Source organism: Urocitellus parryii, chromosome X (assembly GCF_045843805.1).
Source record: "Urocitellus parryii isolate mUroPar1 chromosome X, mUroPar1.hap1, whole genome shotgun sequence".
Lineage (NCBI taxonomy): Eukaryota > Metazoa > Chordata > Mammalia > Rodentia > Sciuridae > Urocitellus > Urocitellus parryii.
Window position 1 is genome coordinate 3370527 of NC_135547.1, and position 72089 is coordinate 3442615.

The window sequence follows — 72089 nt, forward strand, 5'->3', positions numbered from 1 at the left end:
TTCTCTTCTCTATCTGCACTTATTTCTAGTTTTTTGGCTTTAGATATCATTTATAATATTTTTAACATTAATACCTTTATTTTTTTATATGTGGTGCTGAGAATCAAACTCATTGCCTCACACATGCTACGCATGGGCTCTGCCACTGAGCTACAACTGCAGCACTTAAATATCATCTTTAAACTACTAACTTCCATATTTATATCCCCAGTTCCCTGATTTTTTCCAAACTACATACCCATATATCCAATTGCTTATTAAACATCTACACTTGGAGGTTTAAAAGTAATCTCAAACTCAACATGTCCAAACTAAATTCCTGATTAAGTTCCACAACTTATTTTATTCTTGCCCCTCCCTATTTCATTCAATGAGAATTTCATAGTCCAACTTGCTCAAGCCTAAAACCTTGGAGTTATACTCAATTCCTCTTTTTCTTTCACAATAAACTGCAATTCATTACAATGCCATTGCATGTAACTTTAAAATATAGCCAGAAAAAATAAAATAAAATATAGCCAGAATTCAATGATTTCCTGATAATCTGCATTGCTACCACCCCGGTCCAAGCCACCATCATTCTTTGCCTATATTGATACACTGTATTCCTGAATGTTTTCCAAGATGAAAGTGTGTCCTCTTATACTCTGCATCATCACAGTAGTCATAGTGGTTATTTTAAAAAACTAAGTCATAGTTTTCAGCTATGAGAGAGTTACTAGTACTAAACAAGCAATTCAGTTTTTAACAACCATAAAACTGTACAAAATAAACAATTGTTTTCTGATACTAGAAAACAAGGAAGCACATGACTGACAATACAAAGAAAGCCCTCAATGTAAGCCTCACATTTCCCTAAAACTCTGCCTACAGAAAGTTTCCTTAACGCATGCAGTGAGCTAGAATATAGGCAAAACATGATACTCATATAGAGTGACCAGACAGAATACAGAGGAAAGTTCGAAGCAGTTGGGATCCGTGGAACAGTGTGCTAGAAAATAGAGATCCGTAATAAGCATATAGCCCAGAAGCCTTGATGGAGGTCCCCTGTGAGCCTTTACAGATAAAAGTTTGGCTGAACACAAAGAGGAAAATTACCTGAGACTCACAAGTAAGTGGCTAGGGGTTGAGAATGGAACAAAGATATCAGAGTTTGGGCATTTCTAGGAGATGTTAGAGTTTTTGCCCAGTCAGCAGTGAGAGATCTTATTAATATTTGACACCCATGAGTGTCCAGGTAAAATACAATAAATATTGAATAATAAGTGAACCCCTGCCTTTAAAGCAACTTGAGCTTTCTCAGATCCAACTAAACAAAACATAAGGCCTGACCAAACAAGTTCAAAGTGACCAACCAGGTCATCAGAACTAAAATTAACTATGTATCAGAATTTGTAGGTGCCATGATGTATCATTCACAATGTCTCTTATAGAATTGAAACTGAATAGATATGCAAAAACAAACAAAATCTGGGTAAATGTGACCCATAGTGAAGACAACAACCATCAGTACAAAATGATCCAGAAATTGTTTTAGCAGACAAAATTAAGGCTATTCAAATAATTAAATAATTTCTTAAACAAAAAATAGAGAATCTTTACATAAAAAAATGGACTGAAGGCAATGGAAATTCTAGAACTGAAAAGTGAAATGACTGAAATCTATAAAATACATTTTGTATACTACCGCAGTCTGGCTGGGCACAAATCTTGAGCCACTTGAAGATTTAAGCAGGAACAAACTTTATTTTTAGAATCCACGTGGCGTGCCGCGCACTGGAACTCTCCAGGAACTCCCGGAGAGCTCTACCCAAACTTTGGGAACTTTGCAAGCACTCAACCAGGACTCAACCCCCAACTCTACCCACAGCGGACTTTCTAGGATCTCCAGGAGCTCAAAAATAGCGGGCACCCAAGGCAGCAGGAACCGCTCCTTCTGGCAAGATGCCAGGCACCATCTTGACCTGGCGGTGGATCTCAACATATATTATGTCTAAACAACATATTAAGTATAGATTTATGTTGGTGTATAAAGATAGGCTTACCAGAAGAATAGAAATAGCAGAAGAAAGAATCAGTAATCATGAAGACAAAGTAATGTAAGATATGCAATATGAATGAAAAAGGCAAAAAGTGAAGAAAAATAAACAGCGATCTTAGGACAACAATAAGTGGTTTAAAATATCTGTAGGTAGAGTTCCACTAGATAAAAGACAATAATTATTGGACAGAAAACCATTTCAAGCATGATTAATACAAATAAATAAGTAAATGGTCAATTTTCCAGGAATAAATAATAAATGGATAGATAGATATGATATAGATATGTATATACACATACCTTGAAAGAACAGAAAAAGAGAGATTTAAAATGCATGAGGTAGAAGGCATCAGGCAAAACCCAAGTTAAAGAAACAAGTAAATACACATTAAAACAAATATTGTAAAATGATTTCCCTCAGTAATCTATAATACAAATATAAAAGGAAAATTCAAAGATGATCTGAACAACTGCATTTAAAAAACATTACTGCCATCAGCTGTATACTGTACATTAGTTTCTATTAAAATAGAAGATTCACAAAATTAACCATATGCTAAAATGTAAAATTCAATGAATTTTAGATATTGAGATCTTACACAAATATTCTCTGAACATAACAGAATTAAATTGAAAATAATTAACTAAGTAATTAATATGTTAGTAAATATTTGGAAATTAAATAGCATATGTTTAAATGAGATGTGTCAAAAGGAAATCATAAAGGAAATTTTAAAGGAAATTTGATGGGGACACAGACATTCATACATGAATGTAAATTTTAAAAGGAAAATTTAACATTTTCAAATGACAATGCAAACAGTATATATTAAATTTTTGAGATATAGGTAAAACAATACTTTGTGGCAAATTTAGAGATTTAAAAGCATATATAAAAATATAAATATTTCCAAACATGCTCTATGTTCTCACCTAAATAATCTAGAAGTAAAAGTGGAAAAAAACAAAAAAAAGCCAAAGAAACAGTAATGATGAGAGCATAAATGAATAAAACAGAAAAATAATAAAATAAATTAACAAACGAAAAATGGTTCTTCATAAACATTACTAAAACTAAAAAACCTGAAGTAAGACAAATCAAGAAAAAGAGAAAATGCAAATTATTAATATCAAGAATGAAAGGGTATCCATCACTAAAATTAATACACTTTAAAAGGATAAGAAGAAAATTTCATGAGCAACTTTTTGCCAATTAATTTTATAACATAGATTAAATGGATACACATCTTTATTTTATTAGTTTTTTTTTAGTTATATATGACAGTAGAATGTATTTTGATATAGCATACAATCATGGAATGTATCTTATTCTAATAAAGACCCCAACCTGTGGGTTTCTTGAAAACATAATTTATGAAAACTGATTTAAGACATTATATATAATCTGAACAACCCAAATCTATTGCAGTTTTATTTTATAATAAAAAATAACTTTCTACAAATAAAGCTACAGGCCAGTCAAATCTTTCCAAAATCGAAAACTATAGGCTAAAATTTATGAATATGAATGCAAAAACCTTCAACGAAATATCAGCAAATAGAATCTGAAAATATATAAAAATAATAATGCTTCATGCCCAGGGAGAATTTATACCATGAATGCAAGGTTGACTTAACATAAAATATCAGTCATATTTCACCCCACTAACTGAACAAAGAAGAAAAATCTCAATAGAATTTGTAAGCACCAATGACAGAGGTGGAATTAGGAAAAGTGTCTGACAAAAGTCAACACCCATTCATTGTAAAAGTTTTTTAAAAAACATGGAATAGACAGAAATATCCTAAATATCATAAAACATATGAATGCTTTCCCCCTATCATCAGGACAAGGCAAGATATTCTCTTATACACTTGCAATCAATATTGTACTAGAACTCAGACAGTGGAATGAAACAAATAGAAGAAATTAAATGCATACGTGTTTGGAAGAAAGATGGAACATTCTCTTCATTTGCAGACAACTTGTTACAAAGAACATTCTAAAGAAGTCACTCATGAACATACACACACACACACACACACACACACACACAACACACCTACCAGAATTAATAAATGAATTTAACAAAATTCCATATTCCAATCAAAATTCCAGTAGGTTTTCTTTTGTAACGGATATTTTTCAGTTGATTCCAAAATCTTTATAGAAATACAAAGAACTGGAATAGTTAAAACCATTTTGTATACATATAACTGAGTAAAGGATTTCCACTGCCTGCTTTCAAAATTTCAAACAAAGTTGCCACAATGCAGGCAGTGTGGTGATAATGTAACACTCAGGTAGAAAAATCACTGAAACAGAAGAGACAGTTCAAAAATAAGCCTGTGAAAAATATATGTAATTAGCATTGGAACAATGTCTTACTCCATTAGGGCTGCTGTAGCAAAATATCACAAAATGGGAAGCTTATAAACAACAGAAATGTATTTCTCACAGGAGGCTAGGAAATCCAGGATCATGGAGCAGGCAGGTTCAGTATCTGAGTCTGGGAAGGGTCTGTCCCTCATGCTGCATTCTCATGTGGCAGAAAGAGCAAGGCAATTCTCTAGGGTTTCTTTCGTAAAGGCTCAGCCCTCAGGATCAAAGGCCCCACCTACTAACATCACCACCTACGTGTGTGTTTGCAACACACACATTTGATGGAGACACAGACATTCAGACCTGTACACCCAAGGTATGAAGCCAATTCAACTAAGACAGAAGGTTTTTAACAAATGTTGCTCGAACTTGATATTCGTTTTGGGAAAAAAATGGACCTTAATCTTTAGTTCACATTGTACACAACATTTTAATGTAAAATTGAGCATTGACCTAAATGTGAAAGCTAAAACTATTCAACTTCCAGATAGAAACCTTCTAGAAAATCTTCATAAATTTGGGATAGGCAAAGATTTTTTAGCCAGGGCACTAAAGTCACTAATCATAAAAGAATAACAGCAATAATTTGTGCTTAATCAAAATTAAAATCCTCCACAAAAAAGAATAGATTTGGAGTTCTTGTCCTAACATATCTCAAGCTCTATTATAAGCCTTCATTAATCAAGACAATATAGAAATGTCATAAGGATTAACACAGAGATCAATGGAACAGAACTCAGAGCCAAGAAATAGACCTGTACTTCCAGAATCATTTCATTTTCACAAAAGTTTCAAAGTAATCCAAGTAGTGCTGGAAAATTCAACCTCAACTCCTACCACACACCATAAGCAGAAGGTAATTCAAAGTGGAACTATGTAAAAATATAAAAGCTAAAATCTTACAGCTTTTAATAGAAAATGAAGGACACTTTTGAGAACTAAAGATAGGCTAAGGTTTGTTAGGCTACAGAAGGTGATAATATAAATGAAAAAATAATAAAATAACTTAAAGTAATGTTCATAAAAGGACACAACTAGTAAAACGAATACCAAGATACAAATAGGAAGAAAGTATTCCTCAAATGTGTTTCTGACAAAATACCATTCTCAGAATACATATGTAAAAAGACAAAAATTTCAGTTTAAATGTGGACAAAAAATTTATCAAAAAGACTAGGTGAGAAATCGGTGCTATTATATACATTGTTGGTTGGAATGTAAATGCTACTACCACTTTAGAAAATCTCTAGAAGTTTCTTATAACTATAAACTATATGACACAAGCACTCAAAGATTTTTTTAAGAATGTTCATAACAATGATTAAAAGGAAGGTGCTATTGATATACACATAAAAGTTAATAAATCTCTTAAAAGTAGAGCAAAAAAGAGGAATCTAGAACTGAGTAAAAGAAAATGTACACCCCAAAATACATTCTGTCTGACTCCATTTATATGAAGTTCCAATACAAGTAAGGAAAAATGGTAAAATGTGTGTGTGTGTGTGTGTGTGAGAGAGAGAGAGAGAGAGAGAGAGAGAGAGAGAGATATTCACACACACACACACATATATATATATGTGAATGGTTAATATAAACATAAAAGGTGTTTGAACAGTTTTATTCATCAGATATTTTCAAATTAAAATCCAAATGAGACACTACTATACACCATAAGAATGGCTAAAATTAAAATTTAAAAGACTATTCATACCAGGTGGTGGCAAGCACAGGAGCAACTAAAATTCTCCTACACCACTTGAGGAGGTGTAAAATGCTCCAACCAATGTGTGAAAAGTTTGGCAGTTTCTTGAAATTAAACACCCATTTATGATATATCTTGGCCATTCTACTGTTAAGTATTTTTCTAAGAGAATTGAAATTATATATGCACATAAAGACTTGTACCCAAATTTTCATAGTGTGTTTATTCATGTTTCCCTAAACTGAAAATGCTATGAACTTCTGTTAATAAGTGAATGGATCAACACATTATGATATATGTATACAATGGAGTACTATCTGCAATGAAAAGGAATGACACACAGCTTAGACAAATTTCATAGACATGATGTTTAGCAAAAGAAGGCAGTTATTAAAAAGTCCATGTGCATGGTTTCATTTAGATACATTCTAGAATAGACAAAATTAATACAAGGAGGTAAGGGCAGGGAGTTGACTTCCTGATAGCACTCAGAAGCTTTGGGGAGTGCTGCACATGTTTTTAGTCAACAACAATCAAGCCTGATTATGATACTCCTCTGTCAGACAATGGTTTTCCATTTTATCTCATGGTAACAGATAAAGTCCTTCCTTTTAGGGCCTAAAAGTCCCTAAAGCTCTGCTCAGTGCATTAATTTTGTCTCCTGCACCAACCTCTCTTTCCTCAACTCTTAATACACTTGTCCTTACTCACTCATCTTCTGCCATACCTGGTGCAATGCTTTTCCTGGAACACACCAAGCACATAATCACTTTTGGGAAATTGTGCTGACTCTTCCCTCTGTCTGTAGAACTGTTTTTCCAGATATCTACAATCTGGCTGGTATATTGCTTCTATGGGTGTTTGTCATATGTTACTTTCTCATGAGGCCTTAACTGACAACTTAGTCAAAGTGTAATTGTACGTGTGCATACATGTGTGTACACATACACACACCCACACACGCTTATTCCTAACATTCACCATACACCCTACCACCTTCTGAGAATTGCATTATCACCATCAACACTTCTGAATATAACTTTTCAAAGGCCTTTTACATATACTTGAGCAAATGGCTAAAATCAGAAGCTCTGGATGGAACAGGTTAGAGGCTAAAGAAATGAGACCTTTGTGAGCCAGAAGCTGAAGATTGGGGTTTGAAACACAACTCAGCAACAGAGCCTTGAAGATTTGGGCAAGTCACTTTTACAGAGTCCCAATTTCCTCATCTGTAAAATAGAATTTTCACCCCAGCTCATTAGTCCTACCCCAGGAGTAATGTGAGGATCAAATATAAGTGTGGCTGGGAGTCATTTTAGAAACTGTGAAGGTCTAGACATGTACCAGAAGCTATTGTTGGCAGGTTATTTCAGGTATGCCCTATGGATCAGCTGGCCAACTGGAATAACTGGTTATATTTAAAGATGGAAAGAAGAACCTTCCAGCTCACTCTACCCTGGCTCAGGTGAGTTGCTGGTAAAATTGACATGAATCATCAACATGTAGTTCTCCCTTGAAACACCACAACAGAGGCTATCAAAATATCCATGACAGGGCTCAGGAATCTGCATTTAACAAGGTTTGGGAGTGGTTCTGATGACCTTGGAAGCTGAAGACTGCCTTTATGTTCCTGCATATACAGGAAATTCCTCTAGCCTTTGGGTTTATTCCTTTTCAATACTTCATTCTGCAGACGGTTTTACTCAGAGAAGAGAACACTGGTTTCTGTAGAGATTGAACTGTCACACGGATCATCTTGCCACGCTATTAATCATAAAAAAAATCTGATTGATTGCTAAATCTGATTGGTCGCAGCTATAGACAAAGCTATTCACCAGAAGTTGGTGACTCAGCTGCATGATCTTTGTCATATATCTCCTTAGAAAGTCACAGTTGTAAAGAGAGTCTAGCCCTTGCAATTTGCTAAGGCTCTGCTGGGGGTTTTGGTCAGAGATAAACAAGAATGTTCTCAGTCTTTCAAATTCAGTGCCAGCTCATACCTCTCACATGCACATATTTCAATGCCAATATGACTGGGGGAGTAGGAGGGGAGGAGATGGAATGTGGCCCTTAGGTATAGGGCTTTTATAATGCTTTTGTAGAAGGAGGTTCTTGATCTTTGCTTAGCAATTCTTCTGAGCTTCCCATGCAGCAAGAATCTGATGGAAGGAAAACTTTTGCACAAAATTTATAAACATAACAAATAATTTCCAGAAAGTTAGATTTTCTGTTTGGGTCTGGACAAGGACAGTAATTAGACAAGCAAGTCAACATTCATTCTTATCCAGCTACATCACTCATTTGTTAGGTGATCCCAGCCAAGTCCTTTACCCTCTCTGGGAATTAATGTTACATCAATGAGTTTTGGATTCTGAGCGCTATATGTCAGTAGAGGAATTCTAGAATTTTCTCAAGAGCCACTGGTTCAGGAGCAAATCTGTTTTAGTCTTCAGAGACAGCTTTCTAAAAAAATACCGAGTAACCCTCATCAATTGACCTCATTATCCCCCCTAAGAAAGCTCAAGGATAATTTTTCAATTTCTTTTCTATCTCTCTAAATGTCCTGAAATGAAGTGTGATTTTCTTGGAAAATTTAAAGCATTCTAAATAATTAGGCAATAGCCATTACCAGTAGGCCTTCTCACCACCAAAATGTTCTTTTCATTTGAGTAAAAGGAGGGTGCTCTCCCCACTTCAAAGGCTGAGCCAAACTGAATATAAACAATGGAGGATTCAAAGATTTGCAACCTAGTGACACTCAAGAGTGTCCTCAGTGAGTGCCATAATCTCCAAGTTAGGTTTGAATCCCTTCAGCCTGGGGTTGTTTTCTCTCCTGGGGCCCTCCTGAAGGAGAGTGACTTCTCTTGAAGTCCATTTACCAATTATTGGCATGATAAGAAGTGCCCTGTGATGGTGCTTCTAAGTGAGGCCAGATAACAATGTGATGATTTTAAATCTTCAGGTATTTGTTGGCTTCTTCCTTGGGACTGGTTAAACATGAACTTCCAAATTCCAGATACTTATAAGAGAACATAAAAATGAAGAAGCCCTAGCTCTTGTCCTCTTGCATTAGTTATGGTAAACCAAGCATTTTAAAAAAACTAATAATAGAGCAAATTAAAGTGTGTGTGTATGATTTTTTAAATGAAGAATACATGTGTGTATAAGTGTGTGTGTGTATATATATATAGCATGTATGAATGTATATATGTATGTGCATGTGTATGAATTTATGCACACACAGGCACATATACACACATGTATGTATATATAAAGATATATATCTTTCATAAGATACATGTCTTTCATGAGATATATATGTGTGTGTGTGTGTGTATATATATATATATATATATATATATATATATATATATATATATCTTTCATGCGATAGCTTTAATGTGAATGATACAAAGGATCACAAGATCATCTGGAACGCAGTTTCTTTCCTTCCATATAATTCCTAACATGTACCTTTTTTTCCCTTGGGGCATATCATCTTCTATGTAATTCAAATTCTGTGCCTACCACAAAGGGATTTCAGTCAGAAAGGATGGAAGAGATCATATCTTCAGGCCCTAGTGCAGAAGCAGATCATATTATATCTGCTTGTAATTATTGACAAGAATGTACTTACATATTCATACCTAACTCCAGAAAGAGTAAGAACCAGCAATGTGTTTTCTTATTATTCAATTATAATGGAAGAAAAGGAAAGTGGCCTTTTCTGGGCAATTGACAATGTTAATTACAACCCACTTTTCTGTCCACCTCAATATTTACATATACCCTTCTTTGCACACACCCATTTTCCAAAATCTCTAGTTGAGACAAGATTGAAGAATATATCTGTAATGCGAGCTGATTTAGGGCTCAAACAATCAATATATTTGCAAACAAGGGTTATGGTATGTGTGTCTATGTGTAGCAGCTTTAATGAGATATAATTTACATACCATACATTCACCTGCTTAACATTTATATTTGAATATTTTTATATATTGAGTGAATGGTGCAGTCATTGCCACAATAAATTTAGAACATTTTATCACCCCCAGAGAAATTCCATGTCCTTTATCTATCACTGACCCTTAATTACACCATCCCAACTGGCTCTAAGCAATCACTATCTATTTTCTGTCTCTATAAACAATTTTGGATATTTCATATAAATGGCATCATACAATATGGGACCTATTGTACCTGGCTTCTTTCAAAATAACATAATGTTTATAAAGTTCATATATGTGGTGGCATACAGCAATACTCCATTGCTTTTTATGGCCAAATAATATTCCATTGCATAAAACAGCACATTTGTTTATTCATTTGTTAGTTGATAAAAAAGTCTGCACATTTGTTATTTCTTTTTTTTTTCATTTGTTATTTCTTTAGTCATGAATTTCCCTCAAAAATGTATGTACATCTATGGATTTGAAAATTCAATATTTTAATGATAACAACTCTTTCAAAACTGATTTGTAGATTCAACACAATTCCTAGCCAAATTTTCAACTCAATAGACATTATGGTTACCAATATAGGCCAGTCACAAACTTTCAATAGGATTCAGCGTGTGTGTTTGTATTTGTGTGTGTGTGTATGTGTATAAATTAACAATATGATTCTAACATGCAAATGGAAATTCAAAGGTACAAGAATAGCCAAGGCAATGTTGAAGAACAAAGTTGGTGGACTAATATTGCCAGACACCATACCCATTATAAAGCTATATTAATTTAGACCAATGAATCAGAATACAGAAACCAGAAACAAATCCACACAAATACTTGATTTATGAAAATAGTGCCATTTTCAATACTGTATCAATTTGATATCCATTTGGCAAAAATAATTGATGTTTATATCATACTGTATTCATAAATAAGTTCTAAACGGTTCATACATCTAAATGTGAAATAAATCAATTCTAGGGTTGCATACCTAAATGCAAGAAATAAAATGCTGAAGTTTTTTGAAGAGAGTATAGAAGAACACATTTTTGTAGCACTGGGACAGTAGAAAATATTTTAAAGGATATAAAAATTCCATAGAGTGAAAGAAGATATTTACACCATATTAAAGCATGGGCTCATATACAGAATATGTGAAGAACCTGTAAAAGCCAGGAGAAAGATATAGAAAACATAGGAGAAAAATAGGCAAAAGGAATTTGTCATAAAGAATATATCCTAAAAGTTACTCAACAGTACCAGGGAAGTGCAAATTAAAATGCATTCCACTATACACCCAACACAGTGGCTAAAAGGAAAAGTTTGACTGTACAAAACCTTGGTGAGAAGTGGAGCAATAGGAACTCAGACACTCCTGGCAAGAATATTAATTGGTAGAGACATTTCAGAAACCTGTTAGGCTGCATCTGCCAAAGCTGAATGTACACACACTTGTGAACCAACAATTATACTTCTTGGAATATAACAAAAAGAAATACATGCATGTATCAACGTGTACAAGAATTTTCAGAGCAGATTTATTCACAATAGCCTCACAAATTGGACTCATTCCAAATGTCTAGTAAAAGTAGAATCAATCAATTATTGATTTATTTGTTTGCTTATTTATTTATTTATTTGTTTGTTTGGGTACTAGGGATTAAACCCAGGGCATTTTGCTGCTGAGCTACATCCCCAGTCCTTTTTATATTGTATTCTGAGACAGGGTCTCACTAAGTTGCCCAGGCTGGCCGGGACACTGCAATCCTCCTATCTCATCCTCCTGAGTTTCTGGGATTACAGGCATGTACTACCGCACCTAGCAGTAAAATCATGTTTTAAAAACCTATATTTATAGGGCTTGGGTTGAGGCTTAGTGGTAGAATGCTCACCTAGCATGTGTGAGGCACTGGGTTTGATCCTCAGCACCACATAAAAATAAAATAAAAATATTTTATCATGTAAAACTAAAAAATATATTGAAAAAAAACAAATCCCCCATATGCATAAAATGAAACATTACACAACAATAAAACGAAGTAACTATTAGCAGGGTATGGTGGAAAAGGCCTTCATTCTCAGCTATTTGGGAGGATGAAGCAGGAGGATTGCTTAAGCCCAGGAATTAAGGTCAACCTGGACAACATAGTAAAACCTTGCCCTCCCCCCCCAAAAAAAAAAAAAAAAAAACAGGAGGAGGGGGAGAAGAAGGAGAAGAGAAAAGGAAGGAGAAGAAACTACTGTTACATAGAACAACATGAGAGAAATTCAATAGACATGGTTCGCAATATAAGTCAGACAAAAAGAATATATATATATATATATATATATATATATATATATATATATATGAACAGCTTTTGGTGTGATTGAACTCACTATATTTTGGTTACTTACTTGGGCTATGCAATTACTAGAAGGTAGCACAAGACTTTCTCTGGAGAGTGGATCATGTTCAGTTTATGAAGAATGGTGCTGGTTACAAAAATATGTCACTGAGTTGGACCTTTAGGCTATGTTCACTTTTCTGTGCATGTAGTTCTTCAATAAAAGTTTTAAGAATTCTTTATTTTTGTGCTTTAGGAGAAGTGTTAAGAAAGTAGGTGCCTGCTCCAATATTTTAGAGTGTTGAGCCTATATTTCTTTGTAGCAATTGCAAATTTTCTGGCCTAATTCAATTTTGACTTGATTTTTGTGTATAGTGAGAGATATGGGTTAAATGTCCTTCTTCTACATATGGATAACCAGTTTTACCAGCACCATTTGTTTAAAAGGCTATTTTTCATCCAACATGTTTTTGGCAACTTTGTGCAGTCTCCGATAAGTATATATGTGTGTGATTGACTCTGTGTCTTCTTTGATATTCCATTGGTCTTCAAAGTCTGTTTTGGTGCCAGTACCATGCTGTTTTTGTTACTATAGTTCTGTACTATAATTTAAGTTCTGGCATTGTGATGCTTCCTGCACCACTCTTCTGGCGCAGGATTGCTTTTGGTGGGGAATATTTTATTCTTTTAAATAAATTTTAGGATTTTTTTTTACTTCTGTGAAGAATGTCATTGGTATTTTATGGGAATTACCTTGGATTTGTGTAATGATTTTGATATTGTGGCCATTTTACTAACATTAATTCTGCCTATCCATGAACATGAAAGGTCTTTCCATATTCTGAGGTCTTCTTAAATTTCTTTCCTTTAGTGTTCTATGGTTTTCATTGTAGAGGTCTTTCATCTCATTGGTTAGATTTATTCCCACATATTTTATTTCATTTTTTAAGTGACTGTGAATGGGGTGTTTTTCCTGAATTATTTCTCAGCAGATTCCTTATTATAGTATAGGATAGTAATTGGTTTATGAATATTGATCTTGTATTCTGATACTTTGCTGAATATGTTTCCCAGTTTTAGAATCCTTCTAGTGGTGTTTTATGGGTCTTCTAGATGTCAGATCATGTCACCAGTAAATGGAGATAATTTGACTTCTTTTCCTTTTTATATCCCTTTAATTTTCCTTCTCTTACCTGATTGCCCTGGATAGAGTTTTAAGAATTCTATTGACTAGGAGTGGTGAGAGTGTACTAATTCTAAAAGAAACACTTTCAGTTTTTTTCCAGTCAGTATGATGTTGGCATTGGGTAAGTCACGTATAGCCTTTAACATGTTCAGTTATTTTATCCCTAATTTCTTGAGCATTTTTAATATGAATGGGTGCTAGGTTTTGTTGAATGCTTTTATTGAATCTGTGGAGATAGTCATGTGATTCTTGTCCTGACTACTACTTATGTGTTGAATTACATTTATTGATTTCTGTATGTGGAACCAACCTTAATTCCCTGGGATGAAACCCACTTGACCATGGTACAGGTTGCTAGTTCCAGAGTGAGCATTATAAATTGTATTCTCAAAGAATTGTGTTTGAGTATTTCAACCTGAATGTTGGTCCTGCGAGAACTGATGCCATGGCTTATATTTGCTTCATCCAGCTTGGCACTTTCCCAGTTAAAGCCATCTCACTCCTTGTTGTACATTCAAAAGAACTAAAATCAGCATACTATAGTGATGTAGCCACATCACATATTGTAAGCTCAACTTACAATAGCCAAGTTGTGGAACTAGCCAAAGTGCCCACCAACAGAAGAATGGAAAAATAAAACATTGTATGCATGCACAGTGGAGTTTTACTCAGCTATAAAGAAGAATTAAATTATAATATTTTCTGATAAATGGATGGAGCTAAAGAACATCATGCCAAGTGAAATAAGCCAGACTCAGAAAGGCAAGAGTCAACTGTCTTCTCTCATATGCTGAAACTAGATCAAAATAAGGAGGAAAAAATTAGTGGGTAATCTCATGAAAATAAAGGGATATCACTGGAAAAGAGGAATGAGATTGAGGGGAAGGACGGAGGAATGGGAAAAGGGAATGAAATTGACTAAATTATGCTATGTACATATATGAATATGCCACAGTGAATTCCACTTTTATGTATATCTTAATGAACTAATTTTAAAAAATACAAGGAGTACCATTAAAGTAGAGGAAGAGGGATGGGGAGGAGAGGAGGGGACAGAAAGAGCAAGTACTAGGGACTAAAGTAGATAAAATTATAATATATGTGTATGATTATGTCAAAATGAATCCCAGTGCTATGTAAAACTAAAATTGACTAATAAAAATATTTAAAAATAGTTCTTGTTACAAATCCCAAGGAAGTAGGGGAAATAGGTGAGGTATGGATGAATCTAAATTCACATGAATTAATGATTATTAAAATTTAGCTCAAAAGTATAGTACTTGTGAATTGATCATATTATTCCCTCCACATTTGACCCAACTGAACATGTCCATAACTTTTTTTTTAAATACAAAACTTCCAGTTCTACATTTTAGTTATTGACTAGATGTATTTTAGTTATAGACTATTGATGGGTCTCTGTTACAACAGCTTAGCTTTCCCCTAACCAAAATGGAATTGTGTCTTGAAGTAGGGTACAACAAATCCCCAGCAGGTAAGTGGAAGGGACAAAAATATTGATATTCTTGTCAATATTATCAGTTTAAAAGCTAGTAACTCTTTTCATGTCATGGAAAAGCATGATGAAATGATAACCTAAAATAACTGACTGCAGTCTAATGCCTACTAAGTCTATAGCTCTAGAGAAAGTGATTGGAAAATGTTAGAAAGTTTTTGTTGGCTGCTCTCCTAATGCTTTCAGAAGAACATTAAACAGAGGTGATCTCCAACAAGAATTTCCTTGATCTGAGATAGAAGGGAATAAAGACATTTGAGAGATTTGAGGTTCCCAGATTTAGAAACAGTAACTACTTAAGTAATTCCAAATGACCAAAAAGAAGACAGGTATTCTTAAACTTCCAATAGAATATCTAACCAATCTAAGGTAGTTAAGACTATGGCCAAGACTAAACTAAGAGAACTGTCTTAACACTTAAACTTACTGTTTATAGATTATCTCAAGTAGCTACCATTACAATGGTGCAAAAAATCATAAATCAAGCATAGAAGAAATAATGCAAAACACATTTCAGGATTTGGTCCTTCTTACCTCCTTGACTTCATCTACTGCCAATCTTTTCTTTGCCCAGTCTACTTAGCCACACTGACCCCATTGCCATTTCCCCAAAGCACCAGTCATGAACTCACTGCCCCCCTAGAGTCTTTGTACTTCTCCTTCTTCCTTGAATCTTTTCCCCTTATACATCCATGTGGCTCATTCCCTCCACTGAGTTCCATTATGAATCATGATATCCTACTAAAAATAAAAATCTGCATCCTAAACACAATATTAAATAATCCTCCCCTGTTCATTTATCTTCATAGCATTTGTGTCTTCTCATATATTATGTAAAGTGTCTCTGCCCACCCAATGAAAGCTTCATGAGGCCAAGGACCTTTTCTGATTTGCTTAATTCTATATCCCCAGGCTCAAGACGAGTCCCTGACATTTAATAAGTGGTCAGAAAATATTTGCTTAAAGAATGAATAAGCTGTGCTTAATGAGAAAATAACACAGAGAGAAATAGAGATAGAGAGAGGGAGGGGAAAGCATCCAGAGCTGCTGAAATTATGATCATGAAGCCCAAGCTTCCCATTGCATCTATTTTGTTTCAGAGTGGATCCACGGGGATTTTATGCATCACTTACAAGCTTCGTTTTACATAGAATTCTATGAAATATATGTATCTATATTCCAACCTCAAAGCAAATGAAAAATCCCAAGAAAGAGTGGATTCATGCAAGAAGCAGGCTCTTTGACAATCTTGAGAAGTAGCTGTTCATAGATTAGCAAGGAAATGTATGAAACTCTATAAAGAGATATATACACTGACAAAGTACATCCATTTGGAGCCATTTTACATAGGAGTAAAAAAATTAATATAAGTAGCAAGTGAGAAAACTATGGTCATTGCCAAGGAGAGGAAGTAAAATTCACAAAAAAAATGGGAGTCATTAGAAAGAGGTTACACATATTGGGTATGTTTGGTTTCACTAAGGAAGAATAATGAGCTATATCTGGGAGATGTGTTTCCCTCCTAATATAGTTTGAATAACCCCTTTCAAAGTCTTGGTGCTAAAAGTAGTGAATGTTAAATGCTCTCATGCAGATATTTTACTCTCCAGCCTGGGAATGAAGTATGGTTGTCCTCAACACAGTTCTGCTCACCTCCTCCTGCTCTGAGAACCCAATGACATGGCTTCCCATTGACTTGAGAGCAGGAGCCAGATCTTTCATTCTATTTTTTGGAATTCCCTTCCTTCAACTCACCTTTGTTACTAACCTTTTAGATTATCCTCACAGCCTCCCCAAAATAAGTCATCTGGAAAATTATCCTCTAGTCTACAATGCATTCATTTCTGTTTAACATGTTGTGTGAACTTTCACTGGGTTTTGTTTTCCAATCAAGCAAACCAGTCATTCCCTCATGACCTACTAGGCAAAAAAGCAGATCTGAGAGGGAATGAAAAGAATAGGATGAAATTCATTCATCCTGTATTTACTCATGAGGCATTGTCACCCAGAACCCAAAGTCCAGCTGGCCTATACCACAGAGTCCAAGATCCAAAGAGGGTGGACTGGGTTGAGTCAGGAAAGTTAAGGATATAAAGATGGAGCCAGATACCAGAAATATAAGGCAGAATTGTCAGAGCCATGATTCAAACTATAAGACAGAGTTGAATGACTTCAATAGGAACACAGGGAGAAGGAGGCTGGAGTAGATATAGGAATGGGAGGAGAGCTGGGTAAAGCAAAATTGTAGCATACTCAGGACCAAGAGCCTAGACAAGGTGCAGAGGCAAATGGAATAATTAATCCCATCCATGCATTGTAATTCTACAAGATCAGTTGCAGGCAGCTAGGAAGTGGGAAAAATAATGACTCCCTCATAGAACTGGGATAAGGGTTAAATAAAATCATGAAGACTAAGATGCTTTGTAAAACACACAGTGTTATACAATAGTATCCCTGATATTAATGAGTCCAACTGTAACCTAGACTTCTATCCTAAATTCTCCCCCAATATATTAAATTGCCTCCTGGAAATTTCCACTTGGACTTGGGATCAACATAGCTGAAATTGCAAAAACCTCTATCTGCTATCACATGGCTTCCTGTGTCTTATGCAGAGCCCATCTCAGTGAAGGATACCAGAGGCACTTGGAGGCCAAATGTGAATCCTGAAGGTGCCCATCAGCTGAACACTCCCTCACCAAGAACATTCAACCATCACCAGCTACCAGGTTGAGACTACTTCTTGATAGGTTTTCAGCCCTTTCTCTCCTTCCTCCCTGTATTGACCTAGCTGACATTGTCAATATTTTTCTCCTAGAATATTGCAACAGAGAATATTGCTGGGTGCTGAGGGGTCCAGCAACCTCTAGTCTCACACTCATGTGCTCAAATCCATGCTTGCCATCACAGCCAGATTAGCGGTTCAAAAACCATAAATCTGATCATTTTCATTTCCACTCCTTAAATTCTTTTTAAAAAATATTTATTTTTTAGTTCTAGGTGGACACAACATCTTCACTTTATTTTTATGTGATGCTGAGAATCGAACCCAGTGCCTCATGCATGCTAAGTGAGCACGCTACCACTTGAGCCACATCCCCAGCCCCTACTCCTTAAATTCTTGAAGGGCCCCTTGAACACCTAGTGGAGAAAACCCAGTCTCAGCACCTTGGCACTAGAGAAACATGTCAGTTTCAATTCTCATCTAATCCCTCTAACTATCCAATGTTCTCACATTCCTGATTATAAGTATCCTGAACTGAACTTATCATGGAATCAGATTCTTCCTGGAATTATGGGACTTCACAGCCTATATGACATCAAAGCCCCTTTGAAATCAGATAGCTCTCTTTAACTTTCAGGGATATTTTTCCCCCAACATGGCCTCACACAGAAGACAATTGCTGACTGGAATATCCATAGTCCTAAGGAGACACAGGCAGTGGACAGAAATAAGAGTTCATTTTTAGAGGACTTTAAGTCCAATTTTAGATCTTTGGTTCTGCCACTGGAGAAGAGAAGCAACTACAATGCACTGTCTGTGAGATGGTCCTCAATGACATTGTTGAGGTGCTGAATTAAGCAACCCAGCAGCCCACATATGTCTGTACTTCGTGTTATAAATGTTTTTGTTGTCTTGATTCAGTCTGAGTAAGGGTTTTCATTATTTGTAGCTAAAAGCACCATAAATGATCCAACACAATAGCTGACTCGAGCAATAACACAGCCTAAATATGCAAGGGAACTATCATCTTTCTCACATCAAATAAACAAACAGAAATAGCAACTGAGGCTCAGAAAAGGAAAGTGATTTTCCTTTCCAAGAAAACCCTGAAAATTCTAAGGCTAATTGCATTGATTTTAACAATACTAATAACTATTTGTAGTCTGTATTATCAGATGAATAAGCCCTCTTTCCTTCTAATTTTGCTATTAAATTGCTGTGGGATGGGAAATCAGCTTTCCACAGGATAGTTAGAACTGTGTGTAGACTAAATGTAAACAGCCTCTTTGAAGAAATTGCTGAAGCTTTAGTGTTGACTTTGGGACTTTTTGAGTGTGATGCCTCTATATGCTTGTCTAATCTTTAGTTCACAGATATCAGAATTATTATGATAATGTGTAATTTGCTTATTTTTCTAGTGAAAGTAAATACCAAAAGATGCAAAGTTGTACACAGAGCACAAGAATGGTAAGGGACAGGCTCTATATTTTCACATTTAAATGTTTATCACCAGCCAATTTAGAGTTGAAAAGTAAGGGGAAATTTGATGGGCTCCTCTACCTCTGTCAGAAAATTCTTCACCTATCTTGTTGAAGGACTTCTTTGCTGTAGAGATTGTCTGAAAGTTATGCTGGCAGTCCTGTGGGGTAGTGGGTTTCCCATTTCTAGTTCAGACCAATGTTGAATGTTCCACTTGTGAGGGAGACTATGGATAGATTCCTATGTCAGAAAAAGCTTCATCAAACAATTTCCAGTCCTTTACAAATCCTGATTCTGCCTATAGCCCATCATACTAGGCTCTTGGAGAGGAAAACATTCTATGTTGTGGTTTTTCTGTCAAAGTTCTCCATAGAAATAGGCCTTTGATCTAGCTCACCACTGAGCCCTTTCTATTTCATACAGCAGCACTGGTCCTAATAATTTTGGAACTGCAGCCCTACAGGTGATGCTATTGATGGCACATCAAAAAAAAAAAAAGAAAAGAAAAAGAGTATGCTTGCTTCTTACAAAGACCTCTTTACACTGAAACTGCATACTTCCTTGGCGAGTTCACCTCCCAATCTGTTGCAACAAGTCCCTTTTGTAGAACAGGCTGCTAACAGACTGAAGATCTGCTAGCAGAGCTTCCTTTGGAGGAGCCTCTCAGAGCATTAGATCATGCTCAATCCTTCCAATTGTTAGGACTGAGAAGCAGCTGGGCCCAGCAAGCATTAAGAACTGGGCAATTGATTTTCCAGAGCTTTGGGAGGAGAACTGCTTTTCATTAAGTCGGGTATGTTTGATCAGGGAGCCAAGGAAAAGGTGTTCCTTTTAGCAATGACTTTCCTCCTTCACCTTCATGGAAAGGAAGTGTGGCTGGTGAAGGACTGTGAAAAAATACATGCTAGCAACCTAACTCCATCTCCCCTAAGAAACCACCCTACTCCAGCCATTGTGGACACATCTATTTGTTCCCGTGAGACGTTTTGGGAAAGTCTTTCTTAGGGCGGAGGTAAGAAATACAGCTACTCAGAGTTAATCAAACTCAAAAGCCCTTTCCCCTGAACTTCAGGCTCAGGAAAATAGGCAAACCAGTAAACCATCCAGAATGTCTGGTGCAAAGTCCTGCAGCTCTGAAGGATGAGTCATCTGCTTTTACCACCACTTGAAATAAACGATAATGGCTTGGCAGCCTCTCATATATTAATAGCCTTGTCATTTTACCTTCCTCCAACTCCCTTTATTCCACATTGGAATTAGAGATGGCAAAAATAGTTTCAGAGTTGATTGTCCTAAGTTTCCTAGCTACCCCAAAAAATAACCAAAGAGGAGTCCAAGATGTCCCCTGCACCTAGCCACACTGACAGTTCCCTCAGTCATTGTCCTATAGTCATTACTGGGTACGTTACCAATTTTAACTTCTTCATGACATTCAGTGCTAAAAACAATCAGATTTATTTTCTTGTCTGTGTACTTCCTGTCCCCCTGCATAAAAAATGTAAACTTCATGAAGCAGGTACTTAGGCTTGTCACCATATTCCCATCACCCAGAACAGCAGCAAGAAAGGGGAGAAGCAGAATGTGTCACAAAGATGAAGGGTAGAGATTGGTATTGCAGGAAGGGCTTCATGAAGATGGTAATCATCCCTATACTCAGAGGCTTTGAGAAATACTGACCCATTCCTCTCAACATCTGTGACAAACATGAGGATCTCAGCCCCACCTGGGGATTGCCTCAGACTTAATTATTAAGCTTAAAAGGAAAAGAACATGGATATTTGCAATGAAATGATTCTTCCTCCATTTGGTGTTTCCACTTTGCCCATACAATAGGGACATCTATTGCATGCCCTATGAGGGCAACATTTCTGCTCCTTGACTTCCTTCTGAGGAGAAGCAGGGTCTATTTGACAAGTAAGATAAGGCAAAGAAAACACGGCCATCACTACTCTCCTTTTTCCAGTGCCAGGGCCTCTGAGACATGCAGGAGGATCATCTGCTTTTCATAGCAGTTTGTCCTCAGGAAGGGTGACTAGGTTTGATTTGAGGGAGGGGTGAGGGATGAGGTAGCATTTCTAGAAGTCTGTTTGGCTACAGATCTAAGTTATAGCTTCTATTGTCTTTCTTGGGGAATGTGGGAAGTATGCATGCTTCTGTATCTATTGCACCCTATATCTTCTTTTTAAATTACTCTGCAATGACAGGGGAGGAGGTAGGAGTATGGTTGTTTCCCTGGAACCTCACCCAAACCACACTCCCTACCCACTGACCTCTACTGTGCTCTCCAGCCCAAAACCCATCCGCACACTGCTCTTGCTTCAGCCACTTACTTCCCTGGCGCCCCTGGACATTCTTGCACCTCTCCACATCTTCAAAAGCCCCCACTGGCTCCCTTGCTGTAGGACACAAGTGCCTCCACCTTCCTACCTCATCTCTGAACAGTACCTCCACCTCTTTGTCTAAATCTGTATCTAGCTCCTCTCTGCCTGGAGGACATGGCTGCCTTTGCAGACCTGTCAGTCGTGTATGCAGCCATTAATCCAGTGATAACACTGCAATCAGGCACCAGCTCTGGTGTTCACTTCAAGGAATTTATAGTCCCACATTCCGTATCCCTCAGAGTTTGGAGATAGAGTTGTTACCTTCTCTAATGCTGTTTCAAAACTATTACCTCTCATCTTCTTTTCCTCATTCAATGACATCACAACACTCCCATCCTTCCCCTGCCACATAAAGCCTTTCCATAACACACACAGGTGTTTTTATTGCTCCTGGATAACTTTCTCTTGAGTCTCCTTCCTGTTTCAATAACTGCCCCATATTGCTGCTTTTCTCTGCATCAAACCTCCTCCAAGAATCTGTCTGTGCTCCTTGTCTCCAATTTCTAGTCTTCCATCTTTTACCTCTCTTCCCCACCCTTCCCAACGCATTCACGAACCCATAGGAAATTTTCTTGTCAAGGACCCTAAAGATGTCCATTTGTAGCCCAATGATCAGTACTTAGTTTTCACCATCTCTCCTCTCTCCCTGACATTTCATGTTCTCAAGTCTGTGTGAATAGACTCTATCCACTGCTTCACCGTAACTGCGCACATCAAACTCACCAAAGACCACCCCACTGATTGAACCAATGTATGCCATGAGTACATGACTCACAGGCAAATGGTCGAAGTCACCAGCCCACTAAAAATGGCCTTTTTTTCCCCCTGTTGACCTCTGTGACACCCTGTTAGGACTCACGTTGAAGCTGAATTTTCTCTCTTGGGTGACTGCATCCAGTTCCATGACTTTGAATACCACCCATATGCTGGTGAGCCTTAATCACCAACTCATTTATGCCTCTTTTCCCTTATAGATTGGATACCACTAGCCTGGGGTGCTTTCTAAGTGGTTCAATTACCTAAGGTCTAGAGTCCTGTTTTGTCCATATTATTTTTACCTTCTTGAGACATGAGCCCTTTTTCTGCAGTGTATTCTGGAACTGGGGTCTTACTCCTTGTGCAGATACTTGCAGGGTGCTTTCAAGACCTCAGGGATATCAGATGTGCCTATTCTGTCATTTGTCAGTTATCAGCTAATAATAATAATGATAATAATGGCATGAACATAAGTAATGACCATATGCCAGATGCTGAAAAATGCTTTAGATGGCCTGTGCCATTGAGTGCACATGAAGTGTGAAGCATTATAATTCCCATTTTTACACATAAGTAACATGAGGCTCAGGGGGCTTTAAAGAACCTATTGGTGGACCTCTAGTGAGTATCTCACCAGAGAATTCCAACTATGCCCTGTCTGCAATGGAGCACAGAGCCCTGAGCACTATTCCAAGCTGACTCTGCTCCCAGTGTCAGTCTATCTGCTCTGAAGTCTGGCTGTTTCTTGCTTGCCCCTTCATTCATCCTAGCACTTGGCTTAAGCCTGTAGATAGTTGTTTATTCAGCTTGCTACATGAAATGTCTCCAGCATCTTGGCCTCGAGTAAGCCCAGGTACTTAATAAGCTACGAGTCTTGTGTGACTTGTCTGGGTTGGCATTTTTCACTTGGTCTAATAAGAAAAGCATGTCACCCATGTTGTATAGTTGGGGCCAAGCTGGGGTAGCAACACACAGACTTTATGACCAGGAGCTCCAATTTTATCCCTAAACCACAAACATAACAGGACACATAGTGTTTTGATGTTGGTTATTAAATTTGATAATTCACCACTGACAAGGGGGCTGTTCACTGCTATTGTAACCAATGGGTAGTTTGGTTTAATCATGAAAATACAGCTGCCATATTAATATTTTTTAAAAAGCCAGTCTGAACATCAAGTTTCAGAGAGGCATATTTGAAGTACACATAGCTGGGCAACAGGAAGTATACTTCCCACACATGCACATATGTGTATGTACACAGAACTAGACAATAAATGTGAATGTTTATTTATAATGGGACATCAGAAAGTAAAATGAAAAAATGCACAGAACTGTTTTCATGGCAGTGACTCAAAGCTCTGCCTCCACCTTCTGTTTTATTTCTCTTTTACCACCTGAGTCCCCTGGGAAGACCCTGTGAATCTTCTCCAGCGACCCTGTATTCCTTTGCCTCCTGCCTTACTCCATCTAATGAGCTGCTGATCCTATCAATTAGATGTCCCTGGTGTTGCTCTTTCCCATGGTTCCTCCAGCCTCTGCTTCTTGCAAATGTTCTTGTCTGCTCCTCCAGGGGGATCTTCTTGGAGCACAGTTCTGACATGCAAAGTCCCTGTTCAATACTCTTCTGAAATTCCCCATTGCCCACAGGATAACATGTAGTCTTAGCTTGCTGTTCAGGACTTGGCACTAGCCTGTCCTGCTGCGAGCTCCTGCTTTATCTCTCACAATTCCTTTTCATGCAAACACTTCTGGTAAACTCCTCTTAATTCTTTGTCCAGCACCACATGATTCCACCTTCAACACTCTGGGATTGTCCATCTTTGTGATTCTGCTGCCACTAAGCCCCTCCTCTTGCTGCAACAGGCTCAGGTTCATGCAAGATATCTTCTGAGAGTTCTGTTGCCCTCATTGGCTTTTTTTCTTGTACGAGTGGTTTTCATGAGAAGTTCCCTCTCCTCCCTTAAAACATATGAGGACCAAGACAGTGCCTGAGTCCTTGTATATTCCTCCATCACCACATTCAAGGCCTGGTGCAGTCTGGGGTACAACAAATACTTGCATAATTACAGAACAGTAACATTCAGTAGTTCCTCCTTCATAGATACCCCATGGGTGAGGTTAATAAGGAAGATGGAAAGAGTGTGATTAATGTCAGCCTGTACAGGGAAGGTGAATGTGATCCTCTGACGAAGGAGTTGTAAGTACTTGCCTAGTCTAGCTGCCTAGGATTCAGTCTCTAGTTCAGCAAATGCTTATGATGCCTAGTGGTCATTGGGCACTGGGCTGGTTCCAGGGAATACAGGCAAATCAGACAAGTCATCATGTTCTGGAGCTCAAGTGACAGTGGAGGAAGAGACCCGCATAGAAGACACTCCAAATTCAAGGCTGGACACAGTCAGTGGAGGCTTATCATTTTCCACAGCAGCCTGGTGCTGATGAGATGACAGCTTTTTTTTTTTTTTCATAGGCTCAGGAAGTTCTGTGTTTGCCTGTTGACTACTGTATACCATTTCTATGTATGGCAAAACCAGCTGCATTATTTGTAGGGCTGAAGGAAAAAGAAAAATACAGGGCCACTCATTCAAACATTATTGAGAAATTCAAGATGGCAATATCCAATCATTATAAAAGGCCTGGGGCTCTTCTGTGTGTGGGGAGGTTCCTGTGAAATTGCACCAGTCACATGCCTGTCACCGCTGGCTCTGACAGAGAACTATGAAGTGAATACAAAGAAGCCTAAATGTGTCGTGCAGGAATTTCTCTCTTGTCCCAGACCTGAAGGGAGCCCCAACTCCTGGTAGGCTGGATGGTTATGCAGCATGCCTATATAGACAAATTTTTTGTGTGTGCATATGCATGTGCATGTGTATGTTTGTCACTGAATTACCTGAGTGACGGAGATCCTTTGTAAATAAGCTCACAAAGAAATGCCCAGGAATATCATCAGTTAGAGAGCAGTGTTGTGAAGATGACAGTGTTGTGAAGATGACAAAGCAGAGTGATATGGTGGTGGGGGGCAGTGGAGATGGTGTATTAGATTAGCATGGTACAGCAAAGCCTTTCTGAGGTGGAGTTACCATGCAAACTGGGGTGCACACAGCCCTTTCTAGAGCAACAGGTGAAGCTGCGGCTAGTATGGGGTATCAACTTGCAATGATTTTGTCTTCCATCAGAATCAGTAGGGTCTATGCAGGAAAGATGAAGTCCAAGGATGCTTGAGATTCTTGACATATTCTCTCCAACAGGGGTGCCTCTCTGAGTCTTCTGACTTCTCATAGCATCTGGAGCTAAGTCTCCAGAAAGATTTGACCACAGTGTCTTGGAGAGGCTGTTTCCAAGATCTCTTCTCTACAGATAGTCTCTCTGACACATAGCCCACAGTGGTCAATGGACTGAACTATGGGTCACATTGAGTCAATGTCGACGGGGTTCAAAAAACATCTTCTAGTGAATGTCTCTGCTGGAAGGTACTTTCTGGACCCCAAATGCCTTTGAAATTGTTTTGTGGAGTAGCTTAGATCAGAACTTACTGGGAGACTCCTAAATCTGTCTTCTTCCCTGTGTCAAGGAAGGTGATGAGTTGCCCAGCTATCTTTGGTGGCTAATAGATGTGCTCTGAAGAACTGTTGGGTGTGGAGTGAGACGAGGGAAAATCCATGAGGCCAGGGAAGGATGGGGTGCAACAGGTGGTGGATAGGAAGGGCCTGAGGGCTTAGTTGGAGCCTGTGGCGTGCCAGCGTGCTGAAGGGGGTCGCAGAGGAGGCAAAAACCCACCTAGTCTCCCATCTTGCTCATGCCTGGTCCAGCCTGCAGCCGCCTTCCTGGCTACAGCCATGGGCCGCCTCCCAGCCCCCCTCCCGCCTGGGCCAGAGCGCCGCCCGCTCGCCTCCTTCTCCCTTCTCCCGCCCGCCGCCCCTGGCTGTCTGGCAGCGCCGCAGTGGTGGCGGTGGGGGGCGGGGGGCCTCTGGCGACAGGGCTCTCTCCTTCTCCCCCGCCCGCTCCAGCCTCCGCCCCCCCGCCCGCCGCTCTCGCTGCGGCAGCGATCACGTCGTCGGTGATTTCCATCGGGGCTGGGGGCGGGCCCAGGGTGGGGAGCGCGGGGTGGGGCGAAGCGAGTGGGCGGAGTGAAAGTTGGAGCGCAACAAAACCCTCCACGCCGCTATCGGTGCGGCCAGACTGCGCGCTGCGACCTGCACACAGGTGGTCGCGCCAGTGCCGACACGATGTTGCCGAAAGTTCTTCTGTTCCTCCTGAACATATTCCTGTTCCTCCAGTCGAGGTGAGTCTCCATCCCCGGGACCCAAGAGCCCTCCGCGCCCGGCTCCCTGCCCCCGCTAGCCCAGCTGGCTCCCGGGACCCCTGCAACCCAGTGTTCCTCGAGCCAGCGGCCGCTTTGCCCGGCCCTCGCACAGACTAGTCGGCCCCGGCGTCCCCTCGACGCGCGCCGGCCTCCCCTCGATTCCCACTAGGATGGCCGTCCCGGGCTGCTGAGGGGGAACTAGGAAGGAAGATGGTACCCCTGTTCCCTGGCCACTCGGTTTCCAGATTCCCTCCCTCCAGTGCACTGTGGCGGCCGGAAAGCGAGTGTTCTTTCCCTCGCGGAATCTTGCGCAGGGAGAGGGGGAAACAGCCCAGCCAGGCCAGGCTTTTCGCCACCTGGGGGAAGGTGGCTTGCGGCCTGGGGGAGCGTAAGTGCGCTGAAAATGTTTGAATGTTGCCTAGTTGTTCTCTTTCGCTCACGGTTTCCCTCGGAGCGTCTACCGAGTATGGGCACGGCGCCAGGCAACTCTGACTTTACTTGCTTCATATCCCGCCACTCCTCTTGGTGCCAGTCCCAGGCATGAGCCTTGGTTCAGGCTGAGGGTTCCCGCCGCAGCTGTCCTCTACGCTCCTCCGCCGCAGCCCCCCCCCCTTCCTTCCTCACCCCTAGGCACCCTGCTGGGTCGTGAGCAGATTGGAGCCTGAGGCCAGGAATGTTGCTCTCTGAGGTCTGTGGTTTAGATCCTGGATTTCATTCCTTCCCTCCCCTCTTGAGGTTTCCCCTAAGTCGCCTTCTTCCTTCACACCTTCTCCTGGCCCTGGCCCTGGGACTTTTCTAGAAGCTTGTTTCCAATTTCTGGCTCTTGGGGTGAAACATGACTGCTTCATGTTTTTGAGACGGTTTCCTGCTGGGTGTGAACTGTCACAAGTTCCTGAGTTTCCTGATCTGTAGAGCTTTCTGGAAGTCTCCATGGTGCTGGGCTTGTGTCTTGTTTATGTCTATTGAGAAGAAGGGGATGGCTTCTCTCCCCACCCCAGGTTGCGTTAACTCCTGGGGGAGGGACTCGGATTCCTGCTGGCTCACTGGTGCCCTAGGGTGGGGTTGGCCTCATCAGGGGCTTGGTAAATATTTCTGAATGCGTACTAGGAATTTCCAGTCATCCACATCCTTCTAGATGGGATTTGGACTACTTGAGACAGCTAACATGGCGACTGGCTGAGGCAAAAGATGGCTGAATGGGGGAGGGCCAAAGGAGGGAAGGGGATAAGAGGAAAACAGCAGAGAGATAGAAACTACCCTTCCAAGGGGGAGGGCTGCAGCAGTTGACGTGCAGACACTGTCAGCATGGCAACCTGTGATGTCAGGAAAGAGGAGGTGACAATGGGTTGTGCTGGGCCTTACTGAACCAGAGAACCTTGCTCTGATCCATGCGCAGCCTCATATTAATTCTGTGACTTTGTGCACAGCTCTTCCTCCATCCAAGCCTCAGTTTCTCCATCAGTAAAATGAAAATAAGATCTGATTTAGAAAAAAACATCCAGCACTATTTCTCACTTTCCCCCATCCCCCTCACAACCAGCTTTGGGGTAAGGGGCTTGCAGACATTTGGCTCCATTTTGGAGAGATGTGGATACTTGAAGGAAGAACTCCCATGGAAAATCCCACTAGTCCAGTGTACAGCGTTTTTCAAGTTTTTGTTTTTTCTAGCTGTGAAAGTGAGCTTAATGGTTCATTGGAGAAAGGTATGCATTATCAGGCATCCCTTAACCCCCAAAGATCCCAGTATGACATTGTTTATTTATTTGTTAGTTTGTTGGTTTTAACTGGCAAAAGCTAATTATATGATTGAAGCAACCTCAGGCCCCTCTGATATCATTTTCCTTGCGAATGTAGCCTAGGGGCAGGAGGGTTTTGGTGATCCCACTGATAGCATTTTTATCTGTCTCTGCACTGTTAGACCTGGGGGGTGGGGTTCCTGTTGATAGATTTCAGACATCTGGGAGGATTGCGCCATGTTCCCAGCCATGTTTCCAGCCACGTAGCTTATTTTACAGGGTCTACAGGGTCTCGGGCTTCCATTTTCCCTCCACCCTCTAAGAGAGAGGGAGGGAGAAAGACAGGGATAGAGAAAGAACACTGACCCTTATCTCTTCAGAGGACTGAGGGGTCAGCCTTCAGGCACCCATGCCCAAGAGAACTGAAAAGCCTCAGGGAAGAAGACATCTTCTGGATATTGCAATTGAAAATGGAAACTGCTTTTCCTAATCCACAATAGGAATTAGCCACTTCAGACATAAAAAAAAATGGCACTAGCTTAGCACATCTGTATGCCAGTGAAGCCATTTGGAGAGCTTGAAATACTGCAGAAAAACGCATCTGGCAGTCCTTTGGTCTGCAACACAGGGGCCCAAGTCTCCTGCTTTGTTTACCCCTTATTTTGCATAGAAAGATGCCTGATGCCTTTTTGAAAAAACTCATTTTGGAAGTGTAATATGCAAATACGAAAGCATTGAAATCATCACTGAACAGCTCAGTGGATTTCCACAAAGTAAACATGCTCATGTAACAAGCACCTAGATGGTGAAATAGAACATTAGCAGCAACCTCCCATTTGCAGTGTCCCCTCCCTGTAAATCTCCTCCCCCAAAGAAAACACTCTCTTGCTTTCCAACATCCACATTAATTTGGACTGATGGCTTTTTAAAAAGCTTTTAATTATATTTTTCAAAGATACACACAAGTAGAGGGAATAGTAGACTGAAAATTCACATACCCATTATTAGCTTTATCATTGTTGAACTCACAGCCACTTATTTTGTCTGCCCCCCCACCCACCACCATTTCTGTCTTAGATTACTTTGAAACAAATTTCTGACATCATATCACTTCATATGTAATTGTTTTAGTCATTAAAAAATCACAAACATAAGAAAAGACTATTATTAAGCCAAACATGTTAAGAATAATTTATGCCTCAACTACACAGTGTTCAAAGCTTTCCTATTGTGACACAAAGAGGATTTTTTTTAATTACCTGCTTTTAAAAAACAGGATCCAAATAAGATCCATATATTAGCATAGGGGGAATTTTAATTTTATTTATTTTTTATTGAATTACAACCTATATACATAAAAGTGCTCAAATTAAAAGTGTACAGTTGATGATTTGTCAGAAAAATGACCATAGTGGTGTATGGAAAGCCAGGTCAAGAACTGGAATATGACCAGAACCTCTGCATCCCCCTGGGGCCCTTTATTATTTATTACTACCTCTCCGCAAAGTCAGTACTAACCTCACTTCCAACAAAACACCATAGGGGTTTCATACTTTAGAAGATGGCTTTTTAATTTAAAAAATGGTCTTTATTTGCAGTAGTATTGTCATTATTATTGTTGTGCTGCTGGCTGTGGCCCTCAGGACAGACTCTTGTTTGGCCATCATTTCCTGGATAACATCTGTTCTTGAGTATTCCTTCCTCCACCTCCTGCCCCCATCACAGTATGTATTAAAAACCCACAGAACTGCAGAATATTCCCACAATTTTCTGGTCCTCTCTGGGAGAGGCTGTTCCAACTTTTGCAAGCATTCCTCAGTAGCCCTGGCCCTGAGCCTGCTCCTCCCTCCCAGGTGGTCCTGCTCAGACAACCAGGAAACCCAGGCCAGAACTTGTAAAATATGCCCCCCACCTCATTTTACACCAAATTCCCTTTGTTAAAAAACTAAAATATTATAAAAGAGAAATAGCATAAAAAGTCCCCAAAGAGAAACAAAATTTAAATTGAATTAACCAGTATAATCTGTTAGCGCCTCATAATTTTCCATTAACAGTTATTAATTAAGCCTTGCATTACAAATATTTCGTTTGCTTCTGTCTCAAGAGTCACCAGCTGGGGCCCCTATGGAGTGGAAGGCAGAGCTTCATTTGTTGTTTGTATATTCTAGGGTTGAAGGACCTCAGACTGCCCTGGAGAATGAAGACTCTACCCGTGATGTTGTCTATGGCCCCCAGCCCCAGCCTCCTAGCAGGAAGCTCCTCTCTGAAGAAACAAAGCCTACTGCCTCTGTGATTGGGCGCCCATCTGGCAAACTTCCAGAAGCCTCTCGCATTCTGAACACCATCCTGAGTAACTATGACCACAAACTGCGCCCTGGCATTGGTGGTGAGTAGCAGAACAAATTCTTTACCTTCTGGAGGAAAGGAGGGTTGTAGGTATAGTAGTGAAGCCTGGGCCTGGAGTGTAGATTAGGGTGCTATGTGCATAGATAGGAACATCTGCTGCTTACCCATCAGGTAAGAAATACTAATTCTAATGTAAGAAGGCCATTGACCTTGATCAAATCTCTTTCCTTCTCTTCACCCTCAGATTTTCCAACCATAAAATGACTGATTTTCAAGGTGTGTGCTCAACCCTTAACAGTATATGAGCTGACTCATGGAATGATAAAACAAATAAGAACTAGAATTGGTTCTCTTTCCTGGTTTCTGACCACCCCTCCCCTGCCCGATGCTCCTATTCATCACTTATTGACTTCTACTTCTGTTTCCCTTATAGAGAAGCCCACTGTGGTCACTGTTGAGGTCTCTGTCAATAGCCTTGGCCCTCTTTCCATCTTGGACATGGTGAGTACTGACCTTTGGTTTTAGTATTTTCTAGCCCAGGGGATGATCTATGGGGCCTGCCACTTGTACTTGCTTACTCTATTTTTCTGTAACAACTCTAAGAGTTTTGTTTGTTTGGGGAGGGAGGGGGACATTTTAACTATTGCTAACTTGAGAATGAGGTTGGAAAAGGTAAGTCCCTTGCTGCCTGAAGAGGACCTTCAGAACTATGATTACGTCTTCCAGTCTTCTATTCAAAATAAAATAATAAAACACTACAACAGAACGGCTCTTTTTTTCTGATCCTTATTTGTATGACTTACATTTGTAGTTACAAGTTCTATACCCGTGTCTCTAAATTTGCTCTAGTTCCTTCTCTCCCTCCTTTTCCACTGGTATCATCCTAGTGTCAGTACTGTTGTCACTTACCCATTATCATCTCCCACCTAAAATATGCAAAGGTGTTCACCTACCCCAATCTTCCTGTCAAGCCAGTCTCCCTAATGCTGTGCCTCCTGAAGGCCTGACCCTACTTACAGCATGCAGTCCACCCCCTTGGTCCAGCAATCAAGGCCCTCTGTGGCTCTTTTCCTGTTCACCTTCAGAGACCACATGCTCTGATCATGCTAGAAAATATGGACATTCCCAGACCACCTTGCACCTATGAGCTGAACCTTTGTCCCAGCAATTTCCAGTTTGAGATGTGGTTGCTCTACTTTCTTACTTGTCAAAAGTCTTCTCCTTGGGCTGGAGTTATAGCTCAGTGGTGGAGCACTTGCCTCACACATGTGAGACCATGGGTTTGATCCACAGCACCACATAAAAATAAACAAATAAGAATAAAGATATTGTGTCCATCTACAACTAAAAAACTACTTAACAAAAAAACCTTCTCCTTTAGGGTACACCTCAGTTGACATCTTGTTTATGGCAACTTCCCTGACTCTCACAACTATTAATTGCTCCCTTCATATACTACATTCCTCTCTGTATACTCACATTTTTCTAGCTTATACTTAGCTTGATCTTCTCTAATTTCATGGTAATTATTTGCTCTATATCTGCCTTCCTGTCTCTACTATGAACTGTATACCAAGGACTCAGTATATATTAGCTAACCAAAAGAATTATGACAGATGCTCTGCAAAAGCCACTTACATCTGCAGAGCCTGACAATGAGGAAGGCTATAGTAACCAATTCCATCATAAGCATAGGCAAGGGTGTGTACTGTTTTAACATACCCACTAGTAGCCAACAAGCGCCATGTGTCTTGAGTTCAGAGCCTTGACTTTGAGATGGGCTTTGAAAATAGACACCCCAAAGTAAGTAACCTTCATGGAAGATTGAAATGTTTATAAAGGTGAGTGTAAGAATGAGGCTCCCCCTGTGATACTGTGTTTGGCAATTTGGTTCTTAAAGCACAGTGTTTTTATGCATTGCTATGTAACAAATTACCCCCAAAACATAGTGTGTTAAAATGACTAATAGTCATTACGTCATAGCTTGCATGTTCTAGGAATTCAGGCATGGCCTGGCTGAGTTTTCTGTTTCGGGGTCTTAACAAGACTGTAGTCAAGGTGTCGTTTGGAACTGAGGTCTCAGTTGAAAGACCAGTTGAGGGAGGGTTCACACCCAAGCAGACTCCCATGGATGATGGATTCAATTCCTTTCTAGCTATGTTCCAAAAGCTTTCCTCAGTGCTATTTGGGACTTTCCAATAGTTGCTCACAATATAGCAGCTGATTTCCTTCTGAGCGAGAAAGTATGAGAAAAGGTGCTCAAAATTGAGGGCACAATGTTTTGTAATCTGACTTTATGAGTGATATCCCACTGTATTCTGTTCATTAGAAGCAAGCCATTAGTTACAGCCCATAGTCATGTGGTAGGCATTACACAAGAGCATGAACACCAAGAGGTAAATTGTTGCCATTCATCTTGAAGTCTGCCTACAACCCATGGTCATTATGTTCCTGTTAGAGCAAGAGCCAGATGTTGAGGTCTTGTGGTCCCACCATTTTAGCCACTCTCTACTCTTAATAGGAAATGGACTTTTGAGGTTATTGGTTGAGGATGGGGAAAGTGGCTCAATGTATTTTCTTGTACCAATCTTTGGCCCCTATCCTTTAGTGAGCCAGTCTAAATACCAGCAAGCTGGCTTGTTCTTTCCTTTTTTAAGTTGTCCACCTTCACTCAGTGGCTAAATTCTTTGACTAAGTAGAGAGAACATAAACATTGATAAATGGAGCAAATGCTCCTAAGTTGCTTTGTTCTGTTTTCTGAAGGAGTGTCTTGTAAAACTGATAGAGTACTGGAAAAATTGTGGCTAAAATATTCACAATTTGTTTAAAATATAATTTGGGGAAATCAAAATCTATCATCCACAAGCATTCTTGTGGCAGCAGAGCAGCAGTAGCCATACTCATAGTTGCTGATTGTCCCATCTCTCTTTGTTCCACACCTGTTAATGCTGCCAGCACCAGCTTTACCTGAGGTGCCAGGAAATGCTGATAACTGGCAAGCTCGGAGGGTACAGTCTAATAGCCCAGCAGTCACCACACTTGATGTGGGACAGAGAACTGGTCCAAAATGGGAACCAACAGCTTGGTTTTCTTTGGCGAGCAAGGTGGTGCTTTAGGCTAGGCCAAGTGCCTTTTAATACCCTCAAGTGGTATTAAATTTCCCTTAGAATTCTCAGTTTCTACCTAGTTCCAAATCATTCTCGAAAGCTGTGGGAAGTTCCTGTTGTTATATAGTCTACTTTTACCTGGTGCACTTAATGATTGTCTCTGCCACAGAACTTGCCAGCACTCAAAGCATTCTTTTCTCTGAATCCTCATGACAGTCTGTTTGGCAACCAAAGCTACCATTAAGGATCCCATCTTAATATTTGTGGCAGCTGAGCCTATCAGTAATATTGTGAGTCCCAGTGTTAATTATGCTGTCAGTATAGTTGTTTAAGGGGAGTTTCAGCACCCTTTGGTCAATTATGTAAAAAATACAGGGAAAGAAACCTGAGCCCATGCAAGTTGGATTTTAATAAATTGCTTCTGCCAATCTCCTAGCTAAACTTTTCAAAACACCCAGTATGAGTTTAAAAGGCAGTGACCAATCTGGGACTGTTGCTGACACTGTTTCTTGCTGTGGAAATTATTGTAGGTGATTCTAATTAAGCCAATTCTTAAATACTAAATTTCTAGTTTCAGCTGAGCTAAAAGAAATGTACATCCCCAACCTCCCTTGTCAAACTGGGGAAAAAATGGAAACATTAGTTACTGGTTGATGTGTAAAGAACTTAAAATTGGTGTCTTGTTAAATTGAAATTAAATGCCCATTTGAAACACTTTATAGCAGACTATGAGCACAGCATGAGTATGGAGGGGAAGGCTTCCCACCGGTTGTCAAGCAGCTTATGTGGCCTGGCTATGAAGGAGACCCTGCTGGCCAAGTTGGAAGTGCCAGCCACTGGTAATGTGGAAACACTTTGAAGGCCATTTGAAGGCAGGCAGGGTGGGATGTCATGGGACAGGATCAAGGGCTCCCACATTAATGGAAGCCAGCCTCTGCCACCTCTTTCTGTCTGCTTCCCTGACATACTCCAGAGAACATTCTCAGTTTTTCCTTCCTTTTCTGGCTTCCATCAATTTGGGCAGCAGGAATTTTCTTGATCTCTTTCCTCAGGACTCTACTGGCCTCCAGTGTTGTGGATTTCTGGCTGGTATTTATTGTTTGATACATAGGAACTCAAAGAAAGGACATGGAGATTCTGCAGAAGAAAATTGAACCTTGATATTCAAAGGGATTGGGGGCAAGTAAGGGCCATCCTAGGGCAAGGTCATGGTGCTTTCAGTGGCAAAGCCATTGTGCTGCCTTTGGCTGTGTGACTTTGGACAGTTCCCTATCTCTCCAAGCCTGTTTCTCTACCTGTAAAATACACAAGGTAGGCTAGCCCTTAAAGTTCTGCCATGATGTACTTCTGGTACTTGCTGTTCAAGTTGTGTGAAATTCTATTGCGATCTGTTTTCTATACCAGGGGTGCAAGTATCTGGCTATTCATACTTTGTCCTATTAAACATCCTTCTTGATGTTTAACAGATACTTTATGGAACCGACAGTATCCGGAGACCAAATAATCATGCATATATCTATGCATATGCACACACGCATTCAAAGGTTACAGGCACTTATTTGATATGAAACACAAAGCAAAGCAAAAAAAAAAAGATTCTCGTTTAAAAAACATCAGACTATATAGACATTTCTGTTGTGACTCAAAGCACTTCATTTTTTAATATAATTCAGGGGAATGAAGGATTGAGGTTAATTAACATCTATGCTTCCCAAATAAAAGCTGACAGGGGAAACTTTGCTGTATACAACCAAAGGTGTGTGTACCTTTAAAATTTTTAAATGGTTTTGAGCTGGGATCATTGATTTGCTGTGGAAATGTGGGTATTTTGAGTGTGTTAATTTGGATGGGGTCACAGCTCCACAGCCCTGTGTGAGCACGATGAGGTGCTGAGCCCAACCCATGCAATTAAGCTACCAGTGCCTGCCTGTTTCTAGATGAAGTGTGTCTTCCTACACTGTTAGTGATTTGGGAATATTACTTTCTTCTAGGAAATAGAAAACTCCTACAGTCAAACTTTATGCTGCTTTTCTCTGTGCAAACTTAGGAGGATGCCAGAGGGTCTATCAATGACATGGGACCTTTGTCTACTGGTAGATGAAGGGTCACAACGTCAACTCTGGACACATGGCAATTTGAGTCTTTTATAAATTATTTTTCAGTCCCCTCCCACCACTTAATAAAGGAGATGGAGGGTAAATATGCAAGGTCACATGAACATTTACTTAAAATTTTGATTAGAAGTGAAAATAGTTCTACAGGAAAAAATAAAGTGGGACTACTTACCACTAGAGATGAACAGGTCTCCTTCCATATTCCCTTGAAACACTTTCTAGGGCACATTCAGTTGTTTGTAATGTCACTAATTGGGAAAAAACTGATTATCCCAACACACGTCTTATCCCATAAAGCATGTGCTGATAAAGATCCCAGAATCCAGAACATCAGAGGTAACATAGACCTTTAAAGATCACCAAATTTCACTCACACCATTGTTGGATTGATATTGATTTTCTATACACATGAAAACCATTATCTTCCTTAATTCAATGACATTCATTCAGTAGTCTTTACTATGATATGACCAGGAGGAAACTCTACATTTCATTTTATTCAGCTGTATGGTATGGACTGTAGTCATGTTTACCATTCTACTGGGCAACACATTCTTTGCAAATGGCAGAATCATTCCAGAATATAATGCTTGATCTTGTAAACACAGTGTAAAATGAGCAGTAGTACTGTGGACCAAGTTCTACAAGATACCTATGGACCCTTGAAAGCTTAAGAATATTATTATATTTGGCAAAAAGTCACCTATGTAGTCCTTACAGATCTAATATTAAAATAACTGCTTAGGTTGAAGAAGTTGAAAGCTTTTAGTCATGAATGTCTATTCTAAAAAAAAAAAAAAAAACTCAGGAAGACATGATTGCAATCTTCAAGTGCCTTCCCTTGATTCAAAGTTGCCTTTCATTTAAGATGTACAGACAACTTAAATCACAGTTCGTTAAACCAAGGAGAAATGCTGCATTACAAATATGTATCAATTATAAGATGTGTCCTAGTTTCCAAAATGTGGGTAAAGGGCATCTTAGTGCCAATGAAATGCCATTTCTGGAGATCTGTTCTTTGGAGCAGGAATAAGACTTGTTCTGTCTGCTCCATTTAAAGGCAAGCCTTTCTGTTGTTCTGCTATGTGTTAACTGCCTCATGATGTGGGGACCTAGATCTCCTTGTTAGGGTGATCAAGCAAGGCATAATTGATCTGGCTGGAATCATTTGAATTGGTACCTTCTGAGTCTTTTCTGGTCATGACATTGGAAGTGTTCCTGGGCAGAGAGGATGGACCTTATTCCACTCCTGCTTCCTAGTCCAGTGCTCTCTATATAACATCACATTGGCTTTAGGATTCCAGGTTAGAGAGTGAAACACAATATACTTGCATGTGGATGTCCTTTGTGTGCTCAGCCCCAAGTATGTGGTTTTCTGTCCTTCCTGCCAGGAATACACCATTGACATCATCTTCCTCCAGACGTGGTATGATGAACGCCTTCGTTATAATGACACCTTTGAGACTCTTGTTCTGAATGGCAATGTGGTGAGCCAGCTGTGGATCCCGGACACCTTTTTTAGGAATTCTAAGAGGACCCAAGAGCATGAGATCACCATGCCCAACCAGATGGTCCGCATCCACAAGGATGGCAAGGTGTTGTACACAATTAGGTATGTCAAGCCTCTGGCATCTCACCTCATGGGATTCACCCTCCCCGTCTAGAAATTTTAGCCAAAGAAACATGGGCAAAGATTTCATCCTGAATGATATTCTGAAGGGCCTGTACAGCTTTCCCAGACCATGTGCACCACCTCTTCATTTACAGAAATAGACACCAAGGCCTCAAAAACAAAAAGATGTTGCTTAAAGCTACACACCAAGTTTTTCGCAGAGTTGGGACTGGTACCCAGTTATTTGGCTCTTCAACTAGAATGTACCAGTATGACTGCACTGCCTGGACAATTCCATCCCAAGTGGACACTGGATGTAAAGACACGTCCACGGTGGTGGAATTGTCCAGGCGGAGCAGCAACACAGCGATTGAAAAGGTACCTGAGACCAGGCTAGATACTGAAATGCCTGGAAGAAGGTTATTTGTCATGGGTGTTGGAATGGGAAGGTAATACAGAATATGAGAATGTTTCCAGGTTATGGGAACTGATTTGAGCAAGAAATGGAAGTCTGTTGGTGCATACACTTTTCTGATGATGGAGCCCAAGTTAGTCAGATACACTCAAGCTATTCTTCCTCTTTTTTTTCTCTACTTTGAACTTTTTGTCTTAAATTCTACTGTTGCCAATCAATGGTGGTGGCCCCAAGATCGAAGTTATGTGGTTACCTAAGTTCTCAGAGCCTGCCTAATGAGGCTCCTTTCTCCCTTCCAGGATGACCATTGAGGCGGGATGTTCACTCCAAATGTTCAAATTCCCAATGGATTCTCACTCTTGCCCTCTGTCTTTCTCTAGCTGTGAGTACCTTCTTAGGTTTCTGGGGACCCAGAGATATTTTGGGCCCTTCTTTTTCTCATCTTTGCCCTTTGCATTTTTTTTCTGCTTTTGCTTTTCTGCTGAGATGGTGCAAAGGTTGTGCGGGGTCTCCGTCCTACATTCCCCATCTTCATCTCCTTTCCTGCCTACAATTCTGTGTTGCTCCACCTGGGCCTTATGTTGTGTTCCTCCTTCTCCCTTGCACCCTCCTGAAGTCCACCATCTGCTTCTGAAGTTTATCTCAAGTATGTCTGCTTCTCTTCACCTTCCATTTTCACTACCTGGGTTTAGGTCTTTGTCACCTTCCACTTGGTCTTTTGCATCATCTTCATGTTAAAATTGAACATGTCAAAACTAAATTGTCTCCTCCGAACCCCTACCTCCAAAACAAATGTGTTGCTTCTGTGTTTTCATCTGTCTCATTAAAGGGCACCATTACCCACCCAAGTTGTCCAAGCCAACAACACTGATGCTTCCCTCTCCCTAACCTCCTATACCTAATCAATCTGTACACCCTATTGGTATTCCCTCCCAAATCTCTATTGATTGCTTCTATTTCTCTGCATCCTGGCTATTACAGCTTTGACTCCTGCCTTCATTCATTTTGCTGTGCTTGGATTACTGCACTCACCCCACTCATAACTGGCCAACTTGCTAACATGTTCTGCTCACATAGGAACCAGAGTGACCTAGTGGAAGTCTTATCTAGGCCAGGTCACTTCTTCATTTTGAATCATTTCTTAACTCTCATGGACCTTAAAACGACCCTCAAGACTCTTGCTGAAGTTGCTCCTCCTACCTCCTCCTGTACAACTCATCCTCTTTAAGCTAGCCTTTCTGAAATTTTGCTATTTTTGCAATAAACTAAGCATTTCACCTTTCTGTGCTGCTCCTCACCCCTCAGCCTCATCCATGTAGATAATGTTTTCTTGCCTTTCAAGACTTAACAGAATGTTACCTGTTCTATGACATCTTTTCTGAGTGTGTACCAAAGTGATCTTTCCCAACTTTGTTTTCTCCCTGCTCCATGAGGAGAGGTTTTCAGAGCAGTTAAAAAATCACAGCTGTTTTACTCAATGAAATGTGAACACTTGAGCAGGGTTCATGCCTTGTTCATCTCTGTATTTGCAGCCCAGGGCTTGGTTCTAAAGAATGCTCGTTAAATGTACTTATCGAATGGACCTCACCAACCAGGTAAGAGAGGCAAATTCCAAGAGCTGGTGAGGCCAGAGTCAGGACTCTGAGGCATTAATCAGGCTAACTCCATACTGGTGGGGTGCTCTGCTGGGCTTCCCAGTCTGATGTGAACCTCCTTCCCATGTTACTTTCCAGTTTCCTATCCTAAAAGTGATATGATCTACAAGTGGGACAATTTCAAGCTTGAAATCAATGAAAAGAACTCCTGGAAGCTCTTCCAGTTTGATTTTACAGGAGTGAGCAACAAAACTGAAACTATCTCAACCCCAGCTGGTAAGTGTTCCATGGGAGCCAGGGCTAGGCAGAGGCCCAGGAGAGTGGTAGGTCTGACTGGAGAATGCTGTCTGTACAAATGTTGTTGTAACATCCTGTGGAAATACCGCGGAGAACATGGCTCCTGTCTTGTAAATGCTAAGCACTTACAACTGTTTGCAGAGGAAACTGAGACTTTGTCAGTATGTCTCAGTCTCATCTGCAAAGAAGTAAGTGCTTTGCCAAGTCCCCTGAGACTTTAGGTAAGTAAAGTTTTGTTGTTCTTACAATTTGCAATTAGTTTTGTCATGCAGACCCCTCAGTTTCAAGGGTTTTGTTGAAACACTGACCTCCTTGGATGACTTTGGGGAATGGTGCTCATGTGAGTTCTTCATATCCAGAACCAGTCTGAGCCGATTGAATGGGAAGCAGGGTCTGCCCTAATGGGAGGTAGAGGCTAGAGGTCTAATGACATCTAGACAAAAGATGGGGTAGTCTGGAGGGAGTTACAGCAGCTACAATGGCTGCTACACTGACTTTAGTCTTAAAGGAGCAGCTATGGAAAATACAATTTGCTGTTAAAGGTTTCACGGCAGATTCACTGTAGACTTGTAAATCATTGGTTTTCTGATCTTTCCACTAAGAAGGACGAAAGGGGAGGGTTCTGGGTCTCCTAACTTTCAGCTCCCAATTAGGTGTGAGCATCTTTGCTTGTGTTCCTAGGTGATCTGAATGAGGAGCCAAGGGACCTCCCCAGGGTAGCTCCCAGAGCATTCCTGGAAACCCTCTTCACACGTACTGACCAAGTTCAGGGCATGGAGGCACTGCCCTCATTGTTTCCAGAATGTTGATGGAGCAAGTCACCAACCAGCCATTTGTCATGGGAAGCATTTTGTGTTGCTTCCTTGTGGCTAGACAGAACACTTTCTCTTGCTTCACTGAGTTGGTCACTGCGTGAAGGACAGCTCATGCTCATTTGGCTGGAGCTTTGCTTGCACAGTACTAGGCAGGTGCCAAGGGCTGCCTTACTTTCCTTTTTCCTGGGGCTCCTGTGGAAGCAATTTTACTGTCTTCAACTTGAGATCCCTGCTCTTGAGCCAGCTAACCATGGGCCTGCCTCTTAGCTTTCTGCATCTCAGTTTCTCCAGGTAGGTGGAGACCCATCATCAAAAGTGGCAGAGAAAACAAGGCCCAGGGGCTTTCAAGTCACTAGTGGTTCCGTTTAGTAGATGGTTGTACATTGTTTCAAAATGGTGCCCTAGTGACTACAAAGCCCCAGAGCCAGGATCATCACCAAAGCAATAACAGTAGGTAAGCACCAGCTCTCTGGGAGGAGAGGACGGTTCTTGGGAAGAAAAGTGGAGGTCTTCTTTCTTTTCTGCTGAAGATTGTTCTTGATCCACAGTTTCTCCAGTGTCAGAGTTATCTTTGGAATTGGTCTCAAACTCTTCTGGTTAGCCCTTAGGGAAGTTCTCTCTGTCTGCAGCAGATTTCTGTGCTCATCTCCTCAGGGTTCAGAACACAGTGATAGCATGCTACTCAGGCCATCTTGGGCCTTGAGCCAGAGAATTTCTACTTCAGGAGGGTCTCAAAACCTCGTGAGTAAATCATCCTCTACTGATGGTTGTTGAGCCTCTACTGGAATCTTTTAGTGATCAGAAGGAGTTCAGTATCTTCTAAGGAGGTTTCTTCCTTTTTTACATAGCTCTGCCCATTGGAAACCCTCCATGTTCATCTGAAATTGTAATCTCTGGAACTTCTGTCAGACCTAGTTCTTTCCCACTAGAACCATATGACTTACATTAAGTCCAGGTACTATTTAAGAGGTCAACATTAAAAGACCAGTAATATCATTGCAGCCCTGTATCATATTTTATTGTAGTCTGTATAGCCCTCATTTCTTTTTTTTTCCCTTTTTCTTCAAAGCTTTGGGTTGACACAGTCTTTTTAATTGTGTCTCTATGATAGCAGGTTTAGAGAGCAGAAAGCATCTTTAATTTTGTTTTGCTTTGGGTCTTCAACTCAATATCTTTCTTCAGTTACCTACGTTTCTGTGTTTCTTGTGAAGTAGACAGTGTATGTTGGTATCCTTCTCTTGACCTCCAAAATGAAAATGCCATCTCTTGATAAGTAGAGAAGGTTCTCTTCTGACCATAGTAAATTATAAAGTAGACAAGTGCAATAGAATAACAAACCTCCTTTGCAATCAACATATATAAACTCAACTATTTTTCAGGGGGCAGAGTTGTAGCCAATTAGAGGAGTCTTAAATTGTAATCAAGACCCCAGGCAAGAGAATGAGGAATTTGATCAATACATACTTGCCAATAGGCAAGTGTTAGATGGTCCCTCATGCCATTCTGGAGTTCTAACCCCAAAGCTACTACTCTGAAAACAGGTCTTCCACTGACCCCAGGCCACTTCCTTGCATTTTTCCAGAGAATCTGAGAAGTCTTGCTCCTTGAGTATCAGTGTTGCCAAGGTGAGTAGGAAAGAAAGGTTGCTCTCATACAGCTCCAACTCACCCATACCTTCTGGGTAGGGGACCTCCCTTTAATGGACAGGCTGATGTTCTGGTCTGCTTTCCAATTCTGCTGCCTGTCAGTAGCAAGGATCACTGAGCATCCACTGGCTGTTTCAGGCTTGGATGGGTAGGGGCTAAGCTGCAGGGCCCACATGAGTCCTGCCTTGGAGGAATTTAAAAGCCTACTTAATTCAAGGACAAGGAGGAATTCTATAGCATCACTGAGGTGGGAGTTTGAAGATCAGCTTCACAAAAGAGCCAAGATTAGAGCTATTACAAATCCAGTGGGATGTTGAGAATGAAAAGTGATGTTCTGGGCTCAGAGAAAAACCCAACAAGTTGTGGAGTCATGATAGCCTTCAGAGTGTTTGGGACAGTTGTTTCAAAGCATAAGGTAGCACGAAGAGTGCAGCAGAAAATGATCACTGGAGATGTAGTTTCTCATCTGGTTCTATAGGAGCCATTGTTGTCAGAGGTGAGAGCAACAGCAGGATCCAATACCCAAGTGAATGTGACAACCTCAGTTCATCTTGTAGATGTGTCCTCTGCAGACATGATATCAAAAGGGCTGACAGTGGGCTTCTAATGTCAGCTGACAGAGTGTAGTCTTGATTCTGTAGCTCATGGAATAGAGTGCTACCAGAAGTTTGGGAGGAAGGAGAGCACTTGCTTTTGGCCACCAGTAGAGCAGTAAATGTGCATTCTGTGCTTTTGCCAAAAGTATTCTACCCTTTCTCCGTTACAGTACACTATCCTCAGCACGTCTCTTGAGAAAATATGTTATGAGGGCCATCAGTCTAGGTGTCATGCTGTGGTACTATAGACTACACATGGGTATACTCACTCAGTGGGAATGAATGCCTCAGCCAGCCATCTGGACATCAGCTCCTTGGCCCTGATATGAAGAGGACTGATTTTTTCCCTTTCATACACCCTGGAAAGACAGATTTGGGGAGTGGGACAGTGGACTAACAAGTAGTTAATATTCTTGCTTTAACTTAGTTCTCAATTGATCATGGATATTGCACTAAGTCTGCCCTCTGGTCCTATGTGTGTTGCACTGAAATGATGTCTTTGTCCTAGGACAGTGGTAGGGAATCCCATAAGGATAATGGGAACTTTAATGTGCATATCTTATTGTACATCGCATCAATTCTGTAATAAAATGTGTTTTTTTTTTATGTCTTTCAGGCGAATTCATGGTCATGATGTTCTTCTTTAATGTGAGCAGGCGTTTTTCTTTTGTTGCCTTTCATAACTACGTCCCTTCTTCTGTGACCACGATGCTTTCCTGGGTTTCCTTTTGGATCAAGAAGGAGTCTGCCCCAGCCAGGACCTCTTTAGGTAAGAGAATAAGGGCATAAGCATAGGCATGTAGTTGTGACTAACCTTGATCAGCACAAAGAATTGCCTTCTTGTGGTGTCCTTTATGTGTGTAATATATGGATCAGGAGCTTAGCCTCCGTTTATTCCTTGCTCTTGCAGGCATCACCTCTGTGCTTACCATGACCACCCTAGGCACCTTTTCTCGTAAGAATTTCCCACGTGTCTCCTATATCACAGCCTTGGATTTCTATATTGCAATCTGCTTTATCTTCTGCTTCTGTGCTCTGGTGGAGTTTGCTGCGCTCAATTTCCTGACCTACAACCAGAAGAAAGCCCATGCTTCTCCGAAACTCCGCCATGTATGACCTGGGTATGGGAGTGTTGGCAAGGCTTTGGAGTGTGGAATCGTAGCAGCAAGGGCACTAGGGTTACGACACATGGGTGGCCAGCTTTCCAGGTGATGGGGATTATGGGGGTGGTGAGGGAAATCAAGCCACTAATGTGATATTGGGTGTCCTGGGAGGCCAAGAAACAGAGTGCCAAGGAAAGAGTTTCTATCAAATCCTTTGGCAGTTCTCTTAAGCTTGACATGCATTCCCTTAACTGTCATCTTCTCCCCCCCCCCCGTCCATTTCAGCCTCCTCTCTGTAGCCGTGCCCATGCCCACACCTGTGCTCGTGCCCGCGCCCATGCCCGTCAGCAGCAGGAAGCATCTGTGTGTGAGATTGTCACCTCTGAAGGAAATGATGGAGAAGAACACCTGTCTAGCTCAGCCCAGCGGCCCCCCAGCCCAGGTATCCCCCAGGGTCCCTGCAACATGTGCATCAGGTGCTGTGATGAGTGCAACAAGGGTTTCAAGAAGTATTTCTGCATGATCCCCGATTGTGAGGGCAGTACCTGGCAGCAGGGCTGCCTCTGCATCCATATCTACCGCCTGGATGACTATTCTCGAGTTCTTTTCCCAGTCTCCTTCTTCTTCTTCAACATGCTCTACTGGCTTGTTTGCCTTAACCTGTAGGTGCCAGCTGGTACCCTGTGGGGCAGCCTCCCCATTTCTCCAGGAGGTCCCAAGCCCCTTGCCAAGGGAGATAAAAGACAGTAGCAGCAGCAGTAGGAGCACCTCTCTCTTTTCTTCCCTGTTCCCCAAATATAAGCCTGTGGACAGTTTGTCTTTGCTGGCCTCTTCACACTGGCCCCTTCACTCAGTCTCCTCAGCAGCCCCTTTCAGGTAATCTAGCCCACATCTCTGTTTTTCAAAGAGCATTCATGATGCTCAGTCTTAAAAATCATAGGTTCTCAGTAATCAGCTCCCTAAAACCATGCCCATGTATGAGCAGATTAGCTCTCTCCCAACTGTGCTGACAACCATTGCCTTTTTCCAGAAACCCATTATTGCCTTTGTGGCACCTTTGGCCTCTGCCTCAAAGTGCACAGACAAGCTGCTCACCTATTCCTGACAATTCTTAAAGATGCTGAGCAGCAGTACATCAGGAGGAGGGGATGCCCAATCTTAAAACAGATTATTATGTTCTTGTTTTAATCTCTCTACCCACCCTTCCTGTGCAGATAGACACTGGAATTAACTCTTTAGGAGGAGGGAAGACAGCAAGTGGGCCTGTTTTGTGACAGTATCCCTTTCTCTGCTGCTGTGACACCTCCCTCTCCCCCCAGCCTCCATATGCACTACCAATCCAATGCCCTTCATCCAGTGGGTATCTATTTTTGTGTGTGATAATAGTATTTAATTCCCTGCTTTTATGCCACCTTCCTCCTCCTACTTTGACCCTTGTGACTCTTTCTGTAACTTCCCCAGTGACTTTCCCAGCCCTGATCCAGGTGCTAGGCCTTGGTGACTTCCTGGGGCCAAGAAAGTAAGGAAGCTCTTTTTTGAAGCAGCAGCAGCAGGTGCCCATCTCAGGCACAGTTTACAAGTTTGACTGTTTCCTTGGTCCCTGGACCCATGAGCCAGTCCACTTTTATCCCTGGGGCACTCAACACAATCACAATCAATTGAATTCCCTTAAATTTTATGGCACTTTACCTTGACAAAGCACTTTTGACAAATTATTTTTGACAACTCATTTCTATTTAGAGCCTCATTTATACCCAGCCCTGTGACATCTTTAGGGCAGGATTCTTATCCCCCCTTTGCAGATGGCAACCCTGAGGCACAGATTTCTATGGGACTGTGGATCTCACTGGAAGCTACTCAGGATCCCACTGTCACCTTTTAGATCACTTGACAGGGCTAGGCAGCTCTGTTTACCATGATTCAATTCTGTCACCTCTGCTAGCACCCCAGTGGCAGGGTCCAAAATGGCAGGATCCCTTCAGCATTGGCCTGCTCAATTCTTGGGCCTGAGGTGCTCAGACTGCCCCCCAAGATCGAACTTTTCCTGGCTCTAGTCACCCAGTGAGATGAATTTGGACATGCCCCACTGCTTGTATATGCTGAATGAAATCTGTGTCTGTATTTTATGGGGGGTGGGTAGGGTAGGGGATCCATCTGCTTTTTGTCATCATCATCTGAAAAGGGGAAATATATAAATAAATATATCAGCAAAGCATTCAAGGTGTGGTTGTTTCTTTGGTGTCCAAGTTTGTTCTCAGCTCAGGTTTTAAAGTCCATGACCCAAACTTTTATCTGTTCCCCTGTCTTAGCCATAAATCCCTGACCTGCCAGGCATGCACCAACTACCCTTTCCTCAGTAACTAGTGGGATACAAAAGAAAGAGCACCTTTACAGATTCCCTGACTTATACCTATGCCTCTGTTCTGTCCTGTTCCTTTTGCTTTACCCATCACTGTAGTCTATAACTTGGGCTGGAAGGTTGCTAGGTACCATGGGGCTCAGACTACCCCCTACACCAGTAAAAATGGAGATGCTGTATCACAAATATAAGGACATTTGTCTCCAGTAATACCACCAGTCAATAGTGGAATAGGATCCGATTCCAGAAATCCTAACATTCTGGCTTGGCGTTCTAGTTAATTCACCTTTCAAAAGGAGACTCTAAAAAGAATGTTGGGAAGGTTTGGCTCTGGCATCCTGTGACAACTTAAGGAAACTCAAATGATAACAGGCACCAAAGAGGAGACCAAAATGGTATCTGAACAGCTGTCATAAAGTTCTTAGAATGATGCTCAACCACTTTCTGTATAAAAAAATCCACATCTTTACTAGTGTATTCTGATATATTACCCCTCAACAAATGACAACAATTTTGGAACAAGGGGAATAGTTAACTCACTTTTATTTACATTAGGAAGATGAAGGAGAAAAATGATAGCCTGGTTATTTTTTTTTCATTATTTAGAGAATACTTTATTAGTTTCTGTAATCAAACCCACATAGATAAGACCCTACATATTTAATACAGTGCGTTACCCCTGTACAAATGGAAAAAAAAATAAGTTTAACGTTTCTAGACCAATATGATAGCCTGGTTCTTGAACAAAGCATACAAATTCATGAGCACTCATATTTAAGTTCATTTTAAAGAACAAATAGTGTAACCCAGATTCTTTAAACACTGCAATAAAGCTTAGAAATACAAAAAAACCTCTATAATTTTGAAATCTTAAAAAGCTCACATAATCAATTCTTTAAAAATGAGGAAATCAAAACCATAATTGGGTACAGATCTACAAAATAAAATTAATGAAGAAAACACTACTACTAAAACATGTGGGATGCAGCCAATATTGCACTTACAGAAAAATTCATAATTTAAACTTTTCAATACAGTTGAAGACAAATGAGTTAAGCACTGAAAACTAGAAATTAGAAAAATTATAAAAACGTTCCAGTTGTACTTTAGAAAAGTTTGGGGAAAAGGATAATTTTAACATAAACAATATATTGAGAATTGGTTAAGCATTTGAAAATCTGTGTCACTAGTTCTCTTCACGTCCAATGTACAGATGAATCAAAGAATTAAAAGCCTTTTGGGAAACTCAAAAGTTACTCTAGAATAATATGGGTCAATATGTTCATATTATTGGGATGGGAAAAGTTTTCCCAAGTATGTCATAAAACATAAGTAACTATAAAGGAAAGATTGGAAATTGTGTCCATACTAAGAAATGATAACAAAAGTCCAAAAATATATAGCAAAACAATATAACATCAGTTTGGGGGAGGAAAACAATCTCAGATTAAGATTAAGATGCAGGAAATTGATAGGGAAGTGTGATCAGCACCTTTGGGGGAAGTGTAGGAAGCAGTCAGGTGGAGGAAAAATTGGGCCACTGGACACATGGTAACACAGGAGTCATAGGGCTGGTTCTTCCAAATGGTCACATATCAGGGCAAGGGGATAGGCCCATAAACCCCTTATTTGGCTATGTGCATGAACTTGGAAGGGACATGAAATAGGGTATGACTGAGGGAGACTCAGTTGGGGACTGTATGCCTCTGACAATCTCAGCAGCTGGAGAAACAAGCTGTGGTGAAGAGGGAAAAGTATCGTGGTATACCACAGCATCCACTGTAGTTCATTCTCACCTTGCTCAGGCTCAAGTGCTTCACAGAAACAAATTCCAGGGCAGCTTTCCCATGCCTATGTTATGATATATAAGACTAGTGAAACAGCACACACCTCCCACTGGAGCTGGTCTTGAAACCTGTGTTGGTCAGCTCTTCACCATCATGACAAAATACCTGAAAAACAACTTAAAGGAGTAATATTTATTTTGCCTCATGATTTCAGAGGTTTCGGTCTATGGTCATTTGGCTCCATTGCCTTGGGTCTGAGTCAAGGCAGAATATCATGGCAGCAAGAACATGTGGTGGAGGGGAGTGCTCACCTCACAGAAGCCAAGAACAAAGCAAGGAGGGGAGGAAGGAGGGAGGGAAAGAAGGAGAAATAGAAAGGGGCCATGGACAAGATATATATACTTCCAGGACATGCCTCCAAGTGACCTACTTCCTCCAAATAGGCCTCATTACCTACATTTTCCAACACCTTTTAGAAAAATAGTCCATTCAATTATCCAATCACTTACCCAAAGCCCTACCTCTGGGTATTGCTGAATTAGGAACCAAGCCCTCAATATATGAGCATTTGGGGGACACCCAGATCCAAATGATAACAAGAACTTAACTGGCATGCATCATTGTTATTCTCCACTGCTCATTGTAAATTTTCTCTCATCACCTATTATCCACTAATCTGAATGACTTACTTGGTGGACTGACTGAAACCTTTATTCTAGAAGGGTCTGAGCCTCTAGACAACATGTCCTTCCTTCTCAAGCTGTGGCTGGTTGATTTGTTTGTCATTTCCAAAGTCTACTTAATTGGACACCAACAAATTCTTGCTTCCCTTGTTGTATAGCCTTCCTGAGGAATAAGACCAACTGTTTCTGTCAGGATGGTGATTTGTTTTCTTTTGACTGGTACAACACTATAAGAAAGCAGTCAAGGATAAAAATTTGATGAGACTCTTATGTTGTCCCCTGGTAAAGGTACTTACAGTCTGGGGGCTAAGAGATCTAAAACTGTGGAACCCAGAATTATTATAATGGGAAGCATAAATTTTCTAAGTGGGTCACCAAGAGTTATATAAGCAAAGAAACTCCTCCTTGTACTCTTTTGTTTCTAGACCTGTGTATTCTACCTTATATGACCATTCATTGAGGGTGCATGATGCTTTCTGGTGGTGGTATTCTACCTTCTCAGACTATCATCTCTAAGCTGGTACCTCAGCTGTGCCTCCATCATTCTGTCTAGCTAACAGTTTCTGTTTGGTGTGTTAATAATAAAACCCCAGGTCCATGTCCCAATGTTATGTGCCTTTGGCTGGAAAGTGGATATATGTATCCAACCCAATGTGCATAAATTCCTATCTTAGTGGATCAAACCTTATGGCACTATTGTATATTCCAGCTGAGGGCCTTTAATAAGGAAAAGCAAACCCATGCCCAGAATTTGTGTTGACTCCAGTCAAGATGAATCATTGCCCCAACTAGTTTTGAAGAGGCTCAATGTTGTCATTATGCCCCCCAAGTGGCTTAAGGGTTTCCTTCAAGAGTGGTGGCACTTTAGGGCCATACTACTGGTCTCTTTTATGGTCCAGGACAATACATAAATCAGTCTTGGGAGTAGACTATTTTGCCAACTTATGACCTTCAACCCTGCCATTATAGTAGGATTGCTAAAAATGGCAAGTACAGAACTTCCAGTTAAATTTGAGTTTCCGATAAATTACAAATAAATTTTAGCATAAGTATGCTTCATTCAAGGTCATACTGTCCTTGCGCTATTCCTAACAGAGGACTAAGCACAGCAAAGGGACTAGAGTATGGACATTCTGTCAAATGCAGGACTCTCCAATAAGCACTCTCTGACCAGAGAGCCCTCATAGACTTGGCTGACTGCTTTGCCAGATCTACTCTATAGTCTGAGGTTTTACCCTCAATTCCTCTTTGCTTCTCTCTCCTTTCAGGTATCAGAACTCATTCCCATGTAAAAGTTCTTCCTAACTATTTCTGCTCCTTCTTCCATTATCCATCATAGATATTTTCTCCCAATAATTCTTCCTGCTCTTCTAGTCCCATCCTGGCATATGTTTCCAAGATGATCTTAAATGACACAGTTGAAACAAAGAATAACACTAGAAAGCATCCAGTAAGAGGGGATTCTGAGACTGGATTATTCATCACATGATTGCAAGGAACAACCTATCTTAAGTGGGATATGGGGCACAGACAGTACCTGGCACACTGTGACTAAGCCTAAATCCTGAAAATTTCATAATGGTTACTTGCACAAATATCCCAATGAGGAACCATGTTTTTGAGTCTGGCATTTGAAGGCTGGGGGGCGGGGGTGGGCACTGCCTACAAATGGAGCACAGTTAGATGGTTATTACTAGTCTATATTAACACACTGAAAAGGGAGAAGGAGAAACTGAGGAACATTAACAACAGTTAAAGAAAGGGTAAGTATGAGAATCAGAGGGCCTCTTTGGAAATTTAAAAAAATGGATTTTTTTCTCCTGTAGTGTAAGAGCAGGCATAGATGAAGAGCAAATACAGAACTTAAGAATTATACTTGCAAATCTCCAGAGATAATTAAATGTTGAGCCAAAGCATTTCTGTCAAGTTAAAGTAAGGTCCCTCTTTAGGAAAATCTGGGACTTTTAAGCATCGAATGGGGTCATTTGGATGGATGCCATCAAAGATTGAGGCTTTGTGAACCTCCCAATAATCTCAAAGTCTTCAGAGGTAATGAAGAGCTAGCATATCTGTAGTATTGGACGATCTTTTAGAGACTGTTCCATATCAAGGTAACAGGTGTTCCCATTGAGAGCTGTGCCTTTTCTTACCTGTCTGCTAAACCTTTAATCAGAGTCAAATACAGGCATTATAATTGGGGAAGTCCTAGGTTTGATAAAGGAGGAAAGAGATTACACCCTGGATAAGTTATAAAAGTTAGCTGCCCTACATTAGGAGAAGTCAAGGAAGTAGTACTGGAACTGGGATTTGAGGACTCTTTATACAGAGGGCTATAACATAAAATATGAAACCAGAAATCTGCTGACATGGATATAATTACTCCAGACATGAAATTTAATCCTGGCAAGAAACCCAAGGATGGGAAAAAATCTGCTAGGGTGGCTCTTTCTTGCAACACAATGGTGAGAATATACTATGATTATATCCCTACTCTTTCCCCAAAGGGTTTTCCAGCTGCTTACTTATGTGATTGTTCACTGGAGAGAGAGAGAAGGATACCCAGAAATTTCAAGAACTATTGAACACAAAAATTTGATTTATGTTGATACCATCAGACCAAAGCATCATTAGGCTTCTCTGTTAAGTGAGAACTTATGTAGACCAAGTAATAAATCATTCCTGACTAGAATACCATTGTAAGTGGGTTCATCATGTCCACAGATCTATCCAGTAGTTACCTTTCCAGTTTTGGGGTGTATACTTGAACTTGATATACCTAGAAATTGAAGTAACTTCCACATTGAGCTCCTGATATGTGGATAAGAGCTATCATACTGGAAAGACCAGGTAAGTGGAAACCTCTAAAAATGCCTTTCCCCAGTGAAGATAGTAAATTAAAAACAATATTGTAAACCAGGTAAGGAAAATTAGTCTTAACTTTAAAGATATTAAGGAGATTGTCATGATATTTCCACTTAATTAATCAATATGATGATTAATTGTGGTCCCTGAAAAAAAAAACTAGATACTAACTATAGATTGCCAAGGTTTTCATAGAATTCCAGGTCATAGCTGCTATGCAATAGTATTTCTCAAGTAGGTTAATAAAGACTCAGGTACATGATATACAGCAATTGATTTTGCAAATGTCTGTTTTTCCTTTCCAATTAGAAGAAATGATTGAAAACAGTGGACAGGATATAAATATTTGTTTAAAATCTTCCCAGAAGCTATGTTAATTCTCATACCCTAGTCATAATATAGTCACTAAAGATCTAAGTTGTCAGTATATCATAAAAAATTCACAAATATTTGTTATAATATCAGCATAATACCAGACAGTAAAGAATGTTTTAGTAAGCCTTTTGTTGTTGTGACCTAAGGACATGACACGGTCAATGTAGAAGATAGGAAGTTTATTTGTGGTTCCTGTTTCAGAGGTCTCAGTCCATAGATGACCAACTCCATAGCTCTATGCTGGAGATGAGGCAGAACATTGTGGGGAAAGGGTAAGCAGAAGAAAGCAGTTCAGAACATGGCACCAGGAAAGTAGAGAGAGAAAGAGCTTCACTCACTAGGGATGAAATATAAACCCAAAGACATGCTCTCAGTGACCTACCTCCTCCAGTCACATGCTACCTGCCTTCAGCTACCACCCAATTAATCCATGCAAGTGGATTAATGTAATAATCAGATTACAACTCTCATAATCTAATCATTTCACCGCTGAATGTTCTTACATTGTCTCATGCATGGGCCTTTGGGGTGTAACATATATCCAAAACATAATAAAGGGTAAGAGGCAGCCAGCACACCGAAGACCTTGGAAGGACACATTCACTTCAGAGGGTGTGAGATAAACTCTAAGAAGATTCAGGGACCTGACGTGTCAGTGAGGTTCTTAAGGGATCAGTAGTCAGAAGAGTGCGAGGGTGTCTCCTCCAAAGTAAAAGACAAATCTCTACATCTTGAGTTCCCCACCACATAAATGAATTTTTATACATCTGGTAGGTATCCCATCCCAAGGATAACTGTTCTGCCCCCTACATTTAGTGACACAGGAGGCTGAGAGATTTGAGAGAGCCCCAGAGTGAGATAGAAGTGCAGCAGGGCTAGGCTGCATTGCTAGCAGTTCTTGGACCATCGTGTCCAACAAACCCTGCAGTGTCAGAGGTGTCCATGATGGGAAAGGATGCAGGGTAAGGTTTAAGGTCAGCCTCAATGGAGAATTCCATGCAGGCCCAGGGGTTCTAGACCACAGCTATGCCATCTGCATCAAAAAATTATATGACTTTCTAGATATAACTTATGGTATGCTTCTGGGTCCTGGTAGAAATAACACTTGACCATGGAATACCAAGTAATTGTGTGCATGGGAGCTGGTTGCTATCAGATACACCATGTCTTAAAGACAGAGCCAGTAATTGTCCTTACTCAATTGAGCCTGAACATCACCAGAGAGCAAGAGTAAACACCAGAGAAAGTAGTCCAGACACCTATATTATACTTATGCTAGCTCTCCTCCATCAGCTTGCACCAATGGTTAACTAGAAAATCCTGTACAAACTGCTAAAGAAAAATGAAAAAGCCAAAGTTTTGTAGATAGTCAGGTTCAACAGTAGGTGTGGAGATGGCAAAATTTTCTGTGTGGGTGGAGCTGTGTGCAGTGGGTACCTCATCATTAACCTTGTGTGAAAGAAGTAGAAAAAAATATACACACACACACACACACACACACACACACACTATTGATGTCATATATGTGTGTGTGTGTGTGTGTATGTGTATATGCGTGTGTGTAAATAGTGTGAATACGTATACATAATACACATATACATACACAAATTCATTGGATGGGTTCAGTATTTGAAAAATGGCTCACATCCAAAAACTAGTCAAGGGAACATGCCTTTTTATTGAGCTGTCCCTAATCCTGCCAATCATCCATACTTGGTTTACTTTAGTTGTACAGATGAAGCGGCAATCTTTAAATGTTCTACTAGAAAGTCTTCCTTTTATTTAATTATTATTATTATTATTATTATTATTATTTGATATTGGAGATTAAACTGAAGGGTGCTTTTCCACTAAGCCATATCCCAGTTCTGTCATCTATCTGTCTGTCTATCTATCTGTCTGTCTATCTATCTATCTATCTATTTACAATTTAGAAACAGCATCTCACTGTGTTGCTGAGGCTGGCTTTGAACTTGTGGTCTTTCTGCCTCAGCTTCCCAAGTAGTTGTAATTACAATCATGTGCAATCACGTGCAGTGGAAGTTTTCCTTTCATTAACTATCTCCATAGCCCTCTTCATGTCATAACCCTGGCTGCTATGCTAACTTCATTGTTCATTCTGATAGTTATGCCCCTTTTGCTGATGATTGTTTCATCACCTGATCTCTATTATTGTGTGATCCTATTGTTGCTACTAGGAAATCATATTTTAATAGCCACCCTAACTTTCAGATAGCCATCACTTAACTTTTTAGAGTTGCTGGTACTTCTCTCATGAGTTCATTTCTTATTGTTTTCATAAACAGAGAAGTGCTCCTGGCTCTCACATAGTCATTTGGGTGAATTTTCTGGCCTGTGATAAAGGATATCCAACTTTCCATGTCAATTTGCCTCAGTGTTTTAATCCCTCCTTCCATTGTCTGTATTGACATGTCTGGCATTTCATTTCATCATGGTTTTAAAATTCATGCTAATAGCATGTTAACACTCTTTCCTAGGGACCTTGGCACACTGTTAAATCCTGTATAACTTGATAGTGTCCCCATGCCTATAAAGTCTCCCTTACCCAGTGTTATGTTTTGCCTCCAGTGATCCAATGCTGTCAGAATCCAGTCCCATACACACTTTTCATAGCTTTTGGTAGTATATGTTAGCTAAATCTTGTGGCACCTTTGGATTACAGTTTTTCTGATCTATTAACAGGTTCATCACTTCCCTGACCAGGATTACTATGTCTTAACTATTTATTGCTATAATATGTGGGAGAGTGAGTAAAGACAAATATGAGGGGGATACATGTTTTCTTGCCAGGTTTCCTGGCCTTCGAATACATTGATATAGTTCTGATCTGGAATGCCTGATCTAGATGCAACAAGCTGACTAAAACACAGAGCTTTTAGGCAATAATAAGAGCTATAATCCCATCAGTGGATTAATTCATTTGATGGATAGTTTTAGTCAGCTTTTTCACTGCTGTGACTAAAAGACTCAACCAGAATAACATTAAAAGGAGGAAAAATTTATTTGAGGGCTCACAGTTTCAGAGGTCTTAGTCCATAGAAGGCCAGCTCCATTCCTTGGGCCTTGATGTGAGGCTGACATCATGGCAGAAGAGTGTGGCAGAGGGAAGCAACTCACATGATGATCAGGAATCACAGAGAGGTCTCCACTTGTCAGATACAAATATATACCCCAATGCCCCACCTCCTTCAGCCACATTTTATCTGTCTTCAGTTACCAATCAATTAATCCCATTAGGTTACTAATTCCCTGATTGGGTTAAGGCTCTAATAATCCAATCATTTCTTCTCTGAACCTTCTCATACATGAGCTTTTGGGGGACACCTCACATCCAAACCATAACAGTAGGCAGGTGGGCATGGCTGGAGGAAGTAGGTCACTAAGGGCTTGTCCATGGGTGTTGAGAACCACAGCCGAAGGGGCCCCAGCCAACTTCCAGCTGCCAGCAAACTTTCAGACTGCCAGCTGATGATTGGCTCACAGCGGCCCCAGCAACATCTAGCTGATTGGCTCCTCTGCGGTGATGCTCATTGGGGGACTTCTTTGGCTCCGCTCATGCCACCCAGCCAATCGGCCTCAAGAGCAGGAGGATTGTGGGAGGTGGTGAGGCTTGTGTTTGTGTGAGAGGCTTGTGGGAAGCCGGTGGTGGCAGTTGGGTTCTGAGGGTTTTTCCTGAGGAGCTGTTTTGTTTGGCCTGTGTGGTTCCAAAAATAAAGTTAGTTTCTTTTGACAAGTGGCTCCTGAATCGTGCCCAGCCAGACTGCTGCATTGGGGACTATATCTTGTCCCTGACTTCTCTTCTCCTCTCCTCTCCTCTCCTCTCCTCTCCTCTCCTCTCCTCTCCTCTCCTCTCCTCTCCTCTCCTCTCCTCTCCTCTCCCCTCCCCTCCCCTCCCCTCCCCTCCCCTCCCCTCCCCTCCCCTCCCCTTCTCCCTCTCTCTCTCTCTCTCTCTCTCTCTCTCTCTCTCTCTCTCTCTCTCTCCTTTCTGACTGCCATGAGCTGAGATTTCCTCTACCATGTCCTTCCACCATGGATGTTCTGCCTTACTTCAAGCCCACCACAATAGAATTGGCCTACCATATAACTTAATCTCTGAAGCCACGAGCCCCAAATAAAAGTTTATTCCCCTAAGTTGTTCTTGTCAATATTTTGGTCACAGAGATGAAAAGATAACTAACTCATACAGCGTGCTATTTCTTTAAGTAGACGAAATGGGCCCTTTCTGAAAGCATACGAAGTTCAGAGAAATTTTTGGAGTAAAAGTAGTTGAGTAGATCAATTGGAATGTTTCTACTCATAATCAGGGCCCAGATCTCTATGTAGTCCAACTCCAAATTTTAAAATTTAGCTTCATGTTTTTATAATTAAGTGCTGAGTCTCATAATTGGCTTTTCTTATCTGTCTTCTGGATACAGGAAGATTCTCCATATGTTGCCAAGGCAATCCTCTATTTTTACATTTAACCTCTAAAGGGTTTCTAATAACTCTCTGCTTTTTATTTAGTTTCTCCAATGTTTTTATAACCCCCAGGATAATTATTTACCCCTTAATTTCTCAAACACCTGATGTTGTGCCTACTATGCACTCCCTTTCATTGTTATACTGCCTCAATTCACTCCCAATATATGTTACCCATTTTACTGCTATCCTACCAAGTTTTCTACTCACTAGCAGAGATGGAGTTCCCTTTTCAAGCTCTCATGTAGGTGATATGAGGTGATTCAACCAAAATTTTGTTTTTGATGTGGCTTTATAAAATTATTCCTGGCACTTCCTTGCTGATTGGATTCTCCAAAAAGCACTCTGAGTTGAAGAACTGCATGTGAGAAATGTATTGGAGACTACTCTCCATATCAACATTTGGGTGGGTAGGAAAAGAAGCAGACTTAGAAAAAGAAGTTGAACTGTGATGTACTGATTACAAAAGCCTCAGACAATCCCATAAAGAGCATTGACGTTCAGGAAAATCTCCACTGGGACAAAGGAATCAGACCTATATCCCCACTTTGAACAGTTATTGGCTGCAATATACACCATAAAGGAAGTATGGTTTGGGAAATTTGACTATTTAACTGTGGGCAATCTCTGGAGAGGAGCTCAGGTAAGACCCTTTGTCTACAAACACTCCTGGAATCTGGGGGAAGGAATGTTTCAGTCATGAGGGGGTGGAGATCAGGGTTATAACATCCACTTAATGCAGTTAGAATGTTAGAAACACAAAAACAAATTGTGAGTTATTTGCACTAAGGGTTAATGACTAAACTACCAGTGCTTAAATGAAATTACAAACAAAAAGCAAAAGCCATAAATAGAATATTTGGAAAAGGACATTCATGGGCTGTGGGTGTAGTTCAGTGGTAGAGCTCTTGCCTAGTGTGTGTGACCCTGAGATCAGTTCTCAGCAGCACACGTATACACACACACACACACACACACACATACACACACACTCACACAGAGAGAGACATGTATGTATTAGTGAGGATGAAAGAAATAAATTATACCCAGTATTAGGAGATATGACATGAAATTGACACTCTAATCGTTGTATAAATTGATGCAAACGTTCTGGAAGCATATATAGCAATATGTATCAAAATACAAAATATGCACGGCTTTGTACCTAGTGTATTACATACACTTCTAATAAATTACCTCGTGGAGATTATAGAACAAATGAGAGAAGGTATATATATAATGACTGTACATCACAGCCTTCTGTTTAAGAGAAGGTTATTAGAATGAATTAATATTCCATCAAGAGATTAGTAATTTTAATCCATTTATGGTACATCCACACAACGTAATTCTATGTAGTTATTTAAAAACTCTAAAATACATTTATATTGACATGAAAAATGATCACAGAATTACTAATTGAAAGAACCAGATTGCAGTGTTCTCAGTTTAGTATTATATCACTGAAATAAAGTGTTACTATGAATAAAATATATACTTATATATTTTAACTTTGTTATTTATAATTTTCTATATTATTTTATTTTCTACAGGAGGTATGCATTTTCTTTGGAACCAGAAATAAATTAATTTTGTCATTATCATAACCATAAAACAAAATAGAAATTGTATCAAAGGACAACTTCAAACTATTGGCACAGTGAGAAAAGCAAGAAACAAATATATAGAGAGAGGATTTATTTTTACATCTACAAAAAGGAAATGACTCAAAATGCATAGTAATCTGCACTAGATTATTTAGTGTGGGGGCAAACATAGAATTATGAGGAATAATATAAGTGATGTTAATAAGACAATTTTGAGTAACAAAGAAATATTAAAACCCATTTAACAATGTCTGCTAAGGAAGACAAAAAATGTATATTTTTAAGTAAAGTTTCTACCCAGATAGTTAAAACAGAAGCAAGCTTAAGTTTTATCACAAATACCCTGTTATGCAACTTCTCTTTCCCATAAGTATTAGAAATATTTGGGGTGGGGCTTCAGAATTTTAAAAAGTATATAATTTCACCATAAGAAACTCTTGATGAATGCAGTTCAGTGATATTCCTGAGTATCATGCATCATGGTCAATTTAATAATATTGGGTGCTAAGTTTATTTTTCTTTTACATATTTGCATGTGGCAGATATAAATAAAGACTAACACAACTGAGTTAAATCACTATACTGAATAACAAAGCTCCATTGCTGTCATTGTTATGATTTCTGAAATAGTGAGCATTAGAAATACTAATAAGTAGCCACATCTTGAATAAAATAATAAGTTAACTCCTGATTTTTTATGTGTGTAGAAACTAAATATTTTCAGGTTCCAAATGCTGGTCAACTGGAATGGAGTCGCTTTGGAATTATTATTATTGTTATTATTTTTCATGGAGAGCAAGTAAAGAAACTCTGCATGCTGGTGGTAAAATAAAGGAAAAAGTCAAGACAAAAGGATAACAATCTCAGTGAAAGATCTCCATCTGAAGAATCAGGATCTGATTTGAGAGCTAAATTAATAACATTTTGGTAGATCTATGAGAAAAGCCAGCCTAACCATGTCATAATAGTTTGGATCAGGAAATCTCAGGGAAGGTCCATGTTTTTTCCTCTTGGTAAAAGGTTAAGAGTTATTGAGGAGTGCTTCCCACAGATTCTTTCTCACTTGTGATTTTATAAGGTTAATTTCCTCTATTTTCCCCCTGAAGTCTAGCAACTTGCAACCTCCAAAACTAACTGGAGATGGGGAAAAATCTATGAACCTGGGCTGAGAAAGTGAAGATTCCTTATGTACTCCAGGCAGGTTCCAATGAAGACAACTATGGATTCTTGCCAATCATTTTCTGGAAGCAATACCTATGAGATTCTAGAGATGCAAACAGTAGGAAGAATTTAGCCTCCTTGGAAAAGTTGAAATTGGCACAGAACTGTGCAGAGGGAAGTTTTGAAAACCTCAACAGTATTATGAATGTGTTATATACTGACTTTTGCATTTCATATAACCAAATAACATCTGCCTTTGTACTTTAGAGAAAAAAACCAACTCATTAATGCTCTCTAGAAGTCATGCATACTAGTTTGAAAGGGATTCTATAACTAAGTACTATGGCCTACAGGGCTTAAGCCACAGAAATGTATTGTCTCACAGTTCTGGGGACCAGAAATCCAAGATCAAGGTATCAGCAGGAATGTTTCTTCTGAAGCTTTTCTTATTGGCTTGTAGATGGCTGTCTTCTCCCTGGGTCTTCACATTATCTTTTATGTCATATTTTCCTAAAGACACCAGTTATATTGTACTAGAGTCCACCCTAAAGAAGTATTTTAACTTGATCACCTCTTTAAAAGACTTATCTCCAAATATATTCACATTCTCAGGTTCTGGGTATTGGGATTTCAATATATGAATTTCAGGGAAGACAAAATTGACCCTATTACACTATCTATCTTTGAAGCTTCAACTATATTTGTGAACAAATGTATGAAATACACTTTTCCTTAAGCCTACATCTGAACAATATAGGAAAGCAATGAAGGGACACAAGGAAACATTTACACTCCTCCCTACTCAGACCATCCATTCCTTTTCTGTGTGAGGACTTGTAACACAACTCCAGGATATCAAAAATACCTGGAAAATTAGTTATCTCTGTTTAATAACTTTCCAGATTGTGAGAACACATTGATAAATATCACCTTATAGCAGCCCTTAAATTGTTCATTGTCATATAGGTTTCTACAACAAAGAAAAGCACTGAAATAGGGGAATGGACAGAAAAAAATGTTCAGGTCACCCAAAACAGGGAGAATCTAGTGACTTCAATGCCAAATGCTTCCCATGAAGCTGAGGAACCCAGGCCCTAAGAATAATGTATTTGAAGAAAGGGAAAACTTGACTAACAGAGATATGGATGATTTTATCAGCTAAAACATGTTATCATCACAATTGGAGTCCATCAAAAGTCTTTTAGTAACACTCTCAGAGAAAAAAGCTTTTGCAAAAATTTTACAAGCTCCAAAATTAATATTATTTTCAATGTTCTTGTCAATACTTCCACCCTCCTAAGAGTCACTCATAATCAAAAGCTATGGGAGGTGGCTGGGATTGTAGCTCAGCGGTAGAGTGCTTGCCTAGCATGTGTGAAGCACTGGGTTCGATCCTTAGCGCCATATAAAAATAAAATAATGGTATTCTTTCCATCTACGATACAAAAAAAAAAAAAAGAAGCTATGGGAGGAGGGCAGCTGGCTACTGGCTGAATTATGAGGTCTGCTGCTACAACTTTCGCCCTTTTGCCCTCTTCTGATTTTGTGAATGGACCATGACCAGACTCCTGTGTGCCTCATGCTAAGTTACCATAATCTTCAACACGCATATCAAATAAAAAGAAATAAGTATATTCTTCCACTTCCCCACATATAGCCTTTTTATAAGGAATGGGATAAATAAACTTACCCAAGATGTGGGGACAAGTTAAATTACTCAAGGCATTCTGACTCAACCAGCTGGGAAGGACAGCTACAGAAAGCCAGAAAGGAGAAGCATGACCATCTTTGGCTATTGTTCCTTGAAGAGTTTGGAGAGAAGGTGTCATATTTGGAGTTTTGAGTCTGAGTAAATTTTTAATTTCATTTAGATATTAGAATTCTATATAATTGGTAATAATATATCTATAAAGGAGACAAACTATCATGTGATTTCAGAAAGGGTTTCCTGAAACTGGCTGGTAAACAGCAAAGCCAGAGCCAGACCAATGGTCCCAAATGTAGGTTTCATGGCCAGAATATATTAACTGTAGAGGCTAGTTTAGCATCTTAACATCCTTGTCACAGATTTGCCTAATTTCTGTAATATGGCTTTGCTTTCTTAAAAGATCATAAATTTTGTCATTCAAGAGATAAACATTGAGCTCCTACTGTATGTTGGAACTTATGTATGGGGTAGAGCAATGGAATTAAGGATTTTCTGGGAGCTTGGCAGGTCTCTCTTATACTGAGAGTTCATTGAAGGGGTCATTGGAGAAGTGTCTGAAAGTAAGGAAGTATGTTATATGGTCTTTTGGAGAAAGGGTGTCCCAGGCACAGGAAACAGAAAGTGCAAAAGCTCTGAGGCAGGGTCATACCTGGTATGGAAGATGTGTAGCACAGAGACCAAGAAGGTTGTACTGACTGAACTGAACTGTAGGATGAGTAATTAAAGGGATCATAGAGGCAGAGGGAAATCTGATCACACAAAGTCTCTGTATTGGCCAGATATTCCCAGAGAAACAGAATCAATAGTGGAAAGGGGAAAAGATGAGAGATTCAGATAAATGTACTCATTTGATTATAGAGGTTCAGAAGTCCCACAATCTGCCATCAACAAGCTGAAAGCCCAGAGAAGTTAGTGGTATAGTTTCAGTCTAAGCTGTTGAAGGAATAAGAATCACTGGAGCCAGTGATGTAGGTCCTGGTCCAAACATAAAGCATAAAATAAAGAGCACCAAGTTCAGAAACCAAAAGAAGATTTAAGTCTCAGATCAAGCAGAGAGAGAGAAAATTCACCATTCTTCTAGCTTTTGTTCTATTTGGACCCTCAAAAGATTGTGTGATACTTACAAACATTGGTGAGGGCAATGTGCTTTAGATTCAAGCACTAATCTCTTCTGGAAACAGCCTCACAGACATACCCAGAAATAATATTTAACCAGTTATTTAGGCATACCTTAGCCCAGTCAAATTAACTCATAAAACTAACAACCATAATCTGCTTGTCATTTGTAAGGAATTGGGCTATTCTTCTGAGTGTGAGGGCACTTGAAAAGAGAAATGACCTGATCTGACTTAGATTTTTAAAGAACTCCCTAATCCAGTATTAAAATTAATCTGTGATATCATTTAGAAGACTAATGCAATATTCCAGGCAAGAGTTCATGGTGGCTGGGGCTAGGATAAAGTAGACCCATTGTAGGAACATTGTTAAGGTTGAGTCTTACAATAATATTTGTGGATAGATTGGATAAAATTGAATAGGATTCTTCAGGAGACACTTTCGCCTTCCTTCACTGACCCAATTAGATTCTCACTATTTGCACAAAGGAGTTCATCTGAGTTCCAAGTCAGAAACAGAACTCAAGGACTCCTGTATTTCTCAATTTATACCCTTGGGAATGCAAGATCTGAGAATAGATATTGGAACTCTGATGGTTGCCTTATCCCACAGTGCAAATTCAATCGAGTTCAACTTATACACTCTTGGTTTAAGCTCAATAACTATACGGCATCTTAACTCTTTGATAAATGTAGTTTTTCTTGGACTCCAGTGAAGCTGATGGGGAAGTGAATTAAAGGCAGAGAAGTAAAACCCTCAGACAGATAATTCCAACTATGTAAATATGAACTCATGGGGAGAATGCAGCATTATAGTTTCTGCAAGGTTAAACAGGCATAATTTAAGGAAAAGATTTGAAATTGGAAGGAAATTAAATTAAATGGACAAGGAGGTAACCCAAAGGACATGATAGTCCCATGTAGCACTTCCCAAAAGGTGGAATTAGTTCTGCAAGGACTCAGGCACAGTAAGAGTAACATAGTAGATGTCTTATTTATCAGAAAAATGAACTTCTAAAAATTTAGGAGCTCCTCTAAAAATAAAATGATTGCCTGAAAAGTGGAGACCTAGCCTTGGTGTGGATTTCAAATCTGTCAAAGAGGTCAGTGTGACCACAGATGGATAGACTTAGTGATGCAGCCATAAGGCAAGGAATACTGGTTGCCACCAAAACCTGAAAGAGGCAAGAACAGATTCTCTCCTAGGAGTCTAATATAGGGAGTGCAGCCCTTCTAGATTTCACCTAGTGATATTTCTAGCCTGTAGTCTGTAGTTTAATAACTGAGTGACAGCATGCTGCAATGATGTAAGTTAGGTGTCTCTTATTTTACTATCACCAAGTCTGACTTACAGCAAGGGAAATATTAACAGTAAGCTATGTGGTGGTCAAAATACAAATCCAGGGCTGGGGTTGTGACTCAGTGGTAGAACATTTGCCAAGCACATGTGAGTCACTGAGCTCTATCCCTAGCACCACATAAAAATAAATTAAGTTACTTTGTCCATCTACAACTAATTTTTTTTTTTAAATTCAGACCCAGCCTATTAGAGCAAAGTGGTATTAACTCCATTTCAGGAAACACTGGATCTTCATGAGATAAGTTATAGTGTTATGTTTTTATACCTTGATTTGATACCTATCTAAGACAAGATAAGAAAAGAAGCAAACACTTTAGGTGGTCTCCAAATTAAGAGCAGACTTTGCATCAAAAACCCACAGAAGGAAAAGCATTCAACCACTTAATCTTTGAAGAAGAATTGGGAAAGAATACTGACCTTTTGGCCCTGTAAAACTCTATTAATTAAAAAAATGAAGGGAAGAGATCAGATCTTCCCCACCGTGAGTTACACAAAGAGGTCTTAAAGATGACACCAAGAGCATGATCCATAAAAGAAATATACATATATGAAAGAAAATATATAATATAAAATATATAATATATATATGAAATTTCCTCAAAATAAAAATAATGTGTTAATAAAGACAGAATGATAAGTCAAGGTACAAATGGGGAAAAACTATTTGCAAATAATGCATCCAATAAAAGTCTTCCACACAGAGTATACGAAGAGTTCTCAAAACTCCTATGTTAAAAAAGAAATAACACAATTTTAATGCCAAAAGATGTCAACAGACAGACAATTCATCAAAGTGAACATTACATTACAATGAAAGTATCAATCCCCAAAGAATACATAATAAGCTTAAGCTTGTGCACCTAAAAGCAGAGTCTCAATATACATAAAACAAACCTTAATAGGACTCCATGCTCATCTCTGAGTAAACAAACAGAACCTTTGCAAGTAGAGAAGGACCTTGAAAACACTATTAACTATTACCCAACGTGATCTAATTAACATTTATAGAATAGGACATACAACAACAGCATATACACTATTTCAAATTCATATGGAGTATTCAACAAAATGGATCATAAAACATCTTAAAATTTTCAAAAAAATTGAAATTATACCAAGTATTGATGGTTTGAATGTGTCCTCAGAAAATCATCTATTGGAAAGTTTGGTGTTGGCTAAAAGATAGACATAGTAAATCTTCAATACAACAGTGTTGTAAGTGAGGTCTCATGAGAGGTATTTATGTCATGAGGGCTCCATCCTTATGAATAAATTAATATACATTAAGAAAAGATCTTGAGACTCTGAGCTTGATCCCTTGATTTCTCTTGCCCTTTGTCTTTCCACTATGGAATGAGGCAGCAAGAAGAACCTGGACAGATACGAGATACTTTGATTTTGGATTTTCTGGCCTCCAGAACTCTGAGCCAATAAATTTCTGTTCAGTCTAAATGAGTCAGTCTGTGATATTCTGTGATAGCCACACAGAATGGACTAAGACAATATGTTCTCTAACAATAAAGGAATTAAACTAAAGAATAGAACAAAAAAGAGATAACTGCAATTCCCCAACTATTTGGAAACTATTCAACACTTTTTTACTAATGCTTGCTTCAAAAAGAAATAATTGAGGGAAATTGGATGATATTTTCAACTTAATTGAAATGAAAATATAGCATATCAGAATGTATGGTCTACATTTAAAGCCATGCTTAAAGGGAAATTACGTCATGACACGCTTACATTAGAAAAAAAAAAAGATTCAAGTCAATAACCTAAACTTTAATTTTAAGAAACCATATAAAGAAAAATAACCAAGGCTGGGTGCAGAGGTGCATGCTGGTCATCCAGTGGCTTGGGACAGGTAGGCAGGAGGATCATGAGTTCAAAGCCAGCCTCAGCAATTTAGCAAAGCCCTAAGCAACTCAATAAGATCCTGTCTCTAATAAAATATAAAATTGGGATGGGGATATGGCTCAGTGGTTGAGTGCCCCTGAATTCAATCCCCAGTATCCCCCCCCCAAGAAAGAAAAATAACTAAGGCAAGGCAAATGATGTAGATTAGTAGAGATAAGAGCAGAATTTCATGAAATCAAAGTGAGAAAACAATGAATAATACCAGTGGGACCAAGAACAGGTTCGTGGAAAAGATCAGAGAATCTGAAATATCCAGTTCAGCCCAGGAGATTTTTAAGAGTGCAGGTGAGAAGCAATGGCTTTACAATACAGATAAAAGCTTAAGAAACTGTACATATAGAAAAAGAATATATGATACAGTAGTTTTTTTAAAGGGCAAACATGACAGAGCATATAATATAACCACAAAAATATGGGCTAGGGATGTGGCTCAAGTGGTAGCACACTCGCCTGGCATGAGTGCAGCCTGGGTTCCATCCTCAGCACCACATACAAACAAAGATGTTGTGTCCACTAAGAAGAAAAAAATAAATATTGAAATTCTCTCTTAAAAAACTCAATAAATATTTTAATTGTTTAAATGTGTGGAATAGCCAGCAACTCATTTAGGTATCCAGCAAATGCACATAAAGGAAATGAAATGAGAACACAGGGAAAAAAAAGAAAGAAACAGTTTTTATTTTACAAGTTGAAAATGCTAACTGAATATAAAATGATGTTTGATTTCATGTTTTGAAGGAGAAAAACAAAAATATTATGATTATTACATTACAAAGAAATAAATTATGCTCACAGATTTTATATCTGAAAATCTATGGAAATGCTTTTCCCTGAAAATGAGTTGGGAAAATTCAGGGATTTGTGAGTTATAATAAATAGGCTATGGGGGCTGATTTTTTATATAGCTTGTGGTAAGCCTTGCCTAGCATGCCTGTAGGAGGCCTTGGTTTCAATCCCATTTGCTAAAAAAAGAGAAAAAGAAAAAAGGCTATGGGTCAGAAAATAAAATAAAGTACCCATATTAAGTAAAAGAATGTGTAGTTATTTTAAAAAAGAAAGGAAGAAACAATATGGTCATAAAAAATCCCCAAGGAACAAGGACAATACGGAATTACAACCATGTGAGATACCATTAATGACTTTGTTAGCAGAGGATGGGAATGAAAATGTTAAAATGAAGGAATTGTGACTGTAGACAATAAGAATATGAGGTGAGCACATAACACTGATAGTATAGAAAAAATATTAACAAACTGTATAGAAAAAATATTAACACAATCAAATTTATTAATATTATTTTCTGTTCTATCAATGTCCAGAAAATTACAGTTGTTTTTACATGGTATTGACTTTGTAAAACATAATCAGGCATTAACCTAAGAGACTGGATTTTATAATCACCCCTGAAGGATCTTGCTGATCATTTTTATGAAAACCAAGGAATGTTTAAATAAAAGTACATTTTAATGCATTACTTGGAATTAATGGTATTAGTGACTGGAGCACATTTAAAAATAATTCATTATAAACTTATAAAGAACACATAAGTAGCATACATAATGAAGAATATAATCATACAATTTTTCTGCTAAGATTGCCTACATACAGTCCTTTACATAAATATTGAATAGAGTCACATCATGTAGACTATGGTTTGAATATATTTTTTCTTTGAAATATATTTATTACTTTTTCTAGAAGGAGGACTTTAAAAAAGGAGATAGGAATCTCAGAAAAATAGAAGGGAGACCAATAGTTGACTGGAAGAAGGGGATTGAGAGGGAGGAAGGAGAGGAGGTCATGGGGAAGTCCTGGGAAACAAAATCTACCAAATTATGTAATGTTCATATAATATGCCACAATGAACTCCTTGCCCCCACACACATATAATGATAATGTACTAATTAAGATAACAATAATAGAAGGGAGATCATTAGACTAGAGCAAGTGGATAGGGAGGAGAAGGGGAAAGAAAGGGAAGGTACTGGGAAATGAGATTGATCAAATTATGTTATGTGTATATATGAACATGGCATAATGAATCCCATTGTTATTTATAGTTATAATGCACCAATAAAAATAAATTTAAAAATAAGGTAGAATCTTTTCTGTGTAGCACTGTATTTGAAAGTCTGAAAGAAGTTGCATTCTTTTCTATATAGTATTGTTTTTAAAAATATGAAAGAAGTTAGGTGACTATACAAAGCCTACTACTTGTATTCCAAAGTACTTGTTTCTTTCTAGTTACACAAATGATAAGCACATCAGAATCTAAATAGAGTCAAGCACATTGTTCAGTATTGAAAACAAACCATCCAAACAAAATATGTTCATTGTTATTCATCTAAATTGCATTTTAAAATATAATATTTTATAGTTATAAAAGAAATTCATGCATGTTTCAGAAGTTTTGGAAAATCCTGAAAGCATAAGAAAATTAATAAATCAATTATATTTCTAAGAGCAAGAGAAAAGACTGTTGTTCTTTGGCCATATCCTATAAGTAGGTCTATATAAACATATATAGGAATCCCAGTCTTTTGATCCTGCTTGTTATTAGTGTATTATAATTATACATAATAGCTGGACTCATTATGTCATATTCATGCATGTACATGCACATAATATAATTTTCTCAAATCTCCTATCCTAGTACCTTCCTTTTCCTTCCCTCCTCCATCACCTTAATCCCCTTGATCTACTCTACTGACAATCCTGGTTTAAATTTAAATAAATTTGAAATTCTGGGGCAACTGGCATGCATAAAAATTAAATTTTTAAAATTTGGGTATAGGGATTTCTGCTTTTCACAGTGAAGTAATAGGAACAGAATTTGCAGTTACCTTAAACAACAAAAACAACAGGGAAGATACTTGAAACATCACTTTTCAATTTATTGGACATTAGGCAACAAAGGACAGTGATTTCTGGTAAATGGAAAGCAAATGAGGATACTCCTACACTTACATTCAGATTATTACCTGAAGAGAGGTTATAATTCACTGTGTTCAGAGGAGGAGCCTGATTTATCCTTGAGTTGAGAGCGTGGATCTGGGAGTCCAGGAATGTTTAGACAGCTGGGGCATGCGATATGAAATATTGGAAAAAAGGAAGGTGCACACTAAAATCTGCTGAGCTCATAGAGGGCTGGATATAGTTCCTGTTCCATGAGGTAAAGTGCAAAACCTTACAATTAATAGGGCATAAGGTCAGAGTTCTCAAAAGGGTTGTCTCAGTGGTGAAGAAATATTGGCCATAGATCAAACACTACTCTGATCTCACATAACAAAGCTTAAAGCAAGACTCGAAAGGATCACATTGTTTCCAAGTAACTTAACTATGTCCCAGAACAAATATCAAGAACATTTATTTATAAAGATTAAAAAATATCCAGCACTCAAAAAGGTAAAATTCACAATGTTTGACATTGGATCAAAATGAGCAGGCATTCAAAGAAATGGGATAGTAGGATAAACAATTGGAAAAAAAATCACTGACATACAAATGAGACAGATTATAAGTAGGCAAGAATAACCAAATAATTATTAAATCTAAATTTCATGTATGCAAGAAAAAGGAAAGTTAAACTTATAAATAAGAACAAGGAAACTATAAAGACACAAAATCTTTCAAATGTGAAATTTCAGTTTTGAAGTGGAAAAATACAATACTGCACATTAATGACAAATTAGATGTGACAGAAAAAAAAATAGTGAACTTCAAGATAAAGTGATAGAAACTTTCCAGAATGTAACACAGAAAGAAAAAAAAACTTAAATTAATGAATAATGATTAGTGAGCTATGAAGCAACTTCAAGTAGCCTAATATAGAGGCAATTGGAGACTCCTGGAACAGAGACAATATAGGCGACACATTTTTTTAAGAAATACTTGAATGAAAATTATTCAAATTTGATGAAAACTGTAAACCTCCTCATTCAAGAAGCTAAAAGAATTCCAAGAAAAAAGAAACATTAAAAATTACACCTAATATGTTGTTTAAAACCAGTAATAAAGAGAAAAACTTAAAAGTAACCAGAGGGAAAATAAATACTTATAAAGGACTAAAAATAAAGGCAACAGAATATTTACTGTCTAAAATGAGAGCCAGAGAAGAGAGGAGCAATACATTTAAAGAACTGTAATAAAAATATATTTAGCAACCAGAAATCTACACCCAGTGGAAAAAAGTTGAAATAAAGTAATTTTCCGAATTAAGTACCAGGAGACATGTATTACAGCAAATGTTAAAGGAAGTCCTCCAGGTGGACAGAAAAGGATATTAGATGGAAATCTGGATCTACACAAAGTAATGAAGAGCACTGGAAATTGCAACGATATGGGTAAGTATAAAGATGATTTCTTTAGTATATAGATGTGTCTAAAATACAACTGTTTAAAGAAAAAGTAATAATAATATATGGTGGAGTACATAACATATAGGTGTAAAATGTATCCTAACAATAGATAAAAAGCTAACAGGAGAAAAATGGAAATATACTGTTGGTTTACATGTGCATGTGTATTCCAAGTTCCAATGGGTACTTGTTTTCCTTTTTGTAGCTGAGGCCCTAGCACAGTTATCAGTAGAGCCCACATCTATCAAACATTTATCTGCACTTTTTTTGAGACAGGGTCTTGCTATGTTGCCCAGGCTAGTCCTAAACCCCTGGGTTTATGCAATCTTCCTGCCTCAGGATCCTGAGTAGTAGCTGGGCCTACACAGGCATGCACCCAGGTCCAGGAATTTAAACAGCACTCATCGTTTAAAGTGTGAACACAGAGTGACTTGAGGGGATACTGGGAGCTCTAGACCCAAATTCATGTAGGAACTGCTTTACCTTACATTCTTAAAGGAAATTAAGCCACATTTCTTTTGTAGATTGTATTAATTTCCTGTTGTCTAACAAATTGCCAAAAGTGTCCTGGTTTAAAACAGCATAAGTTTGTAAAAATCTTTAACTGACATACAAAAATTGTACCTATTTATAGTATACTATCTGTCATTTCAATACATGTATATATTGTATAATGTTCAAATTAGAGTAAACATTATCTATGTGCTCAAACATTTATTTCTTTATGATGAAAGCTTCAAAATCCTTTCTTCTAGCTTTTTGAAATATACATTATTGTTATCTAGAGTCACTCTACTGTGCAATAGCACACCAGAACTTATTTCTCCGATCTACGTATAGCTTAGTACCCATTGAGCAACCTTCCCCCATCCTTTTCTACCCTCTACTGTCCCCAGTGTCTGATAACTATCATTTTACCCTCAACTTCTATTAGATCAACTTTTTAAGATTCCATGAATAAGATCATGCAGTTCTTGTCTTTCTGTGTCTGGTGTATTTCACTTAACATCAATTCTCTCCAATTCCATCCATGTTTTCACAAATGACTGGATTTCATTCTTTAACAGGTGAATGGTATTCCATTGTGTATACCTACACACACACACACACACACACACACACACAGCACATTTTCTGTATTCATTCATCAGTTGAAGACACTTGGGTTGTTTCTATTTCCTGGCTGTGTGAATAATACTGCAATGAGCACAGAGGTGTCTCTTTGACACACTGTTTTCATTTTCTTTGGACATATATGCAGTAGTTAAATTGCTGTATCATATAGTAATTATATTTTGAAAAATTTTAAGAGCCTTCATACTGTTTTCCACAATGGCTGTACTAAGTTATATTCTGACCAACAGTGTGCAAGCTTTACCTTTTCTCCACACCTCCACCAGCACTCTAAGACAACACAAAGTTATTCTTTTCTAATCCTAGAGGCCAGAAGTCCAAATTAATATTGTAATGCCAAAATCAGTATGACTGGCACTGGGGATGCAGCACAGTGGTGAAGTACTTGCCTAGTATGTGCAAGGCCTTGGGTTCCATCCAAGGCACCCCTCCCCCCAAATCAGCAGAACTGGTTCCAGCCAGCTTCTAAAACAGCCATCAATTCCTGCGCTTGTGACTCCATAACTCCAATCTTTGTTTTTGTCATTGTGATGCCTTTTTCTTTTTCTCCTCTGTTTCAAATTTATTTTTCTCTTTTTTAAAGCATTCTTTTTAAATGTTTATTTATTTATTTTTATGTGGTGCTGAGGGTGGAACCCAGTGCCTGACACATGCTAGGCAAGCATTCTACCACTAAGCAACAACCCCAGTCCCTCTTTTTCTCTTTTAAGGACCCTTATGATTACATGTAGGGCTTACTAACATAATATAGGAAATTTTCCATATCTTACTATCCTTAATCACACTTGCAAAAGCTTTTTACAGTATAAGTTCACATTCATAGGTTCCTGTAATTAAGATTTGAGTATATTAGGAAGTCACCAGGAAGTTTCATTTGCTCATTCAAGATATGAAGCTTACCTACCCTCTAGGTTTCCTGCCTCCATGAAGGAATCTATAGTTCAGTTAATTGTACTCACTTACCTTCAAAATTCTCATGGGAAACTATCGCAGAGAATATACTTGTGGACATCTCTTTCCTAGGCCCAAACATCAGCTTGGAGTTGTGAA

General features: G+C 39.3%; 1 protein-coding gene across 1 annotated transcript; it reads left to right on the forward strand.

Moving 5' to 3' along the window:
- The first annotated feature begins 26675 nt into the window (after positions 1–26675).
- Positions 26676–45305, forward strand: Gabre (gamma-aminobutyric acid type A receptor subunit epsilon). The gene is made up of 9 exons (XM_026403528.1): positions 26676–26731; positions 30657–30874; positions 31268–31335; positions 37447–37667; positions 38382–38464; positions 39816–39953; positions 43648–43800; positions 43942–44141; positions 44420–45305. Exons 1-9 carry the CDS (start codon positions 26676–26678, stop codon positions 44798–44800), a joined length of 1518 nt encoding a protein of 505 aa, XP_026259313.1. The 3' UTR covers positions 44801–45305.
- Positions 45306–72089: the final 26784 nt, after the last annotated feature.

Excerpts from the sequence above, each read along its gene's own strand:
- Gabre (XM_026403528.1), top strand. The coding sequence starts at position 26,676 with ATGTTGCCGAAAGTTCTTCTGTTCCTCCTGAACATATTCCTGTTCCTC. Across the intron at positions 37,668-38,381 it reads AAGGTGTTGTACACAATTAG|GATGACCATTGAGGCGGGAT; the intron begins GTATGTCAAGCC and ends TCTCCCTTCCAG. Across the intron at positions 38,465-39,815 it reads CCCTCTGTCTTTCTCTAGCT|TTTCCTATCCTAAAAGTGAT; the intron begins GTGAGTACCTTC and ends GTTACTTTCCAG.